At 43.1% G+C, this 61,533-nt stretch overlaps 3 protein-coding genes and 1 non-coding gene across 8 annotated transcripts; 1 reads left to right on the plus strand and 3 right to left on the minus strand.

The window, feature by feature from the left end:
• Window positions 1-3,213: 3,213 nt before the first annotated feature.
• LOC100913565 (tripartite motif-containing protein 54-like) lies at window positions 3,214-12,317 on the plus strand. Its single transcript, XM_012554087.2, is given in 10 exon segments — window positions 3,214-3,703; window positions 7,640-7,788; window positions 7,987-8,189; window positions 8,192-8,364; window positions 9,061-9,294; window positions 9,525-9,547; window positions 9,639-9,763; window positions 11,436-11,650; window positions 11,752-11,961; window positions 12,210-12,317. Coding segments are annotated over 10 exon segments (1,608 nt in total). The 5' UTR covers window positions 3,214-3,535.
• On the minus strand, window positions 12,225-13,698 carry LOC111718575 (corticoliberin-like). The gene is made up of 2 exons (XM_023494405.2): window positions 13,637-13,698; window positions 12,225-13,264 (listed from the first exon to the last, which is right to left on the minus strand). The coding sequence occupies exon 2, from the start codon at window positions 13,259-13,261 to the stop codon at window positions 12,926-12,928; it is 336 nt and encodes a 111-aa protein (XP_023350173.2). The 5' UTR covers window positions 13,262-13,264; window positions 13,637-13,698; the 3' UTR covers window positions 12,225-12,925.
• Window positions 13,699-14,873: 1,175 nt separating this feature from the next.
• MIR352 (microRNA mir-352) lies at window positions 14,874-15,023 on the minus strand. Its single transcript, NR_105679.1, has one exon. It is a non-coding gene; the product is annotated as a microRNA mir-352 (primary transcript).
• Window positions 15,024-25,537: 10,514 nt separating this feature from the next.
• UCKL1 (uridine-cytidine kinase 1 like 1) lies at window positions 25,538-59,507 on the minus strand. Of its 5 annotated transcripts, none has more exons than XM_031951826.1 (15): window positions 59,139-59,507; window positions 42,250-42,434; window positions 41,603-41,709; window positions 40,022-40,192; window positions 38,376-38,447; window positions 37,497-37,686; window positions 36,498-36,559; window positions 32,464-32,483; window positions 29,761-29,859; window positions 28,194-28,287; window positions 27,873-27,935; window positions 27,606-27,728; window positions 27,338-27,445; window positions 26,801-26,957; window positions 25,538-25,886 (listed from the first exon to the last, which is right to left on the minus strand). In XM_031951826.1, the coding sequence occupies exons 1-15, from the start codon at window positions 59,270-59,272 to the stop codon at window positions 25,810-25,812; spliced, it is 1,662 nt and encodes a 553-aa protein (XP_031807686.1). In that variant the 5' UTR covers window positions 59,273-59,507; the 3' UTR covers window positions 25,538-25,809. The 5 variants fall into 5 exon arrangements, with proteins under 5 accessions (XP_031807686.1, XP_031807684.1, XP_012395058.1 ...); XM_031951824.1 differs by having other exon boundaries at window positions 42,250-42,437; window positions 59,139-59,506; XM_012539604.3 differs by lacking the exon at window positions 32,464-32,483 and adding an exon at window positions 34,540-34,556 and having other exon boundaries at window positions 42,250-42,437; window positions 59,139-59,504.
• Window positions 59,508-61,533: the final 2,026 nt, after the last annotated feature.

Raw genomic sequence — 61,533 nt, forward strand, 5'->3', positions numbered from 1 at the left:
GAAGGGCATGATGCACTAGTTACATCAATAGGTCATTTCTCTTTTGAAAGAATCGAGTCATTAGGCACAGTATATATGGATTTCAGTGAAGGCTGTCATATCCTTATGGCAAGAAAGCTCTGTGGACTAGGTGATCATTAGGACCAGAGAATAATGATTAAAGGAAGCTCTAGTGCCCCAGCAATCTTTATTTACCCCCTGCTGATCATTTTTAGTGACAGGATAGCATGGTTATCATTCATAACACAATGTTGAGAGAGTTAACAATGTATAGCAAGATCAATGGACATAATAGATGAAATATAAGGATAAATGTAAAGGTTCATACATGGATTCAGAAGCAACTGTATAACACCAGAATGGGCCAGAAAATGGGGGGAAATTTTTTTTCTGATTATTTCAAATGCATGTTCAGTTTCTGATTGATCCCATTTGAGATTTTCATGGCAAAAATACTGGAATGGTCTGCCATTTCCTTCTCCAGTTCTTTACACATGAAAAACTGAGGGAAACAGGGTGAAGTGACTTGCCCAGTCACACCAGCTTTGAACTCACCAAAATGAATTCCTTTCTCCAGGCTGACACTCTATGCACTGGATTATTTAGCTGCCCCTAGATATTTTTGTGAACTAAATTTTCAGTATGAGTCAATAGTATAATATTACAATTTTTAGAGAAAGGGTAATTTGATGTTAGGTTGAATTAATAAGCCTAGTGTCTAAACCAAGAAAGGTTACAGTTTTCTGTACTCTGCACAGGGATGGGGGGAGGAGTAGGGTTCACATTTTAGGAAGACATTAATACAGGAAGAAAATACAGCCAAGGTGATATAATCAAACTTTAAAATGTTCTTTAAAGAAATAAAAGCTTGGGGCAGCTAGGTAGCGCAGTGAATATAGAGTACCAGCCTTGAAGTCAGGAGTACCTAAGTTCATATGTGATCTCAGACACTTAACACTTTCTAGTTGTGTGACAAAAAGAAAAAGAAAAAAAAAAAGCTTAATAGCTGGAGGAAAATTACATATATAATAAAAATGACAATACTATACTAAAATTTACCTTTGAATACCATCAAATTCCAGTGTAATACTTCATATAAGACTTGATAAAAGATCTAGATTATCAGGGAAAATGATGAAAAGAAACAAGCATTGGATAGAGCACTGGAGTCAGGAGATCCTTAGTTTAAATCCAGCCTGAGATATTCATCAGCCTGATCAACCTGAGCAAGTCATTTCATTCTGCCTCCAAGAAAAAGAAAGAAGAGACAAAGGAATAATAGCACTTCCAGACTTTAAACCATCTTGTAAAGCAGCTGTCATCAAAAACTATCTGATATTGATTTAAAAATAGATAAATAAATGGAACACAGTAGACAAGAGAATCAGAAACTAACTCAACAGCCCAGTGTTCGATAAAATGAAAAAAAAAATTACTCAGAAGAAAAAATTCCTTATTTGATATAAAATGGAGGAAAAGGAAAGGAATCTAGCAGAAATTAGACTTTGATCTCTACCTTATATCACATTCCACAATATGTTTTAAATGTATAATAAGTGGTTATGAACAATTCTCAAAAGAAGTGTTTTACAACTACATGAAACAATATTCCAAATAACTATTAAGAGAAAATGGATTCAAGGAGATTCTGAAGTCTCACCTCATACCCTGTGAATTGTGGGGGGACGGTATTGAAGGGATTATGGAAGAATGGGGGACATTAATTCTTTGTGGTGAAGCTGTGAAATGATCTCTTGAAAAACAATTTAGAATTATGCAACTAAAGAATGCTCATAATCCTTTGTACCAGAAATTGTATCACTGGGCATTTAGAATGGAAGCCATACCAAACATGTATAGCAACACTTTGGGTGATAATTTAAAATTGGAAACAGCTTGGGAATGATTCTGTTGCATTTTAAAGGTCTTAAAAGAATGGAAGGAGAGTAAGAGGAATACACTCAAATGGGGAAGGAAAAAGGTTAAGAGAAATCTCATAAGGTGTGTGAAGACATCTACAGAAACACTTGAACCTCATTCTCATCTACAGTGGTCAAAAGACTTAAGACTAACACGTGCAGGCACGTGTGGGCACACACACACACACACACACATATTTGGTATTAGAAATATATTTCACTTGACCAGGAAATGAAAGGCGTAAGAAAGAAGGAAATAGGGAAAATTAGAGGGGAGGTAAATTAAGGTAGAGATTAATCTCAATCAGAATAAACAAAACTAACTTTTGGAAGTGGAAAAGAATAGGAATCTGGAAAAGTACCACAAAACTGGAGGATAACTGAACAAATTATGCTATGTAAATATTGTGAAATTATTTTGTGCTATAAGAAATGATAAAAGGGATGGTTTGAGAAACCCAGAAAGACTTTTATGAATTGATGCAGAATGAAATTAACAGAATCAGGAGGATAATTTATACAATGACAACAAACAACTTTGAAACAATGAGAAATTCTGATCAGTGTAACACCAACCATGATTCCAGAGGACCAATAGTGAAGGATGATCTCGATAGAGATGAAAGATTGAAGAAAGACATTTTTAGACATAGCCAATGTAGATTTTTTTGGTTTGGCTATATGTGTAATGGAAATTTTGTTTTTCTTTTATTCTTAATTGTAGGGGTTTCAAGAAAAGGCAGATTTTTGCTGATTGAAAAAAATATAATTAAAAAAGTTGAATTGATTGTGCTGGTGTGAGCTAACTACTGGCAAAATCAAGTAAAAATTGTCTTTCCTCTTCTAGACATGAATCTAGTACCAGCCCTGCTGGTTCTCAAAGGTTGTATTACATGTAGAACAAAACCTCAATTTGAGATCTCTAAGCTCAGAGAGGAAAAGAAAAACAAAAGTAAAAAATAAAGTTTCTTTATTTTTATGAAAAATAAAAGGCAGGGAATGGGCATTAATTTGGTAGTACGGTTTTGAGGTCATAGAATTTAGATCTTTTTTAGACAATTTCAGGGAAAGAATTTTATACTCTGCTTCCTTCTCAAGAATCTCTGTATTTTGAACCTAGTGTTTCATTTTGGCTCCAGTAACAATGCATCCATCATCCAGCTGAGGAAGCCAAAGACCCAGAAGAGTAGAGGTCATGAGGAAATGGAAGTAAAAACTTCCTTGTGAGGCAGTTTTGCTTAAATGATTGAACAGCATAATGCAACAGTTGGCATGTGTAATATAAAAAGTATTCTTCCTGTAGGTTCGGCTTTAGAGTTAGTTGGGGCTGCCTACAGCCTGATCTCTATGGCTCAAAGGGCTTCTTGGTAACATGAGACTGTCTGGGAGAAACTAACCTATGCAGCACCTACCCTGGGGACAGACACTCAGGGTCTGCATTTAGCACAAGTGACAGACCAGCCCATCAGCCACCTGCCCCTCAGCCCCCATCCTGCCACTGTTCCCCTGTGCCACACAAATGGGATAAACAGGACAGGCCTCAGCTCTTCAGTGCTGCTGTTGGCCGTGAGAAAGGAGGTTTTTCTTGGTGGCTTTATTTTTTTCTTACCCTTGAGATGTCTCTGAAAATGGATTACAGCTCATTTCCCCGAGACTGCCACACCATGGACACACTGGAGAGGCAGCTCATCTGTCCCATCTGCTTGGAGATGTTCTCCAAGCCTGTTGTCATCCTCCCCTGCCAGCACAACCTGTGTCGGAAGTGCGCCAATGACATATTTCAGGTGAGTTGTGGCCCTGTAGCTACAGGAATCCCTTCTTAGTGACTGCTATAGATCCTATCTTCTTGCCCTTATCTATCCCCCTCCTCTCCCTCCCCTATCGTTCTCTGGGATCTCAAGCAGCATGACTTCCCTGGTCACCTTCCTCCAGGCAGCTGTGTTCTGAGAAGGGAGGGAACACTTCTGGGACAAACAGGGGAAAGGCTGATGGTACCTGCAAACACTGAGGCCCACTGAATCACAGCACTCAGAAGCCCTCTCCAAGTGAGATGACCAGCCCAGTGAAAGACTGCTAGGACTTCATGATCTGGGATTTGGGACTAAGGAAAACAGCTTTGCTGGGTGGACTTCCAAATAATCAAACCAGATAATATTTATGGACTTAGCACAGTGTTTGCACATAGTAGGTATTTAAATTCTTGTTCCTTCCCTCTTCCTATAGTCTTGTGTTTAAGATTTATGGGGGAGTTTGGGTGTGTGTTGAGAATTTGTGTCTTCCTGATATATACTTGTTCCCAGCTACCACTTAAAGTATAAAAAATGGGGAGAAGGGCTTTTTATCAGACTCTTTGAAGGAGTCTTGACTCTTAGTGATCATAACCCTAAAATCACTGGTGTGGAAGAGGCACTGGATTTGGAGTCCGAAGACCCAAGTTCTAATCCAGAGGCAAGGTAGCTATGTGACCTGAAGCATGTCATTTTTAAGTAATTTGAGCCTAAATTTCCTTAACAAAAAAAACGGGAAGGTTGAATTTGCTAATTTCTAAGAACTTTTCCAACTCTAAAGCCTATAATCCTAAGAAAGGTTTAGAAAGTTATTTAATTTCTAAGAGATCCTGCCAAAGAGAGCTCTGGCCATGAAGAAAAAAGGCTCCTTCTTGGCTGGCTGGCTGGTATCTGGGATATACTGCATAGCATTCTAACTGGGTGGGGCCATGGAACCAGAAAAGGGCAGGTGGTTAAAGGCATAGATGATGGCCTTGTGCTTTCCATCTCCTCCCTTAAGAAGCAATATCTGTCACTTGACCATCCAGATTAAATATCCTGTGACTACAATTGCGAATTTGTCCCATGAAATCTTCTGGTAAAAATACCCATGTCCCCAGTGTCTGCCTGTCTCCAGATTCTTCTCCAGGTCCATCAGCATTACCTTCTCAACTAGTATCCACACTTCACTTCTTGAGTTTCAGCCTTCTGTCACCATGCTGGCTCCTCTTGCTGCCTACCCCACCCCCTTCCAGGAGCAGAGAATCCTCCTCCAAACTTAAAGAAGAATGAGGACCTTTTTTTTTTTTTTTTTTTTAAATCTCTCAAAGGTCCCAGAAAACTATCAAGTAAAAAGCAACTTAGTACAAAGACTTTTAGGAAGAGCAAAATAAAAACATTCTCCTTGCCCATTTGGAAGTTAGAGTTGAGAAGAAACTCAGAGTCCATCTAGTATACTCCCTTCATTTTATAAAGAAACTGAGATCCCAAATAATATTTGATATTTAAATATCATTTTTAAGATTTACAACTCTATGAGAGTGACAGTACAAATATTGGTATCTCAATTTTACATATGAGGAAATAGAGGTACAGAAAATTTAAGTTATTTGCCGAGGATCACATGGATAATAAAGTAAAATCACCAGGACTGAAATTCAAATCTCCTGATGCCCAGGCCAGTGCAAGTCAACTGACATTTTCTTAATTTTCTTAAGTGCCTATATGACAGGAAATGTGACAAAGGATGAGAATACCTTAAAAAAAAAAAAGTTCCTGCCTTCAGGCTTATTGTTTAAATGGGGAAACAACATGCAAATAGCTATGTACAAATAAGTTATGTATATATACATTCATACAGAGGATAAATTGTTAATTTACAACAGAGGGAATTTACTAAGGTCAAGGAAGACTGGAAAAGACTTTTTCTAGAAGGCAGGACTTTAACTGAAATTAGAAGGAAGTCAAGGAATCTAGGAGGTGGAAATGTGAGGATTCCAAGCATTCCATGATTTCCTCCAAAAGCCAATAAAAATGCTAAGAGTAGAGATGGAGTGTCATGTTTGAAAAACAGCCAAGAGGCCAGTGTCACTGGATTGCAGAGTACATGAAGGGAATAAAGTATAAAAAGAATGATAAGGTAAGAAGGGACCATATTATAAAGGACTTTAAAAGTCAAGGGGGTATTATAGTTGATCCTAAAGGTAATAGGGAACCAGAAAAGTTGATTAAATAATAGGGTAACATGGTCAGATTTGAGCTTTAGAAAGATCACTTTGATAACTGAATGAAGGATCTGTTGACATACAGAGATATTTGAGGTAGGGAGACAAACCATCAGTCTATTGCATTTGTCCATAAGAGATGATGAAGACCTGTTTCAGAGTGGTTGTAATGACAGAGGAGAGAAGAGGAAGTATATGAGAGATGTTATTAAGGGAGAAAGGAAAAGACTTAAAAACACACAGGGGTTGAGAGAGAGTGGAGAATTAATGATGAGACCTAGATTGTGAGTCTGGGTGACTGGAAAGATTGGTGGTATCCTTAATACTTATTAGGAACTTAGAAAGAGGAAAGGATTTTGGAAGAAAGGATGGGTTCAGTTTTGGACATGTTGAATTTAAGATATGCGTGGGATATTCAATTCGAGATGTCTAGTAGGTAGTTGGAGATTGAGACTAAAGACTGGAAAGAGGTTAGAGTTAGAGAAATACATTTGATAGTTATCTATGTAGAGAAGATTGAAATCACAGAGCTGATAGATCTCTAAGTAAAATAATAAAGAGGAAGAAAAGGGGTTCCAGAACAGAGCCATGAAAAAGATTATTCAGTAAATAACTTGAAAACTTTATTCATTAAATTCAATTGTAAATGGGTTTAAAAAAACACCCCAAAATTTTCTTTGTTGTAATGGCTGGAAGTAAATGATGGGGTGGATGACGGGGGAAAACATCTAGGGAAAGACTGAACCACTACCCCATCTGGTGGTCATGTTCTGGTACTGCTATACAAAAGCAGCTGCCTTTCCCTGGCAATGGCATAAATGCTGGAACGTTAGGTGATCTGTGGCCTGAAGCTCCTCATCCCAGGTTTGGAAACAGTGTAAGGACCACAGAATTTCAGAGCTGAAAGAAACTTCAGAGGTGATCATGTCCAGCTATATCCAAACGAAATCCCACCTACGAATTTCCAACAAGTGGCATCTAGCCACCTAAGCAACCAGGTGAACACTCACTGGCTGTATGACTGCACAAATCACAAATCCCTTTGTGCCTCAGTTTCCCCATATATAAAATGGACATCATAACAAGATAATAAGATCACCTATTTCTCAGGCTTCTTGTGAGGTTAAAATGAGAATATTTATAAAGCATTTGGCAAACTATAATGGTCTCAATAAGTACTTTATGACTATTACGAGGTCATCCAATCGCTGCTTGAAGACCCTTCCCCTTCAGCAAAGGGTCAAGAATCTCCCACCTTCCCAGCAAGTACCTTGCATTAGTGGACAGCTCTAATTGTTAAGAAGCTTTTCCTTACTTACGTCAAACCTAAATCTAACTCGCTGAAATTTCAACCTATATATTGTTTTGCTCTTTGATGCCAAAGGAATCCCTCTTCCATAGCAGGATTCTTCAGATATTTGAAAATCAACTAAATTTGTCTATTACACACCCTCTTCTCTAGGAAAACAAGACAACTAACTGATTTAAGAAGAATATATTCTTCAGTTCTCTCATTGCCCTAATCACTTTTCTCTGGGCACTCCCCATCTGATCAAAGTCCTTCAAAAAGGCTGTACTAATGACCTTTGGGAGCAGAGACACCAACTTTTCCCTCCTTTTCCTTCTCCCCCACTCATAGAGGTTTCTCCCTGGATGGAGAGAAAAGTGACTGATGTGGGCTTTGGAGAAGCATCCCAAGCTTAGGTGCCCCTTATAATTTCCTTTTCAGTCCCGAGGAACCACGCTGGGTTCCAGCGGAAGATTCCGTTGTCCGTCCTGCCGCCACGAGGTGGTCCTCGATAGGCACGGGGTGTATGGGCTGCAGCGGAACCTGCTGGTGGAAAACATCATCGACATCTACAAACAGGAGTCTGCCAGGTGTAACCTTAGGGCCTAGATTCTCTCCTCTCCCCTTCCCCCCAATATGAGACGCTTCCCTCCCGCCCCCAACCAGAATTCCCTGCTATAAGACCTCATTCCCCTGAGCATACAGAGCTGAGCCCAGGAGGGCCACAGTCTCAGGGACCCCTGAGGCTAGGGCTCGGCCTGATTCCCCCGTCACTTCCCCACCAAAAGCCCTAAGCCGCTGCTGAAACCCGAGTGTCCCACCTGCGAGGAGCACGAGGATGAAAAGATCAACATCTACTGCGTCACGTGCCGCGTGCCCACTTGCTCCCTATGCAAGGTGTTTGGGGAGCACCAGGCCTGCCGAGTAGCCCCTCTCTCCGACGTGTACGAGCAGCACAAGGTGCTCAGGAGCTCGGGACTGGGGCGGAAGGGGAAGCTGGGGGACCGGGCCAGGAAAGGAAAGCGCAGGTCCTGAGCGTCCATGTACTGCCCTTCCTTTCCCCCTCCCAGTCCGAGCTGACTGACGGAATTCGAACCCTGGTGGCCTCCAACGAACGGATCCAAGCGCTGATAGCAGAGCTGCAGAACACTTGCCGGAATGTGGAGGTGCGTAGGAGGTCTAGCTAGGGACGTAGAACGCAACTAAGGGTTGTCGTTGTCCCCGAGAGAACGCCGTGACTTTCTTTATTAGAATGCCTGAAATCTCATGGGAGATCTAGTCCAACCTCCCCCCTCTCACTTAGTCCCCTCTATAACGTCTCTAAATGGTCTTCTAGCCTCCGTTTAAAGGGGAACTCACAGGAATCCCAGAGGAAAATCGTTCTGCTTTGGGATAGTTCTAATTGTTAGGATTTTTTTTTTTAATTTGGAGCTGAAATTTGTCTCTGGATATTTGTGAGAACTGTCCCAGGAGCAGGAAAAACTGCAGGGAGGGGATTGGAAGCTGAGTGATATTGAGAAGCCATCATAAAGTTAGCTATGAAAACCATCTTACTTATGAAGTAAGTAACCTAAGTTAGGTGCTCGGAAGAAGCTGCTTTTTATTTTTGTAGCGAACTGGAAACCCAAACCCCCAAAGAAATGGATATTGAGGGGGTGGGGATTTGATCTGTAAGGAGATCTCTAACTTTTTGTGATTCTCCTGGAACCTGCACCGGGATTAATCTCAGCCTGGGAACCCGGTAGTCCTGGAGGCGGTGGCGATCCCTGGAGAGGAGGTTCGAACCTTCTCCTAGAGCCAGGATAAATCCTTGTCCCCTCTCCGCCTCTGGCCAGCGTCCTCTCACCACTCCACCCCTCCAGGACAACTGCAAGGCTCGGAAACAGACGCTGTGCGAGAAGTTCGAGCGCATGGCGGGGATACTGGAGGAGCGTAAGGAGATCATGCTTCAGCGTGTGTCCTACGAGCAGGCGGAGAAGACCCGCCAGCTTCGAGCCCTGAGTGAGGCCTACGAGGCTCGTGTGGAGGCTACCTCCAAACTGGTGAACACAGCTTTGCAGGCTTCCGAGGAACCTCAGGTCCCGCTCTTCCTACAGGTAGGTAGGTAAAGGAGGGGAAGAATTAGGCAAGCAGGTAGGTGGATGGACCAGCGGGCAAAATATAAAGGTCAAGTGGGCGGCTCCTGCTCCTGGGACCCGCCTTAGCTTCTTTTAGCCAAACAACGGGGCTGCTCTGGGCTCAGTGCACTTGAATTTTCGTTTCCTCCCTTGTCGGTTGGGAATGGACCCGACCCGATTCCTCAATTTCCTCCTGCCGTCTTCTCCAGAATGCCAAGGTTCTTATCCAGAAGTGAGTAGCACATCTTCTCCCACATCTGCTTTCTTTTCTCCATTAGAGTTTGGGACCCGTGGCTAATGTGTCCTATTCCTTCTCTTTCCAGGATTGCTGAGGCTGTAGGTAGCCCAGAACTGGAAACCCTGGAACCCGGATTTGACAACATGGAACATTATGCAGTGGACTTCAACGAAGAGGAACGGGCACTTTACCAGCTGGACTTCATCAAGAGTGGGCCCCATCTTGTCGTGTTCCCCTTAAAAAAATCCTGTGTCTCTCTCGCATATGCTGTTCCCAAGGCTCTTCTACTCCTTCCCCCAGTCACTTCCGTCCATTTTCTGCGTCTCCACTCCTGTCCCTATGTACTCTCTGTCTCCTTCTGTATGCTCCAGCCTCTACCTTTTTAAATTCTGTTCCCTAATTGTTGTTCCCTCATGTCCACCGCCCTTATTTCCTGCATTGCTCCTTAGTCTCCTCTTCTTTTTGCCTCTTATGTACCCTTTGTTTCCTTTTTGTCATTTTCCCCTGTCCTTTAGTCCCTTCTTTTCCTTTCCTTTGTCACTGTCTCCATGTCTCACACTACTGTCCCCTCTCTCTCCTCCCTTTCTCACCCTCTTAGAGAAAAAAAGTCCTGACCCCTCCCCCTCTCTGGCGTTCAAATTTCCTTAGGATAGGAAAGGAAATTACTCTAGATTCTGAGTCTGATTGAGAACTCAAGATGAAAGAGTTCAGTTTGTATCTGTACAAGGACACTTAGCAAGGCTTCGGGAATCAGTGTGATTCAAGATGTTAGCTTCTTTAGAAAAGGAAAGTTGGAAGGGCTGCAAGATGGTAAATAAAGAACTAGTCTTTAATCCGTAGCTGTGTGATCCTGGGTAAGTCATTTACCCCCATTTTCTCCAATTAAAAAAAAAAAGAAAAAGAAAGAAAGAAAGAAAGAAACAAAAAACATATGATCTGTGGTAATAGAACTGAAAAGGGTCTGAAGGAGTGAGATTGAGCTGAACCCTGACATCTGGGAAGGAGACTGACTTAATCTCTTGAATTAAAAAGGGAAATACTGAAGAAACCCTAGGAAACATGTAGAAGCCAGTTCAGAGACATTGTTTTGGGATTAGAATATCTGTTAAACAGTCCTGACCATATCCTGATCATTTGGTATAGAGTAAGAAATTCGCACTATTTTTTTTTTTTTTTTTTTTTTTTTTTTTTTGCTGAGGCAATTGGGGTTAAATGACTTGCCCAGGGTCACACGGCTAGGAAGTGTTAAGTGTCTGAGATAAGATTTGAACTCCGGTCCTCCTGACTTCAGGACTGGTGCTCTACCCAGAGTTTGCAATACTTTTATGCAAGCTTTAGTTTAACAACAACTTTTTTTTTTTTTTTTTTTTTTTTTTTTTTACTTTAAAAGAAAAAGAACTCTGGGAGAGTTGCAATCCTAGATAGGAGAGGGGTAGTTGATTGTTTGGGAGCCCCAACAGGGAGAAACTCAATCCTGATAGGGCAAGGTTTTTGTTGTTGTTGTTGTTGTTGTTGTTGTTTTAAGCTGAGGCAATTGGGGTTAAGTGACTTGCCCAGGGTCACACAGCTAGGAAGTGTTAAGTGTCTAAGGTCAGATTTGAACTCCTTTTAACCCTAGTTGGGAGATAAGGAAAACCGCTCTCAGAACTGAGAGGAGGAAGTCGAGGGATCAACTATAGGGGAAGGTTAGGGGAACCTCAATCTTGGGGGAGTGGTTGGAGAGCCTTGGTCCTAGGGGAAAGAGTTGAAGGAAATCCAGATCCTGCTGTGGGGAAGAGACTGGGACATCTCCAGCACTAGCAGGGCCGTTGGAGGACTCAAGGACTTCAAGACTGAAGTCTGAATTGATTGTTTCTTCCTCCTTTCCTAACAAATCATCTAGTGGAGGAACCGCTGGAGGCAGCGGTGGTAACTTCTTCGGAAGAAGTGGACTACACTACCCCGACAGAGGAATCTGGTGTAAGCGAAGACCAGGAAGAGGAGGTAGCAGCGACGTCTGCTTCGGGAGCGGAGGCCCCTGAAGAAGCTGGAGCCGGGACAGTGCAGCTCCGTGGAACAGCCCCGGAGGACGAGTTGGAACCGAGAACCCAGCGGCAGGTGGGGTGTTAGGGAGCGTGGCATCCCTCTGGATTCTGGACAGAATCCCTGGGACTTTTGATATGTGGGTCTAGTAAAAGTCCCTGAAATCTACTTCCCAGGATGCAGAGGAGGCAGGTGGGGAGCCCGAGGCTGGCGGAACGATGAGTGGGAAGCTTCAGGACAGCGGGTGCTCCGCAACTCCAGGCCGTATCCCGGTGCCACCTCCCCGGGCTCTCCGGGCGGAATCCCCCAACCCGGGATTGTGTGGGACTGAGATCTCGGGAAGTGAAGGCACCGGCAGTACTGTCAGCGGCCAGAACGAGGATGGGGCAGGAACCCCGGGATGCAGCCAGCCAGTGAGATTGGGAACAGAATTTTCCCTTATAGATCCCCACTTCCCATCCCTCTGAGTATTTTAGTGAAGAATGCACTTAGAAAGCTGTTCCCCCTCCCCTCCCATCTTGGGACAGAGAAGATGGGGCGGGAACCACGGAGAGCGATAGAAAAGGGCAAGGGGAAAGGTGAGAAAGACGTATAAGTGTCTTTTTCCTCTGACTCTTCCTTTCTTCCCTTGCAGAGTTCAGACGTGGCGGCCTCGGAGGGGTCAGAGCTGGAGGCGGGGGAGCCCCAGAGCTTTGCCTCGGGTCCCTTCTTAGTCTCCAGCCCATAGTTACTGCGGTGCTGACGGAAGGGCAGGACTTCCCTAGGGTACTACCGTCTCTAATCCAGTCTTGGGGTGGCCTCGATCCTGGAGGGGCTTGAGTTCTCTGCACATTTCTTTCAGGCCCTGTGCTTTACACTACAAAAGTTTCTTCCCGCCCTCTCTCTGGATACCTGGAGCCCAAAACTTTCTGTGATCATTTGGAAGTTGGGTTTGAGAGGAGAGCTGTCCTTTCTCAGGTCAGGGAGTAGGAGGTTGAACTAAATGCCCTTTGCGCTCTCTTACTAGACAATACCCTCTTCCCGAAATACTGAGCCAATCCCACAAGAGTTGGGAGATCCCAGGGTTAGAGTCGCCATTTCCCAGAGGAGGTGGGCTGTGGGGGAAATGGAAGGATTCGCCGCTGAAGCAGACTCGGTTTGAGAGACCTTGTCTGCGTAGGGGGGGAAAGGGCGCCGGCACAGACACAGAGGGGGTAGTTTCCCTCAATAAATCAGAGGCTTCCATTTTGCTTTAAACTTCACTGTTTTACAAGATCGTCGAACCCTCAGCACCCCCGCGGCCACGCTTTCCCGACCTCTGTCCTTTGACTTCCCTACTTCCAACTCCCCATCTCCCACCCCGCAGCCTCCCTAGCCCACTCTCCCTAGCAAGCGCTCGTTGCTCCGCGCACGGCTGCGCATCCTCTCTTCTCTGGCGCGGTCCAGCAACCCGCGCAGCAGGTGGAAGGGCAGATCCAGGGCATTGGGGGTCCTCTCCATCTGCTTCCACCCCGAGGGCGCGCGAATTGACCGCCACTGCTCGCCGCTGGAGTCCGCGAGATGCCTCCAAGTAGTCCCCAGATGGTCCGGGCTCAGCGCGGGGACTTCCCAAGCACGGGGCAATGGGAAGCAGGTGTCCGGGGGCAGGAACAGCAGCGCGGCCACGGCCAGAGTCACTGTCACGACCCGGAGCCTCCGCAGGGCCATGGCCTGCAATACACGTGTTCTCAGTCCGCTACACTTGAAGCCCGACTCACCTCTAACTCTGCTAGGAAACCCGCCCTCGCCCAACTCAGAACCTCAGAGCTCACCCCAGCATTAGATCTGTCCCGGCCCAGGCTGGATTTCCCTTTCTCCCTCCCCTTCCTTAACCTCCCACTCTACAACAGTTCTTTGGACCCTAAATCTGACCGGTTTTGATTGTATTGAAGCGGGGGAAGGGGTTCACGTCGAGTCTTGGATTGCTGGGCAGGGTTGGAATGGATTTAAAGAAAGGTAGTTCAGGGCCAGCAGTGGGTCAGGGTCCCGGCATTCCCCCCCCCCCCCCTTCCCAAACCCTCCCTCTTGTCCAGAGACACTCACAGCAGCCGTGCAGCGCAAGGCAGGATCAGTCGGAGCTGGGATAGGGACTAAGCTTAGCTGCTCGAGTATTGAGGGTCCAGGAACATTTATTTATATTCCTCACGTATGACTATACCACATGACAGAGAAGTAGAGGCGGGGCTGGGAGGAGCCAGAAAAGTGGCAGGAGCTGTCCCTGGTGCTGACGAAGAAGGAGGACTGGGGGAGGGGGGGGGGGGATTTGCGGTAGCCTGGAACTCAGACAGGAAATTTGTATTCACATTTAGTGTCTGTCAGGGGGCTTAATCTGGGCGCAGGCTATCTCTGCGCTTTATCTCTGGGTTTCTGCTTCTAAGTATGTCCATGTCTGTATTGCTTCTTTCTGTATCAATGTCCCATGCACTTCCTTGTGTCTGAATGTTAAACGTATCCATTTGCACTTTATCACGCATAATGCTTCTGCGCAACTTCATTCGGTTACATGGATTGTAAATGTGTGTGTGTGTGTGTGTGTGTGTGTGATATCCTTTATCAGAAAGGCATTCTGATAGCTAGTCTCACCAGCCTAAGGTTCAGTGACTGACACCATAGTTGAGGAGCTCCTAGGAAGACCAATTATTTTCTTCTAACACTATCACCTCGGTCAATAGAAGTTCCTCACTTTGCTTTTATATGGCAACACATACATCAGCCAAGACATGAATTGGATGAATTTGTTTCCTTGCCTCTTCTTCAATCTTGCTCATCAGATGCTCGCAAGGAAGTCTAAAATGCATACACTGCTCTCCTTGACCAAAGGGGCCCCCTATTGGTGGCTGATCAATTCTATCTCAGAAGGGACTAAAGGCTCTGGAAATGAAGATGAATTGCAACAATCAGAAAAAAAGACCCTTGGTAGAGGCTAGAAATGCAACTCAGAAATTCCAGGCCTGAGTCCAAACACCATTCTACCCCCTTTCCCATCAGGACTGGTAAAGGATGCTGTGGGGAGATGGACCCAAAGCATATTCCTGGGATGGGATAGGGTTCAAGTTCTTCAGTGTAGGAAAAGTAATGTGAATATCAGCCACTGGGGAGTGTAGTAGAGGTTTTCAGGAACTCATGTTTTACTCAAAATTACAGTAGCCAATGAACCATCAGTTTCTCCAGAAGATCAGGTCATCGCACCAATTCTCCCTGCCACAAACACCCCCCGCCCCCAGTCCTTCCTCCCACCCTATTTGCCATCCAGGTTAACAGTAGCTTCAAGTGTAGATTCCGGGATTCGAGGTCTAGAGAAGGCACCTCATGGGCTGACAAACCTGAGATTGACCCTGAGATTCACCATTCTCAGGTTAGACAGTCCTAGATGCACCTTCCATTGCTTCCAAACTGCTCTCTGGTAAGAGAGACGGACCACTGAATAGACTTTACATGCAAATTTCATCCACTGTATATCTGGGGATACACATCCACTGGGAAGTACACTTTATGTGAGGATCCCAGAATTGGCCCTGAGGATGTGAATCCAACGAAGTGCAGCATCTGAAGCATGAGCCTTTTCAGTTTCAGAAAAGAATGGTGAAATATTTAACCTAATAAGGAATTATTTCAATAATACATAAAATCTTTGAGGGAAGGGACTATATGATTAAAAAAAAAGTCTTTTCAGAATCTTGTAGAAGACATATTTGCTTAGTTGAATTGAAATGAATTCCAGGTTCATTGGGAACTGGAGAATCATCTGTAATTGAATAATCCCCATCATCAAATTGATGTGATCTAGAGAGAGAGAGACAGAGAGAAGGAGAAAAGAGTCATAGAACTGAAGGAGAAAACGTTCTAGAACATGAATTCCTGGGACTTTGCTATCCTTTGCAGTCCTTTTCACCTTTCCAATTCCTGTCTCTGTTACTATCATTCCCTCATTTTACTGCTTTAGAGATAGCTACTAGTGCAGTAGACAGAGCATTGGGTCTGGAGTCAGGAAGACCGTTCAAATGGAGCCTCAAACACTTAGTGGCTGCGTGACTTTGGATAAATCACTAAATCTCTGCCTCAGTTTCCTTACGTGTAAAGTGGAGCAAATGATAACACTTGCTTTCCAGGATTGTTATGAGGATCAAATGAAATACTATTAACACCAATGCCTGGAACATTGTAGGTGCTATATACTATACTTATTCCCCTCCCTTCTTCCTCTTGCTTCACTCTTGACCTACTCAGTCACTTTTCAATCACCTCCCCAACCTGGGTAATCAAATGCCAGGGCTCAGTTTGAAGGAAGGGATTTGGGGGAAAGTATATTTAAGGTATCAAACATGAGGCCTAAGGGCTGGCTGTGGTCTACAATACTCCCAAGTGTAACTGAGTCAGATTAAAATGTAATTTGGAAATATTTAACAAAATAAGTGAGAGTACAATAAAACATTTATAATTATTACATTTTAAAACTAAGTCAATATGCACCCTACAGGGAATCCTTATGTTAGATTAGTGCCCCATTGTTTCCTGAGTTTGCTCCTACTGCTTTGAGAGTTGCATTTACTTCTTCCCCGGAGAAAACTGCCCAAAATCGGGGTGCCCAGGATCTTATTTCCAGAGTATTTTTACATAAGGGCAACTACTCCCTAATCTAAATCTCTAATCTTTTAAAAAAAAATTTTAATAGCTTTTTATTTACAAATTATATGCATGGGTAATTTTACAGCATTGACAATTGCCAACCTTTTGTTCCAATTTTTCCCCTCCTTCCCTCCATCCCCTCCCCTAGATGGCAGGATGACCAATACATGTTAAATATGTTAAAGTACAAATTAAATACAAAATAAGTATACATGTCCAAGCCGTTATTTTGCTGTACAAAAAGAATCAGACTCTGAAATATTGTACAATTAGCCTGTGAAGGAAATCAATGCAGGCAGGCAAAAATATAGGGATTGGGAATTCAATGTAATGGTTCTTAGTCATCTCCCAGAGTTCTTTCTCTGGGCGTAGCTGGTTCAGTTCATTACTGCTCCATTGGAAATGATTTGGTCCATCTCATTGCTGAAGATGGCCAGATCCATCAGAATTGATCATCATATAGTATTGTTGTTGAAGTATATAATGATCTCCTGGTTCTGCTCATTTCACTCAGCATCAGTTTGTGTAAGTCTCTCCAGGCCTTTCTGAAATCATCCTGTTGGTCATTTCTTACCGAACAATAATATTCTATAATATTCATATATCACAATTTATTCAGCCATTCTCCAATTGATGGGCATCCACTCAGTTTCCAGTTTCTGGCCACTACAAAGAGGGCTGCCACTAACTAAATCTCTAATCTTGATCTCTCTATCCTTCCCACTCTCTCTCAAGCTCATTTCCCCTTTCCCCTGCCTATACATAAGATATATCTATCTAAATGTATTTCCACATCTCTGACTCAACATGTCCCAAAGAGAACTCAATAACTTTTCGCTCCACCTACCTCAAATCTGAATGCATTGTGTCCTGTTGGCAATCTTTTCCTTCCTGGAGTGCAGACACTTCTCTTCCTGACATCACTGATTAGATGTGAGGAGACAGAAGCATATGGATACCCTGTAGAACTAATGGGACTTAATCACAGATTATATTTCTGACCCTAGTGGAGGGCCCAAAGTCCATTCCCCCTTTATCAAGCTGGCCCAGGAAAAAGGCAGGGCTGTGTTGTAGTGTGTCTCTGTCAGATTACTAACAGAGACATTAATTCTTGGGGAAAAGATCGAAAGTATGCAATCAGAAGCCATGGAAGGAAATTAGGGTAGGATGAAGGAAGAAGTGCCTCTGAGACAGGAGTTAGGGCACATGGGTCCTAGTAGAGACTTGGAAGAAATTAATACTCCTGAATTTCTTGAGAAGGTAAATAAATGGGCATCTTATAGCTTAGATGTGCAGGATACTTTTGGATTTACTAAGCATAATAAATACATCTCATTAGAGTCATTATAATCCTGCTTGAATATTAGTAGTACAAATATTACTCTTACTTTACGGAAGAGGAAATGGATGCTTATAGCCACATGGCGAGCATGAGGTGAGGCTAAGATTTGAATTCTTCTATTTTACTTTAAAACTCAGTATTTTACCTGCTACTTTATTATTTTTCATTTTTAATTAGTGAAATGAAAGCATTTCTATAACATAGTACAATAAAAAATATCACGGCACATGAAATTGCAAATCTAATATGTACAACTTGCCATTCTTTTCAAATACGCAATAAAATGTAAATTTCTTTTTTTCTCCCCTCCCCCCAGAGATGGTTATCATTGATCCAAACAGAGATATGTAAAATTATTCTATACGTTTTTCTATTTGTCAATTCTTTCTCTGGATGGAGATAAAGTCTTTCTTAATATGTCCTTTACAGTTAATTTGGCTGTTTATAATATTGAAAATAACGTATTCACTCTAAATTGTTCTTAAAACAATAATGCTACCCCTGTATATAATTTTCTCTTGGTTACTTTCTCATTAAGTGAGATAACAAATGTAAAGCGCTTTGAAAATCTTAAAGTACTATCCAAATATCTATTACTGTTATTATCATTATTGTTATCTCATTGTCATCTTTTTCTATGGATTTCAAATAGAAATAGCTTTAGGACAACTTCATATCCTGCTATCATTTCTTTAAATTCAATGATTTAAGAATAATTTCATAGATTTTTGTGTTGTTTTATTTTTGTTTTTTTCTTTTGGTGAGGTAATTGGGGTTAAATGATTTGTTCAGGCTCACCCAGTTAGTAAGTGTTAAGTGTCTAAGGCCGGATTTGAACTCAGGTTCTTTATACTTCATGATCAGTGCTCTATCGTCTGCACCATCTAACTGCCCCCATTTCATAGATTTTGTAAAACGGCTTTTGCTGTTGTTATTACTATCATTATTATGCCGCTAAGTATCTTGGTAGAGTGTTGGGAATTTAGTGGAGAAGATCTGAGTTCAAATCTTTCCTCTAACAATAGTTGTATGACCCTGGGCAAATCAATGAATATTCTATAGATGCTTTGAGCAGTTCCCCAGAATCCAAATATGAAGTCACAGGTCTGCCTTAGTTGGAGAGAGTTCTCAGTATAAGAGAATCACAGGTCTTTTCTGTTTTTTTCATGTCACTGGACTACTAGTCTTCCTCTCTTACGCCTCTTTGAATTAGAAAAGATATTTTTGAGATCCCTTCAGATAACAGGAAAATAGGGGATTGTCTACTGAGGAAGGCTTCTGTCAATAAATGCTGTTGGAACATGGCTAGAATGTTTAGATATCAGTGCAGCTTAGGCCTGGGCACCTCAGCACTGCCTGCGTCGCTTAAAACAATACCACTGCCACTGTATATTATGTTATCTCAGTTACTTCATTATTAAGTGAGTTAATAAATATCAAGTGTTTTGAAAATCTTAAAATACTATCTAAATATCTATTACTGTTATTATCATTATTGTTATCTCATTGTCATCTTTTTCTATGGATTTCAAGAAGAAATGGCCCCAGGACAACTTCATATTTTGCCATTATTTTTTAAAATTAAATGATTTAAGTATTATTTCAAATTACAGGACATCACTTGACCTTAACATCATGGAATGGAGAGTGTTGGTTTTTTTTCTTTCCCTCAAATTTTCCAGCACTAGGGCTTTTCCAATCTTTTTCTTTAGGAGGAATAAAAAGTAAACGGCCCCGCTGTAGGCCAGGTCCTGTTAAACTCCAGTAAAACCAGTAAAATACCTCATTCTTCCAGGTTTAGTGTCTGGAGATCACCACTTGGTTCATCTATATCAAAAACAATTAAGTCTCTGGGTTGAAAATGTAATGAAAGATAGATATTTAGAGCAGGTCTGTCAGGCCAGGAAGGCTTCTTCTATGGTACCCGGAGATGATGGGGGTGGGAAGAATGGAGGAAGGGAAATGGCGGGAAAGGTAGATTCCCAATCAGAACCTGGTCCCAATTCTCACAGCAAAATGGGGGCCTTCATTTTGGTGATGATATAGGCTGACCTAGAAAGAGTCTCAAATAATGAGGTCAAAAGCCTACAGAATTCATTTTCATAGTGTTCCACCCCTTACTTTCTCCACGGGAAACCCAGAGACCTAGAAATACAGGGCATGGTTGGAAATGGGCCTATCTGGCCTGTGCTCTTCAGAACCAGCCCCCTCACTACCCCCCGAGGTGGGTTTCTTGACATTAATGGGATGGGATGGAGGGAAATCAGGGTAGACGGATTGGGTGGAGTCCCGGCTTACCTCTCGCAGTACTCTGAGCTGGATACCAGAGCCTCATCTTCCTGCCCGAGACCCCTCTCTCGTGTGGGGGTAAGATTTGGCTCCCAGAATTCCCCACTTTTCTACCACTAATCTGAAAAGAGCCTGCACCCACCTGGCAGAGGGAAGGGGCAGGAGGAGGGGAATCGCGGGGCTCCTGCCTCGGGCTCAGCTGCTTCCTCTGCCGGGCTCGTCTCCCTGGGCCTGGCCGGCTCGCTGGGGCTCACGACCTGCCTTCTTCTGCCTCTCCCACTCTTTTATGGCCCCCACTACTGCTCTGGTAGCAAGATGCCGCCCAACGGCAGGCTTCCTGTCCCCGCCCCGCCCCCCACCCCTCCCTGGGCAGTTTCCATGACACGGCCCAGGGCCTGAGGCAGCAGAGGCCTCTGCTGAAGGCAGAAGAGAGCTACTGCAAAGAGACCTGACCCTTCTGAGAACCGAGCTCCAGGAGCAGGAGGAGCAGCTCTCCGGAGCCTGTGGTTTGGGGAGGAAAAGCTCTCATTTCTGAGACTTTCTCTTCATCCCTCCCGATTCCCCTACTTATGTCAGAGAGACCGGAGTCCGTGTTATCTGTTGTACCCTTGGCCAAAGAGGAAGGCCCTAGCAGGCCCCTCTGTCCCTGCAAGGTTTGGAGGCCTTTATGAGAACACTGAGGCACAGGAAAATAAAGCAGACTTCCAAATGCGGCCATTACAATATGTAAACATGCAGGTCTAAGACTAAGGGACTCATGACTGAAAAAACCCTTCGGGCAGAGGCTGGGTGCTCTCTTGTCTGGAAGAGGGTGAAAGGGTTTCTGTTTGGATATGACTGGGACAGAGTCTTCTGTACCTGATAATTCCTTCTTTCACCCTTTTGCACAAGGAGCCTCTTGAAGTGCTTCTTAAAGCTTAGCTTATATGGGATCTCCTATGCAAGGCTTTTCTGACTCCCCTGCAGTTTGCCCTCCTGTTCGCTGATTACTTTGTATTGCTTCAGTAATGCAGAGGCTAAAGGGTTGGCCACGGACCTACAAAGTCTTGAGTTCAAGTTTTAGATCTGACAGCTATTCTGACACATAATGGGAAAGCGCTTTAATGTCTCCGTTTTCTGGTGCTTTTTAAAGGCTAGAAATTGCTTAAAAGATGTTGATCTGCATTGGTAGAGAAAGTTCCTCAGACAGAACTTATACTAGTGGAATAACAGGTCCAGTTCCCATCCTTTGTCTGGAGGGAGGGACTTGGTTTATATTGGTTTTCCTATTTCCAGCACCTGGTACAATGCAAGCCCTTAAATGCTTGTTGGATTGAATCAAATGCCCTTTTTGAACCCCCTCATTACTTCTATGATAAATCTAGCTTTCCTGCAATGTCAAAGATGGTATAAATACTATTCAAATGCTTAGTACATAATCAAAAGGTTTTTTACTTGCTAAATTCAAGATTTCTTTTGAGCCATTGATTGATTGTGGGACTCAGCCCAGAGAGGGTGAATCCCTTAACTAGGGACACACAGCAATTTGCAAAATTGTTCCTCCACCTCTTTCATCTCTAGTCCTGGGGTGGAGGGAAATGGAGGGTTAAAGAAAGGTTCAGGAGAGACCTGAATACACTGCTTATGGACTCAGGAAAGGAGAAACCTGGAGCACTAGGGTAGAGAGGGAAGGAAAACAGCAGAGGCTTATCCAGAGTGTATTAAAAGTATGTCTTGTTCTGGTCCCCCTGACCATCTTTTTTTTTCTAGTTATTATAGTGAATTTTAGCAGGAAATAAGATTGCAAAAGGGAACCTGGAAGTCATGTGTAAACTGCTCCAAAGATCAAGGGAACAGTATTAAAAATCATATTATATATTAAATAAAATGTCCACCCTAGTAATAGATGCCAAATCCAGAGAAACCATCTAGGCAACGCTTGTCAAGGTTTCTGGTATTATCGATATGTAAATTCTAAACAAAATCCAGACCTCCATAGTTCCGGACCAGCAGAACACCCCAAAGGTGATGATGATTTTGGAGTTTTACTGATAACTTTGAGAAGATCTGGATGTTACTGAACTCATCCCAAGGTGGTAGATTTGGTCTGTTCCCCCCCCAAACCCTATAAAAATGAGACTCCTGCCTCCCAAGCATTCTTCCCCCACCAGGTCCATGCTTCCTAGGGCTCCCAACTCCAATCCCCGGTGTTGGGAGCGACGCTCTTGCCCTGCCACCTTCCTGTCCCGTTCTCTGCCCTTACCAGTCTCTGTACCCTTTCCCAACGCTTGTCAGTGTGTCTTATTAAAATCAGCCGCCTCATTTCCTGCCGCCAATTGTGGCCTTTCCTGGTGAGTATCCAGAGAGCTGGGACCTTGTCTGCTAGAACCAGAACCATGTGCCTCTCTCTATTCCATAATTTCCTTAATTATTGTCAGAGGACTCCATGGCCTTTAACTAGCCTTGCCTTTGGAGAAATGAAATAGACATGGAAGGGAAAAATATGCATTATTTTTGCAAATTTGCATGATTCACCTCAAGGCTCAAGGCACAATCAGATCTATAGGCCCTGCCTGGGTCTCATCATATCCTTCCTGAGACGGTGGAGGGGGCAGGGGAGGAGATGCACTCTTCATGTTATAGATGGAAAAATAGACCCGAGTGGCCCAAGTGACTCATTCTGGTGTGAAGCTCCCTTGTGGTGGAGCGGGCTGGGGGAGGAAGCTGGCCATGTGGCCACAGAGTGAGAAGAGGGCTGCTGGTCCAGGCCGGGGGGTCAAGGCTGCAGCCTGTCACCCGTTGGGCTGCTGGGGCCGGACTGTGCCCCACTCACACCAGCAGATCTCAATCTCCTTTCCCCTGGAACTCTGGTCATTGCTGCCAGAGAGGGGGTGGTCAGGAGGGAGGGTGCAGGCCTCAATCCCCCAGACACCCACACCGTTTTCCGCTGTGGTTGCCTAAAATTGCTGTAAACAAATGAGAGCCCTGAGGGCTGAGGGGAAAAGTCAGCTTTGAGTTCTTACAAGCTGGAGCTGGGCTTGTTAGTAGTCCATTCTCTCTGCTCCTTCGGGAGGAACGAGGAGCAATGCGAGTCCTCTGAATGATCACCTCGTTTGTCCCATTCAATGACATCCAACAGATATTAAACATTTACTGTGTATTATACAGTACTGTGTATTATACATACTGCAGTACCATGCAGTACATGCAAGGGACCGGGGATGCAGACAAAAACCACCATTTTGGTCTTCAAGGAGCTCTCTTGGTGTTTTTGTGTCTAATGAAACCTACCTGAACTCAGTAGCTTTTAAGATCTCTTCCCCCCGTAAATCTCTTATCCTTTGTGTATACAAGTACAACCTAAGATAGGGTCTGGTAGGGCAAGGGACATTTTCCAGTTTGATGAAAGATAACTAGGCTGGAAGATGAAGGCTTCCTAGAGCCACGGGCATCTGAGCTAGGTCTTGGAAGGAATGGGAGTGCAAGCTTCTGAGAAAAGAAGTAAATGCTTGCTAGCTTGGTACCCGTTTACGTGGACAAGGAGGCGAGACACGGCAGGATGAAACGAGATAATGGCCAGTAGTGCATTTCAAATCAAAGGTACCAGAGAGGACTAGCATCAATCAAGGTTGTCAAGTTAGGTTGGAATTAAGTTGTGAGGGACAAGAAGTACCTGACATTTAATGCAACAATTATTAAGTACTCCCAAGGTACTGGCCGAGTAGACCAAGAGGATACTAAAGACAGCCTCAAAGAAACTGAGTTTGTATTTGTTTTCCCTAAAGGAAATAGATGATGGAGGATCCTCAGCTTTCCTTGGCCTTCCTACAGGTTCTTGTACACATGGCATCCCGCCTTTTTTGTCCGTCTTTGCACCTGTCATGCTTTCCCTTCCTCACTTCTGCTTCATAAAGCTTCTAGTCTCCTACAAAATGCAGCTCAAAGGCCTTTCTTTGATGCTCTTTGTTGCTAGCCCCCCTTCCAAATTACTTCAAACCATTGATTTACATTTTATTTGTATAAACAAATTACATTTGCAGGATATAATGTGTACATATAATATATAAAGTATGTGTACTGTAAGACTTGTATACCTGTATCTGTTATAGACAAATTCACAGAGAAAAATGTGTACTGTATGTAATGTGTAATTTGTATAATACAAAATCATCATGGAGGCTGCTTTTCTCACAGAATGTAAGCTTACAGGCAGAGACCATTTCATTTTTTGCCAGCAAAGCCCCAGCAACTAAGAGCCCTTAACAAAATGCTTTTATTGAGTGACAGAATTAATGCTTTCAAGCAGGAGAGAGACATGTCAAGACTTGGGCGTTCAAACTACTTTGGCAGCTGTGTGGAAAATGAATTGGAAAGGCCGGACTGAAGGAATGGAGACTGGTGGGAAGACTTAACAGTCTAAGCAAGAAGCGTTCGGTGGTGACCGCAAGAGAAAGGCTTTGATGGGAAGGCTGCTGTTCACAAGAGGAGCCTTCTTCCTAATTGCACCGGGACAAACACAGCAGGCTTCTCCCTCCCCAGTTTCTCTTGGGTTTCTACCAGGACCGCTCCACAGGAAAGGGATAAGGCAACAAGTGTGGAGAGAGCGTGACTCCTCAGGCAAACTCAGAGGCACAGGCCCGGCTGCTTAGGAAGCCAGGCTGCAGCCCCGAGCTGTGACACCCTCTTACTGGAGGGCGGACTGAGGCCCAGGGAAAGGCAAGGACTTAACCCAGAGAGAGAAGCTTGGTTGTAGTTCCTGGCCTCTTTAACCCAGGCTGGTGTGTAGGTGGCTTTACTATGACCCTGGGGACTCATGCTACTCCTCTCATAGGGACAAGACAGATCCTGACTCAATGGAGAGGAGTGAATGGGTCCCTATGGAAAAGCCTCCATGGAGGTTGGGGCTCCATGCTGCTGCTCAGCTCAGGGCCCGGGGGCTGCCCTGCTCTCCTTCTTCCTCCTACTTTCTATTTTCTCTGTTTCCCAGTTTCATTCCCCCCTCCACACTCACACCTCTACACCCCCCACACACACCCCTGCACCCCCCCTCACACACCCCTATACCCCCCTCACACATCCCTACATCTCCCCCACACACATACCCCTGCACCCCCCTCACACACACCCCTACATCTCCCCCACACACACCTCTACACACACCCCTGCACCCCCCTCACACACACCCCTACATCTCCCCCCCTACACCTCTACACACACCCCTGCACCCCCCTCACACACCCCTATATCTCCCCACACACACACACACACCTACGCACAAACCCCTGTGCTGTTGGCAGGAAAGACAATCACAACCACATCACGGTGAGCTTTCAGGGGAGGAGGAAGGCTGAGGCTTTTGGTGTACCAGGCCTTAGGGGGGTGTTGAGGCTTGAACTCTACACAGGATGGGCGGCGGATGCCCTAGCAGGACAGGCAATAGTGTTGTGCTGGCTAGTGTCGCCTGTGAAGAAGCTTCAGCGTTTTAAAGCAGCAGAGCTGAGCCCGGACCCGTGTCACTGAGGCACTGGTAGCCCCTTATGTTCTCTCACAGGTTCTACTCCTGGGCTCACGAGATGAGCCGTGGCTAAGCCAGGGGAGAACTAGTTGGGAGAACATTTGGTCCCCTCCATGTCCCGGCTCCTTCCTTTGTTTCAAGGACCAAAATTCAGGTTAGAGTGTCAGAAGAGAGGATGTTCATGGGAAAAGCCTTAATCCACCATTCTAATCCTACTGGTAACTTTAATATGGTTAACATTTTTAATTCATTTTTTAAAATAAAACTTTTGGAATAAATTATATTGTCAACACTAAATCAAAATAAATTAATCTCTCTTCTCTCTCCCTGATGCCCTAGGACTCTGTGAGTCCAGTCCTTCCCCAGCCCTTCCTGACGAGCCCTGTTTCGGAGGTCCGAGGCTTGTCAAGGAAGACGAGAGGAAGGAGGGGAGAGGGCAAGGATTTCCTTGGCAGGTTGGGTGGGCTAAGTCACAGCTAGTTCTTCCTCATCACTCCAGTCAGGCGGGGCATCTGTCCCAAAGTAGCGGTCACCAAAGTTTCCTGAAGAGGGAAAGGAAAGAATGTTGAGAGGGGGATATTCCTCAGGCACATCCTCAGGTGCAATGAGAAGGGGACAGAAGGACTCTGCTTAACTAGGATCAGAACACTGAGCTTCTTGCCCAAATGGACCCACTCTCTAGGACTTCTGGGCCCCAGGACTCCTCCTAAGACCACCCCCTGTCAGGAGAATGGGAAGTGTCACTGTTCTCTGAGCTTTTTACGGGCTTTTAAAATGTCACATGAGGATCTTTCCTTTATCCACAGATATGGAAGTAAATTCTAAGAGCCAGAGGAGAAAACTTACCTAAAGTTAGAGGTACAACTGGAATTAAGCCCCACTGCCACCCCCCGCCACCCCTAGCATCTGCTGTTGATGTTTGTGACGACCAAAAGCCCCCCGACTCACCAGCATGCTCTTGTCCTCTTCCTCCCACCACTAAATCAAGGTGGGCATGAAACTCTAGCTACTCCTCCACAACATGAACAACGTTTCAAGGGGCTGCTATGTGGTACAGTGGAGAGAGTGCAGTGGATGGAGCACGGGGCTCGGAGTCAAGACCTGAGTTCAAATGGGATCTTAGAATCTTAGCTGTGTGACCCTGGGCAAGTCACTTCACCCTGTTTGCCTCAGTTTCTTTATCTATAAAGTGAGCTGCAGAAGAGAGTGACAAATCCCTCCAGGATCTTTGCCAAGAAAACTCCAGATGGGGTCATGGAGAGTTAGAGAGGACAACAATAGGCCCGCCTCGCCCTCAAGGAGCGATCTGTGGATGACCGGCCCCTTGGCCTTCCTTCACTGGAAGCACAATTGGGAGTCAGTTGTATTTCCCAGTCCAAGCTGTTTGACCGAAGTGAACTCCTGCGGGGGCCAGCACTCGCTCAGGGTTTGGGGCTACGGAGGAAAGGACACTCACCAATGCCGGGGATGATGCGGAAAAGGTCGTTCACCTTCTTGTCCACAGCTGTGGTGATGATCTTCACCCGCGGGAAGGCATAGGCCACGGAGTGGACCCCCATCTCGGCCATCAGCAGTGAGAGCAGGAAGATTTTGTCTTCCGGAACATCGTGATCCTGAGGGCAGAACAGAGAGGACCCGGACTGGGAGTCAGGAAACCTGGGCCCACCCTCTGACCCTACCTCTCAGGGTCTGCACAGCCTCCAGCACGGGACACAAATGTTTCTGCACCTCGGTTTCCTTCTCTGTAAGATCTGAAGGGTCGGTGAGAGGATTTCTAAGGTCAGTTCTAACTTTAGAGCCCATGATCCTAACTGCCTCATCCCATTTGGTTGTAGAAAAACAGCACGAGATACTTCTGCAAACTGGGGAGAGTTCAGTGTCCCCCTGTTAGCTCCAAGTGACAAGCCCATGGTCCAGGTCACCAGAATTGTGGCGGCCGTGAGGCAGAGATGCTTCCTCCTCCTGCATCCCTTCCATTTTCCTTCTCACTCACCAATAACACTCTCACCGCCATCATAGCTGCCGCACCAGTGGACACCGTGCAATCCATCAGGATCACATGGTCCTGGCTGATGTCCTTGGGGAGCCGAAGGTAGTGTAGCTGGGGAGCAGGGAGAGAAGCAGGGTCAGAGTGGAGGGCAGAAGGGAGTGCTGGCATGGGGAAGGTCCCAGCCTCCCTCCCTCTGCTCCCCGGAGCCCGTGCATGGCTAGGACCTCGTGGGCGCCCATTGCCGCCCCAGAAGAACTGCCCTGTCCCTCACCTCTGGCTCGCCAGTGAGCTGGTTGGTCTGGATGAGGATGGTGCCAATCCGGACGTCTTTGCACACCGCCCTCAGAGCCGGTTCCATGGTCTCCCCAGCCCTTAAGATGGACACCCCCGTGATCTGTCCTCACACAGAAGAAAGCAGGAAGTCTAGAGGGGCCATTCTACCCAAAGGCGCTGCTCCCGCCCAGAGAACCTCTTGAGGTCCCATCATACTTTCCACTGCGACAACAGTCAATATGGTCAGTCCTCCCTTGTCACTCACCTGTTTCCCAGCGTAAGTTTTGCCCTCATAGTCCTGTCCCTGAGGTGTCTGGACTGTGCAACCCTGAACAAAGGAGAACAAGAGGGAGGCCTCAGGAGATCTAGCTGCTCCACAAGGGCCTGAACTTGCCCGCCTGGCCCGAGGCCTCCTCACAGAGGAGGGATGGAGGGTGATGGAGCCATGGCAGCTGGCAGCTGGGGAAACCTAGCTTTCTTCCGTGGGAAATTAGGGCACCTTAGCAGGGCCTCTGTTATTTGCCCAGTTAGAGCCTCCTGGATGTCTCTCTATCAAACCCAAAGCCTGCAGCCAAGGGATTCTCACCTGGAAGGGCAGGAAGGAGAGAGCATGCTCAATGAGAAGTCTCATTAATCTCTTTGAATAGAAGATAAATTCATCTCGACTGGTCTCCTTATCCCTGGAGAAGAAGACGCAGGCAAAGTTTAGGAAGGAGTAGGGGAAGAAAGAAAGGGCAGATGCCATCACCTCACATTCAAGATCAGAAGAGATCCTGCTCTTCTAACTAAGATAAGCACAAAATAAGGAACTTAATAAATTCTGAATTTAATCAAACATTGAAAGTAGTCATTGAATGAAATGTTGAATAACCCAGACCAGCTCAGGAATTACATCCACCTTATAGCCTTCTCTCTGGGAACATGTCCTGGTGGTAAGCCTTTATGCATGTCAGAGTAATGTCCAGTTAACCAGGCTGGAAAGTTAAGAGAGCAAAATTCTTCTGTACACAGGAAAGAAGCCATCTTTCCCAGCTTTGACATAAATAAATCTGGACTGGCTTCTAGAGCATCTGTTTAGTGGGTGGTCCCAGTCTAACCAGCATCAGATAATTTCAGGGCTGGAAGGGCCTCAGAGACCATCCAGTCCTATCCATATCCTCTAAAGAAACAATTTCCAGTTTTCTTTCACATTACCCCCATGATCCTGCACTCTCTACTGCAAACTGACTTTCTCTCTCCTCCATGCATTTGTGGGACCTGTTTTCCAAGTTTAAAATGCCTTCTCTCCACCCCATCCCCTTCATTTTGTAGAAACCATGTTTTCCTTCAAAGTATATTTGAAATGCCCAATCTTACATACTCCAGTCAGTAGCACTCTTCCCCCTTTGAAATGACCTTGTATAAGTTTGACATGCATCCTGCATCTTCCCTCTCTCCAAAGGAGTGTAACTTCTTTGTGGGCAGGGAATGTTTCCCTTATTAACTTTGTAGCTTCAGCACTTAAAAGCAGTGCTTGGTACATAGTAAGTAATTAATAGATGTTTGTTGAATTGAAGCAAGTCTTTGACAGATGGTCACTGTCTGAAGATCTTAACAGTGGAATCCATTTCAAGACAGATCTAATTATTCAGAAGTCTTTCCCATCGCATCAAACTGAAATCTGTTTCTGAATATCTAAGAAGAAATACTCTGGAGATAGGGGATGGAGGTGGGAGCCAAAACAACTGAAAAGCTCTGTAGCTCTAGTAAAAGAACTAGATACAACTTCATTCAAGCCAGGAGATTATACTGGTTGAAAGTAAAAAAAAGCAACCCCATATGGGGGTCTCATAACTGAGTATGGAGATTGTGACATTATTATTTGTCATTAGCAAATATTTGACTTGTATACCTATTTTATCTACCCATATACCCAGGATCAAAAACTTCTCAGGCAAAAAAGGGTCAAGAGTGGGAAAAATTTAAGAAGCCCTGCTTTAGAATAATGGCTGTGGCTTAGTTAGAAAGTCACCTAATTCTTATAGTTTCATAGACTAGTGCTGACATTGTTTGAATAGCATCCCACAGATGAAGACCCCAAGTTGATCAAAGAAAACTGGCCTCTTCCTCATGCTACCGGAACAGCCCTATCCCAGGGCTCACACCAGCTATACCTGATGATGGTGTGCATCCCCCTCACTTGGGGGGTGCTCTTCAGCACACTAAGGGTCCTTGGGAGAGGATGACACTGGTGGGCTGAGGCCAAGGCTGCCCTGGAAAGCAAGAGAAAAACTGTTCATGGAGGTCCATCAGAGGAGAGGCAGAGCCACATCACCGCCCCAGCCAGGATTGGTGCTTCTGGGTCACAGAGCAGAGGTGTTGTGTCTCAAGTCATAATACACAAGAAGGCCGCCTCTTCCAGGCCAAGCTCCCCCTTCACCCGCATTATTCTAGTACAACTATTGAAGACCTCTGGCCCCTCCAAGTTTAAAAGCCAGTTATCTGGAGGACTGACTCTGAGCCTGCTCCTTTGGAGGCGGAGGGGGGGAGGGAGGTAAGGATAGAGGGATGTGTCTCAGCTGGAAATCGAGGCACCTCAGGACCATGGCCTGCAGAGCAGGGTGGAGCAGCTCCATTCTGACACGTGGCCCAAACACAACTGAGACTGTGCAACACTCCACAAGCCACTATCCAGAGGACAAAAAATCCACTCAGAGAGAGAAATTTAGCCGAGAATGTCCATTAAAGGCCAAATCCAAGGAAATGGCATCCTAAACCCCTCCACCATAGGGCTTTTTTCAGATGGGACTGAGATGGATGCTGTCTCCTTCCTCTGGAGCCCAGTAAGGAAGGAAGACCAAGTACTTACCAGGTACAATAAGTGGGATCCCCCATCTGCTATACATGGGGAGCAACACTGGGGCCAGGGGTTAATGAACACACAAGCCAATCATTAAGCAGCAGATTATTGGGCAAGAAGCAAGGAGGGGAGATGATGGGAACATCCAATTTGGACATACCAACCTCTCCCTTTTTGGCCAAGCAGATGCAAATCACAATAGCATTTAGTACTTATAATAAAGCCCATCTGGCAGGCAGCACCTTTAAAATGTTCTGGCAATCTCACCGTGTTATGGGACATCTATCTTTTATGTGACTAATCCATGGGACTTCAAGTTATCTTATCCTTGAGCCTTGCCTAAACATAGGTATGTCTAACTGCTTTCTGGTGAGGAAACATTGAGGACAGGGCGAAAGTGACAGTGAATTAGCTCCTATATCTGGAAATAATCCTATGTAATCCAAAGGCAGGATTTAGGGGAGTTGCTCCAGGAACAGGCAGGAAAAATGGTCAGATGGTAAATAGTGGTAACGTATGGTAGGGTAGGACTGAGGGAATAGAAGAAGAATAGGAAATAAATATGTATTACAAAGACCAGGAAATAGCCTGTTCTTAATGGCACATTGCCAGCTGAGCTGGTTCAAATGACAAAGCTGGTCAACTCTGATGGTGTCTTTAGTCCCTGGAATTTTTATTATGAAACAGAACACCTCATTGGGCCAGGAAGTTAAGCCGGATCTGGTTTGTGAGGGAGAATTATAGCAGCTTTTGCTGCCCTTTCTTAATCATTCCCCTCTCCACCTAAAAAGCAGATTTCTTCAACACTCTCCTGGCTTCAGGCTCACACAGAAATGATTAATTATAGACTCAAAGTCTTAGCTTCTTGAAAAAAAAAAATTTATTTGGCCCAGAAATTTCCTACAACCAAATGGACTCAAGTATCAAGGTCAAGGCTGGAAAGGGTGAGATAAATTGGGTTCCTGGACACTAATCAAGAAGATAGGCAACTAAATTTTATATCCTCACTAAAAAGCAAACAAGCAAATAATTAACAAATGACAAAAAAATAAAAAATCCAAACCCTAAAAAACCTGAATTGCAGAGGTTGGTTGATAATCTGCCTAGACTGTTAAAGGCATAAATCATCACCACAACTTGGGACCAAACAAGCATGGGTTGGAAAGACTTAAATAGAATCAGTTTTGTGCTTGTGATTCTGAACATCTGAGGGATGATTTTGTTGTTGTTATTCAATTTTTTTTATCTAATTGTTTTTTTGGGATCAAATCTATGGTGTCTAGATACATTTCTCTTGGGAATGAGTCACAATTCACACCCGCCCATTCCCGGAAAAGAAATGAAAGAGAGGACATAGCCAAATAAGGGAGAGTCCTGCTTCAACAGGCACTGGGGAGGTGGTGGTGGTGGTAGATCTGTCAGAGCTTTCTAACTTCATCTAATCAGACAGAGAAACCTTTTCCCTGATCTTTCCATACAGGGAGAAGAATTCCTCCCTCTCCCAATAACTACACATCAACCTGCCTTCCTGTTCTCCAAAATGAACTATAAGCACTCACAGACCATCCAGAGGCGCTGACAGTTTAAGACTGTGTGCTACTTGATAGACTAGTGTGGGTAACTGCATCCAGGCTCTCCTACTGCCCCATGCTTGGATGGAACAGTTAGACTGCCCGGCTGGGCACAGCTGGCAAATCCATCACGTGTGCTGTCTGCGGAGGTATGGGAGCAGACAGCCAAGTGTCCTCTCTAGCTTCTGGCCCAGGTCCTAGGTTGTTGGCCTGCACAGCATCCTAAAAAAAAGATCCTGAAGAGGGTGCTGCAGCCTGTGCCTGGAGGGAAGGGGGGCAGGGAGCATGCCCTCAGTGTCCTACCTGTGGGTCCTGTGCCCATGCATAAGAACACACCAAACTCCACATGCAAATGAGCCCCGTCAAAGAGAGGAGGGGGCGGTGGCCCCAACTACCAAGCTAACACAATTAGTATCAGAATCAAAACAGTGCAACTTTTTCCTCACATATCCCAGCGTAGCTTCCTCTGCTCACCAGATTGAAGATTACGTTCAGGGAAGACACAAGGCAGGAAACACAGAGGGTTTGTTAAAAAACAACAACAATGACAAGAAAACAAAGAGAAGAAAGCTATTTAGTTAATGCCTTGCCAGTCACTCCCAGAAGGGCTCACACCACTGGTCACATGTCCCAGTCTCATCACAGAGGCTCCTGGACATAAGGATAAGAGAATTTTACCCCATCAGCCTTTGTTTGCTTCATGGATGCTTCATGTACTTTAGGCTGAGCTGCAGCAGAGTCCCAAGAAGCCACCGAATCCGGGGACCTTCAAATATCACACCTGCCCAGTCAGGTGCTCCAAGCCTAAGTGTCTAAAACCAGACAAAGGGAGGTCCCAGAGGTATTCAGGAACCTACTTGTAGCTGGTTTCCATGTGGTATCAAGAGATTGATAATGGAAGCCAGGGAAGAATAAGGAGAACCTTCAGGGTCACCAGGTATGGGTCCACCCAAGCTAAGTCAGCTCCTAGAGATCTTCCCACCCATTGAGACCTCCCCTATGGATGGATTATGCTCTGACATATGACAAAGAACCCCAGATTTGTCAATATATTGAATTCTTTTGTTACTTTTGGCCATATTTTAACAAGAAAGATGGAGGAATCACAATAGAGAGGATAGTTGGATGAGATTAGAGAGAGATGGTTCCACAGATGACAAGATTGGAGTTGTAGTGTATTAATAAACAAGATGGCTACACAAAGTAGAGGAAAGAATGGAGCACCTCTCTAATTCACGCAGTAAAACTGAGGGTAGGAAATTCTATAGACCAGACCACTAATTCTATGTCCCTGCAGACTGTCCATTGATGCCTCAGCCTGGTAATGTATCTTCAAGGGGCCCTGGAAGGAACCTCTCCCAAGCATAGTAATCGTATTTCCTGTGTCTGAAGAAGGTACTTGGGGGCCTCCTGCCACCACTTCCTGGTGGCTGACCAATGAATGGAAAATTCAGCAGGCTGCTCTCAGGCACTCTGTAAAGGTTGAAATTTTGGAAACTATTTTCTTTTTCTTTTTTTCTTTTGCAGAACAAAAACTTCAAAAGAAAACAAAGAACAAATAAAATAAAATCTGAGGTGACCAATTCTCAGAAAGTGCCTCATAAAGACAACATGCAGGTTTACAGGAAGCAGACCAGAGGCAAATAGCTAAGCAGATGAAACAAGGACTGAACATGTGAGAGGCATTTCAAATACCAAACGGCTCTTATGGTTGACATATCCATTATTAAATCACACCAAAAAAAATGGCCCCTCTCTAAAGAAGATTTTGGACTACAAACCTGAGGACCATGTGTTCTAATACTACTATTAACATTAACTCCTGACTCCTATATCAATGCATTTTCTGGATTAAAATAATGCAGCTATTTTGGAACATACCTTTTGTAGTAATAGGCTTGCTGTTTTAAAATGTGGGGCTGGAGGACTAAGTTAATTCCAAGCTTTAAATTCTGAATGGATCCCAAAGTCTCAAAGCTTTTTTTCAGTTGTTCAGAGAAAGCAGAACTACCTAAGACAAACACTTATGAATATTTCCCAAATGAACATCCCCAAAGATTCTGAAATGGGAACTATTTCCCCACTTAATAACTGTGTTTTTCAGAAAAACAAGTGACCCTGGGGACCGGCGGTGCTTTGTTTGTTTCAACAATAACAGATCCAAGCCTCTTCTCTTATTTGTTGTTTAAATCAGGAGCTTAAGTTTAAATTCACTAATAAGATTTTCTCCGGGAGGCCTTTGAGAAAGATTCCACACACAACTAAGGAACCAGCTTCAAATGGATAGGCTGTACTGGGTAAGTTGTTTCGTTTTCTCTGAGGCCCTCAGGGACTCTATTGCTCAGTGAAAATCCCTTTCACTCTGGAGATTCTTATTCTGATCACTTGATGATTCAATGATTCTATCAAAGAATAATTTATTTAGAGATACATCTTTATTATGTGGGTCTTCCCTAACAGTTGAAGCCAAGGTACTGGAAATGCCTAATTTATTGCAGACAGGACGACATGAAAATTCTTACCTGACGCTGAGTTCACGCTGTGGCAGCAACACAGAAAGACAAAATGCAATTGGGGTTACACATCATTAATAGCAACATAGGCATTATTTTGCTTTTCAAAGGCAGAGAAAAACACAAATGAATCACACTACATTTCATGATATCACTCATGTATGACTTTTTCCAATTATGAAGGCTTGGGATTTCTTGGTCCATACAGCAAGCATGGGGCTAAATTCAGCCAAATTCTAGATTGGGGGATCCTTAGTCTAGCATGAGTGGAAGGGAAAAAATTGGCCACTAGCTTGGTCAAGACCCTTTTTGCTTTTGTCACCAGGTGAATTGTCTGGGCGATCCAGATCTCCCAAAATCCAGCTTGTTCTGCCCTATTACAAGTCTTCTGATGGGATAGACAGCAGGACTCAGAATTCTGATTTCTCCAAAAAGAGAAAAATATCTAACACAATATCCTACAATCCTCAGCTGAGATGTCAAGGAACCTTTCTCAAAACCCAGTCAACCTTGAACACAGGGAGGGGGCTATTCTATGAGGCAAAGCACAGCTCATGGTTTAGCACAGAATACAAAGGGACACTCATCTTTCACTGCAAAGGGTAGGAACCACTGTGGCTAGGACAACACGTATCCACAACACCACTCTGCACAAGAGGGCTGCTCTCAGTAAGTCTTTGTGGACAGAATAAGTAATAGCTCAAGGTAGAAAGAAATGCATCAAAAGGCATGAAGAAATCTAGTAAAATGACCCTCCTGTGGTCACTCCTGGATGGCCTGTTCTCAGTATGCTTGAAAGACTTTTTGGAATTCCCTAAATTTAATGTTAAATCTTATTAATTTGACACTAAAGATCTAAGATTATTCAGACAGGTGAAGAAAAAGTTGGGATGGGAGAAGTAGAGAGGCCCATCAAAGCAGGTACCTCAAAGATATCACTAACCCTTTCCACAGATTTTAGAAGAAGGGACATATACCATAAATACAATTTAAGTAAAGCCTGCTCATAAACAAAGGGATGGAGTGGATGAACATGGAAGACCTTGGAGGCAATGTTGGACAATGGAAAGAGTAGCCTCTACTCAATCATCGAGATCTTCATTTAGGTCCTACCTCTAACATTTACTAGCTACAAGGCCATGAACAAATCATTTTCTCTCTCTGGGCTTTCATCTCCATTTAAAAAGTGAAGATAATAAATAACTATAGTACTTACCTCATAGGGGTTTTGGGAAGATCAAAGAAAAAAATTTATGTAAAAGGGTTTTGCCAACCTTAAAATGTTGTATGTCTATTTTGTGATTATGATAATGTCTCAAAATGACACACTTATCACATTATTAAAGGTCCAGATAGCTTTGAGGCTCTGATAGAAATACCCCTTTACCCACTTTTCTCTGAGCAACCAAAATTGCTACTCATGGGGATAAGGCAATTGTGTGCTAGTACACAGGTATAATCCAGAAAACTATATTACCATATTATTAGTCATAATATAGTTTCAAAAGCTATCAGTACAACAAAGAAGCTGTCATTCTCTGCTGTCTCTGAGAGGTACAAATCCCCATGACCAGAGCATGCCCATGAGCACCTAACAGGCAGCAGTGGGTATGGGGAAAGCAATGAGCTCAAGTTTTCCAGAATGTTCATCTATTCTTTTAGGAGGTGGACAGTAAAAATTAACAAAGAGCAAATGCATCAGAACTAAAATCTTCTTAGTGTACCTTGGTTGCATGAATGATGGTGATGGCTCTTATGTTAAAGGAGGGTGGAAAAGACTTGGCTCAGACCTTATTTATTATGTGGAATAGAAAAGCAAAAATACCCTCCGGAGGTCAACAGGGGAAAAGAATGGGCCCCACACAGGTATGAATCAAAGAATGAGGCAGCTCACCATGCCCAAGGTTCAAGCCTCAGTTTTTAATTGAGGGCCTTCTGTTGGCCCTTTTGGCTTATTCAAAGCTCACCTCTTCCAGCTGGCTGTGGACATGCTGAACAATCAGATCAATGGCCACGGTATTTCCACTCCCTTAGGGGACAAGAGGAAGAAAAAGGTGTGTCTGGTTACAAAGTAAGTACAAGGACCAGAAATCAGATCTTTTCAGAGGAAAACTTTCATTACCTGCCTACCCACCCTTCACCACTCATTTCCTATCAGCTGCTAAAATGTCTACAAAAAAAAGTTTCTTTTGGGGTGGAGGAAAGTATCAGGCAAAAATTATTCTTGGTCAAGGATTATGCAAATTCAAAAAGTTTCACTGGCTATTACCTGGGAGGGTTCTATGGGGTGAAAGGCACTGCTTGGATTAAAATGACTGAAATAATTTCCACTTTAAAAAAAAGAGCAAGAGCACCATGCTCTCTCATCCACTCTCCTCTTCCTTATCTAAAATACTTGAAAATAATATAAGTAACTTCTGTCCTTGTGACTTCCAGAAGGAGCCAGAAAAGAGATAGGCAACTGAACAGTTCCACTGAGAAGGTGCACAAACCTTGGTTTCTAGTTTAAGAAAGCAAGAGTGACTCTCCATCTGTTTCACTTTAAGGGCAAACAATGGGGTAACTGATATTCTCTATAGGGAATTAATGGAAACACCCTTTAGAAAGGCATTGGGATCTTTTCATACACAGAGGCTATTATAATATCTTATACAGGAGGACTAGGGGAAAAGCAGGAGAAAGGCAGGGAAGCTTGGAATAGACAGACTCAATTGTTTATAACTAAATGGCAAGTGGTAGAGAGTAGTAGCATGATCACTGGTTAGGAAGAAATGAAGAAGACAGTGAAGAAGCAGCCAAGTTTTGTGAAGAGCTGAGATTATAGTAAGTAGCCCAATGACTGAATACCAGAATAGGTCATTATAATAGCCCTAGTCCCTCTTCAATCCTTGGGAATGCTATGTATACCCTAACTTCTTGCAATACTGTTCCAACCAACACCCCACCTGACAAGTGAGTTGGCTCACCTCGGGGAACTACAATGTCTGCAAGCCGCATAGTAGGTTGAATATACTGGTCAAAGGCTGGTTTGACAAATTTGTTGTACTGCTTGATGACCCCCTCGATGTCCCGGCCTCTTTCACTGATATCTCTTCGAAGCCGTCGTACCAGGCGGATATCGGAGTCTGTGTCCACAAAAATCTTCATATCTAAGAGCTAAAGCAGGAGACTGGCTAAAGTGACATTTTTTTCCTGAGGGACAGCTCAGTAGGATAGTCCACTCAGAGCAGAGGGCAGAGTAGTCAGATGAAGACAGCAATGTGTGAACAATAATAACTCAGAAGGCATTCTTTTTGGTCCAACAAGGTTAATCACTAATAGAAACCCATGATATTCAGACCAGAAGGCCCCAGGCATCCCTGAGGAGAATCCTTGCAAAGTTCATCTTGGGTAGCAGAATTTAGTCTGAAAGGTGTTGATTTTAGCAAGACTAGAAGAAGTCACAAAGAAAAGGACAGGGGTACTTAAAGCTTCATTTCCCTCATCTCTCCATCCATGAGTCACACTTTTTTACTGTAGTGGAATTTCTGGTTTACTTTCCTACACCACATTGATGTCTGAAAGCAAGTCCCTAGAAAAGCTCCTTTATAAGCTATCCCATCAAAATCCTTCTGGTTTTCCTCTAACCATCAGAGTAGTCACATAGTCAGATGCTGGACACTTTCCATGATGCCTGCTGTCTTGTATGGGCTTTCCATTGAGGATTCTCAGTGAACTCTCCTCACTCTTCACAGTTACCAAAGCCTGGCAACTGGCAGTAAATTTCCGAAGGCCTTGGTTACTTGACACCAAAGGTAGATGTGCCCTTCATCTGTTTTCTAGCTTCATGCCCACTGCACACTTACCTCCAAGAGCTGCTTGTCTGCAAATGCCATGATTCCTTCAAAGATGATCACATTGGCCCCATACAGGGTTTTCTGCAAGATAATAATAAACTTGTCAGAGAGCTCCATTAGCTACAGAAAGGGACCTGAAATGAAAAGAAAAAGAGAAAGAGCACTACTGCTAGCACTCTAACTTAAGGCTCTCAATCACCAAATATAATGAAAAAGCAGCCAGTTAAGTCCATGAAACTATTATCTAATCCATTTCCTTCTGGGGCCCTGAAACAACTAAGAGTCAAAACTACTGACAGGTTTGGAGAATTCAGCTATGGCTGATGTTCTATCCTCCTTTACCCTCCCCTCCAAAAAATTCACAAATTACCAAGGTTCATTTGGCTGTAGTAAAGCAGTTTTCAAAAAGAAGGGCATTAGGGAATATATTGCTTTCTGCCTAAAATGAGAAAAAAATGCCAAATGTGACCTAGAGCCAGTGGGTGGAAGCTAGATGGAAACACCAAGAATCAGAAAGTGCATTCCTTGCTTCCCAGGCACTCGATAGCATAAACCTTCCTGCCAGTGGAAAAAATTGGTCTGACCTAGCCATGTTCTTCAGCAACAGATTCGGTTCTCCCTTCAGGATTTCCAAAGTATGACTGGCTATTTCATTCTAGCTCTTAGACAAGGTGACCTGTTAATCCTTGGCAACTCTATCTATTTTTAGGAAGGATCCTATCCTGAGCTCTAGGTCCAGGCTCCAACACAGTTCTACCATATAGGCCCCCATCCCCCTAATTCCTGATCATAACACATATAGAATCTCAAGTCAATCCTTAATGTGCTTGGCACAAACACTATTCCAGGAATTAGTCTGACCCTCAATCTTGCCCTCAGTTCTACCTCTTGTCTTCCAAAGTTTTTAACAATGTCTGAGTTAGAAGGGATTACAGGCCACCCTGTTCAATTTGTCATTAACAAGAATCCCCTAAAATTCCCCCAGAAGGAATCAACTAGTCTCCACTTGAAAACTTTCAGTGAAGAGGAATTAGCCATCTCTAAGGAGATCCATTCCAACCCCACCCTAGACAACTACATCTGACAGGAAGTTCATCCCTAAATCAAGATTAAATCTGCCTTTAAACCTTTGCCTGAGCAAGAGTCTCCCCTACAGCATCTTTGCCTTTTGGAGATTATGATGGTGAGACCTGAGGGTCATGGGGGATATATCTTCCTCTTCCACAAAGTCAAATGTTTCTCTCAGGAAAATGAGACTAACTGGTTCACAAACAAACAAGAATCCACTTCCTTAATCCAAAGTCTTGCTAAAGTCTCAGGCAGACCCTGAAATAGATCTTATAGCTCAAGATGCTCAAGTGAAATCTAATGATGGGTTGGGGTTTTTAAATGGTTTCATTGCATAAGATACAGAGAGGTGCTCAGGGGTTAATGAGTAACAAAAAGGAGTGCTGGAGGGAGAAAAAGCAGGGCCTGAGGGAGATTCAACGACTTCCCATAACAAATTTTCTTTTTTTCCCCTTTACTTCCTGCAGAGCGTGGGCTCTCAGACAAGCCAGGAAAGGCTGCACTAAGTTTAAGAGTATAAATGTATTTGGGAAACTCTGGCACCCTCTTCAGCAGCTTCTGACATTGGCTCCCAATATCAACCATACCCAGTCCTTTTTCCGGCTGTGTGTGGTAAAATCATAGATGGGGATCTTCACACTTTTTCCCTGTTTCAGTTTCTTGAGGGTACAAACGATGAGATCAAAATCGAAGGCGTCAGGATGGTCAAAATTGAAGTCATTGTTGGCTGCCTGTTCCTGTTGTTGCTTGGTAAGTACCTGTCGCAGAGAAAACCTGGGGTAAAGAACTGAGGAGAGAGCGTGCCTTCAGCACACTAGGATGATTTCTCTCAGAAGAAAGACTTTGGAAGGAAACCTTTACTTGAGGTTTCTGCTGAGGAAGAGAAAAAAGGCATCTTTTCATAGGATATTATCACCCACAACACCTACTATGGGCCAGAGATCATGGTAAATGTTATCTCACTTGATCCTCACAACAATCCTGAGAGACAGTTTTAGTATCCTCATTTTACACACGAGGAAACTGACGTTCCCACATGAGTCACACTGATAATAGCTAAGGCAGGATTCAAACTCAGATCTTCCAGACATCAAAGTCTAACAACCTATCTGATACATCAGCTAGATGCCCTTCTTTCTGATGAAAAACTTAAGCAATGAGCCCAGGTACTCCAAGAAAGACACCACTGTCTTTTAGTTGTTTACTTGGTTAGTGCAAGGCAGGGGAGAGCCAGGCATTATCCGCTCTTGGGCAAAGAATGCTGCCAGAAAGCAAACGAGAAGACTGGGCCAGAACCCATCATTCCTGAGAGGACAGGCAGAGGAAGGCTGGTATCTGAAGCCTGCTGTTTGTATTCTCCAGGACTGAGAGACTCCCGTGCCCTCCTAGGCAGGGACAGCTGTCTCTCAACACAGCAGGCTAAGGGCACGGACCTGTCTGGCACATTGGCTAACATGGCCACCTCACTCCCCACAGCAACCAGCTTTGTATAGGGTTATAGGAAGATACCTGCATGCGCGTACTACAAAGCACATGACAAAGTGACACTCTGAAACTGGTTTTCTAGAATGGAGCAGAGTAAAGTCATATAAAGAAGGACTGAGTCTCCAAGAAATCAAAAGGATTAGTGGAGAAAACTACAAAGCTGGCCATTTATAAAACTGTAAATGACTTGGAATAGCGAGAATTCAAGTAGAAATGAAAATTTTATTATTATTATTTTTTTCCCTTGAGGCAACTGGGGTTAAGTGACTTGCCCAGGGTCACACAGCCAGGACATGTTAAATGTCTGAGACCAGATTTGAACAGGTTCTCCTGATTTCAGGGCTGGTGCCTGTGAGCCATCTAGCTGCCCCAAATACAAATTAAATAATATAAATGGAAGTGCTCAGAAAAAAACCCAACAAATCAAAACAAAAATGTAGAACACAATTTAATGGGTTTTCTTTTTCCTTTTATCCACTGCCTCCACATGTTTTTCATGTGATATTACTTTATTTCCCCAGTTCCTAAATATATAGCAACAGCCATTTTTCTCTTTCTAGTTATCCAGGGCCCTAGACTTTTTTCTCAACATCATGTTAAGTAGGAGTAAATCACAAATTCCCTATGTCTCTGATTCTTTACCAAGGAAGTAGACCTATTTGAAAGGGCTAAACATGACTTACTTTGTAGAAGGAATCCATGGACAGCAGGACTACCCAGGGGACATCCAGAGCTTCAATAATCATTCTGGCCACAGTGGTTTTCCCAGAGGCACTACCTCCACCCAGGCCTGTCATGGAGAAGAGTAGGTTATATAGGAGGAATGAACTTTATTTCTTTAATTGAATCCTCACCTCTGTTCTAATGTCCAAAAAATGGCACAGCTCTTGGAAGACCTGACATAATTCCATTTTAGACCCTTAAAAAAAAGGCCTCTGAACATGAATCAGTATCTAAGACGACAGTTCTTACTCTTGGGGTACCTTAAGCAGGAATGAAACAAGGTTCCTATATCAGACAGACTCTAAAATCAGAGAATAAAATGTCAAATATTGTCTGGATGAGTAGATAAACAGAAATCAGAAATGGATATGACTTTCAACAAGCATAGTGTCTCAATTCTTTCCTGGAGTCTACCAAAGGGTTTCCCTATTACCAATATGGCTATAGAACAGAACACTGATGCTCTAGGCATTTGGTGGTCTTCCTGAAAGAATAGAACTCCCAAAGACATAAGAACCCAGGACTAACAAACATTTAAATTCCAATCTGTGACAATCTGGCCACAGCAATGTCCATTGTAAATTTGCCATAAGTATTTGAGACTTACCAATGACAAAAGCTTCCTTTGACTGTGTCCCATGTTCATTGTACCAGGGGGGCCGCCCAGCTGTGTAGATTGTCCTTTTGCTGGTCCGCAACAGGGGTGGCTCAGATTTACACTGGCTAGTGGTCCGTTTCCGTGGTGATCGGCCTGTGCCCACAGGAGGAAGAAGTCTATCTAGAGACTCAGCACTGCTGTTGTCAAGAAAAAAAAGCAGGAAAATTCAGATGAAGAATCACTGCAAAGGAGAAGGAGGAAGTCTCCTTTCAACAGTCTGATACTTTATGAAAGTTTCTAAGAAACAAACATAGGTTAGCTGCCTACTTTTATTCAATCTAATTTCATTGGGGCATTTCTCTTAACTCAAAGATACTTAATGGCCTTAATTAATCATTTCTTTTGTCTACAACTTCATTTAAAAATCTAGTTTTGGCAAATTCATTTTAAAGTTAAGAATCTGAGTCATAGGTTATTAGAGATATGCCCATAAAATCATATGGAATAAGAAATTAAGGTCCTATTTAGAGACATGAAAATAGCTATCACTATATTTGGAAACTAAAAAGATTAAGTTATATGTTAGAATCACAGATTTAAAGAAAAGAGGCACCATTTTTAGTCACTTGAAAAAAATGCTCTAAATCATTACTGATTAGAAATATACAAATTAAGAGGTATCACTTCACGCCTCTCAGATTGGCTAATGTGAAAGGAAAAGATAATGATAAATATTGGAGAGGTTGTGGGAAAACTGAAACACTAATACAGTATTGGTGAAATTATGAACTGATCCAACCATTCTGGAGAACAATTTGGAATTATGCCCAAAGGGCTATCAAATTGTGCATACCCTTTGATCCATCTACTGGATTTACATCCCAAAGAGATCATAAAAAAGGAAAAGAACCTCCATGTGTGCAAAAATGTTTGTAGCAACCCTTTTTGTAGTGACAAGGAATTGGAAACTGAGTGGATGCCAATCAGTTAGGGAATGGCTGAATTAGTATGTGAATATAATGGAATATTATTGTTCTATAAGGAATGATAAGCAGGCTGATTTCAGAAAACCTGGAAACACTAACATGAACTGATGCTAAGTGAGATTAGTAGAACCAAGAGAACATTGTACACAGCAACAACAAGATTATGTAAGGTTCACCTATGATGTACATGGTTCTTTTCAACAATTCAGGTGATTCAAGGCAATACCAATAGGTTTGTGATGGAAGGAGCAATCCATATCCAGAGAGAACTACAGAAACTGAATGTGGAACAAAGCATAGTACTTTTACCTATTATTTTTTGTTGTTGTTTGTTTGTTTGCTTGTTCTCTCTCTTTTATTTTTTTTCCCCCCTTTTGATCTGATCTTTCTTGTACAGCATGATGAATTTGGAAATATGTAAAGAAGTGTACATGTTCAAACTACACTGGAAGGGAGGAGAAAAGTTGGGAGAAAAGTTTGAAACACAAAGTTTTGCAAAGGTGAATATTGAAAACTATCTTTACATGTATTTGGAAGAATAAAAAGTTATTATAAAAAATAAAATAAAGAGATATCTTAGGATAATTCAATCTAATGCTCTCATTTTACAGATAAGGAAACTGAAGCCTGGAGCGATTTTTCCAGGTCCACTCTAAGTCTAATATTCTTTCCATTATAAAATCCTGATTCCTAGAAAGATATATAATGACTAGTGGTAGAGATGGCTCATGGATAGGAAAGAGAATCATACTGCATAAGACCTTTGAAATTTTTCAAAAGGGCTTTCACACATTTGTTTCCTCTGGCACAGTAGAACAGGACATTAAGACACAGGAGCACAGAGTTCTAGTCCTTCCTTTCGCTTCCTGATTAGCATGGTGACCTTGGGCTGGACCTCAGTTTCCTCATCTACAAAGCGAAGTAAAGAGTTAGCCAGCTAAAGACGTCCCTTGCAGCTACTTGAAAACAGTCACCTCGCACGGACTTCCTCAGATTTGATCTTAGCCTTCTGTTCATCACTGGACAACAGGCAATATGATGACCACAAAAAAATACAAGTAAGAACATTATGGTAACAGTCACAGAATAAAAATCTTGGTCACAGCTAAATTACCACCACTATTTTCATAATCCAGTGATATTTCTTTCTTGGGTTGTGTTAGGTTCTGTTTGGAACAGACTACAATGGCACTGCTTATGATCAAAGCAGCCTGTGTACTGAGCCACCACAAGAAAGGAAGTAGCAGAAGTCCCTCAGCTGCCTGCGTATGGACAAGTTAGTCTACTTCTAACCTTCTGAACTTGTCAGAGAAGCACAGCTGCAAGCCAAAGGATTAAAAAGATCAGCAATTCATCCTGGATTTGAATAACACCAGCTCTGCAGTTCCCTCTCTCCTTCCCTCCCTTTGTAGCACAGGCCTGGACAGAATGGAGCATTTGCACTGGGCCTACCACTCTAGATCAAGGAACTTCCTATCTTCCTCCATTCTATTAGCATCCTTTCCCCTCAGGGCCTCACCCCTTCAGCACTACCCATCCACAAAGGACTCTTATTAAGAGGGTTAAACTGGCTCTACTCTTCAGTTTTCTTCAGAAGTTTGAAGGTCTCTCTTTCCCCCTTTCTCTGCATCATCTCCCCTGCCTGTAGCTGGAAGTAGGACTTTGCTTTTTAGGCCTTTACCCTCACTGGGAAGTTGTCGATTCGACATTTTCTCCTATACTTCGTTCAGTGACAGACACAAAATAGTTTTATATTTAATTGCTAGAGACTTATGTTTGTGTAGTAAATGACACGTAACTTAGGAAAGCAATTCCTCTTCGGGCTGAGCAGACAAGGCTCTGACCTCAGAGCCAGAAGACGATGGACTCATGCTGTGAGTTTTAAGGATTACTGTTCCATAAGTCTCTGGGGACAGCCCAAGATGTTTTTGTTTTGAAATGCCAATGTTCCCAGAGGCTCCCATTGGGAACTGAGGAAGAGAGACAGTGAGCTAGGTGGGGGTCTGGGCTCCTCAGAAACTGGTGAGTAAAACAGAGGTGCCATCACATTTTATTATACATCTTCCATATATTTGGGGGTTTAAGAGCTAAGAGACAAGACAGATAATTTAGATCAAAGTTTAGGCAGCAGAAAAAAATATCCATCAATAATATCTGATGAGAAAAGCCCTCTGCCCCCATCTCCTTAAGAGAAAAAAACAAAAATATAACTACCAATCCTATCACGGAGAAAATGGATGAGCAAAATCAGAGCAATTAGTCAATATATTTTGCTCTGTTGAACCTCTGGTGCCTGTGAGGCAGCAATTAACTAGCAGGCACCATTCCCAAAGGAGGGCTGACATCAGTGGTGAGGCTGGGACATAAACAAAGATGTTCTGAGGCAAAGATGATTGAAGAGTAGATGTTTTGTAATCAATATGAGGAGAAAAGAAAATAAAATTTATTCCCCTGAATGGGATAAGGGGAAGGAAAGGACAGACGCAGGACAAAGGTAAGCTAAGTAATTTGCAATACTGATCAATGACTTAGTTGCTGTGGGCAAGCAGGCTGGCTCTACCAATTTATAGTAAATACTCCCCAATCAAAACTTTACTGCACTTATGTAGACAGTTCAGGCGCTGATTGGTTTGGTACATTTGCTTTTCTCTGTTACAAAGGATGGTTGATTAAGGGAAGGTGAATGGGGTAATAGAAATGATGGGGGTAAAAAGCATTCATATCTTGGTGGCTATCATATTTATTTTCATGGAATGGGGCTACATGAAGCACCAACATCCAAAGATACTTCACTAAATCAAGGGGAACCCTCTATTTTGTTAATAACAGATCTTCTTTCACAAAATCACAGAACAAGAGTTGGAAGGAAGCACAAAGATCTCAAGCTGTGTCTAAATAGGAATCCCCAATGACCAATGGTTATCCAAGTTGTCTGAAGATCTCCAGAGATGGAGAATTTGCTACCTGTTAGAGCAGTCCTTATTAGAAGGAAGCTTTAAAACATAAATAAAAATCTATCCTTTTGAAACTTCCATTAATGACTCCAAGTTTGTCCTTTGGGCAGGAGCAACTAGATGATACAACAGATAAAGTGCCCATCTGGGTCCAGAATTGGGAGGATCAGAGTTCAAATCTAATCTCAGACACCTTCTACTTATGTGATTCTAAGTAAATCACTTAACCTTGTTTGCCTTGATTTCTCAATTGTTTAAACAAACAAACCAAAAAAACCCAAACTAGAGAAGAAATGGCAAACCACTCCAACATCTCTGCCAAGAATACCTTAACAGGGATAAGGAAGAATCGGACATGACTGAAAACGAATCAATAACAACAACTTAAGTTCCCCTTCAATTTTTTTTTTTTTTCTGTAAGTAAAATATCTTTGATTCCTTTAAGCAATTCTGCCATAGTGTTCTCCAGGTCCTAGTTCAGCCCCTGCCAGCCAGGCCTCTTGTATGCCAATGTTTATCAACAAAGTGAGGAATCCACTCTGAAATCTCTAAATCAGGAAACAGAATCATTTAAGTTTAGAGTCTGGGAGGGCCTCATAAATAAATAAGCTCAATGTCTTCATTTAATAAATGAGGATCCAGGGAGGTCAAAGTATCACCCCAGTTACTGCCTTACAATATGAGAAAAAAGTCTCTGACTTCAGAAACACTATTTAGCATCAAACCAAGATCTTCTTTTCAGCCTCTTCTTCACTAATCCATTTACTATTATTATTACCACCGAAATAAATGCAAAGAAATGACTACATCCCTTTGTGAATGGCATCTGCTTGAATTTCACTGGTTAATGTGGTCAGTTTAAAGACTTAATTTATAGTTAACTGAGGACTAAGAATCCAGTAGAAAAAAAAAATCATCTCTCATCTGATAACCAATCATTCTTTAAAGTCAACCACCAAATCTAAGTGTTTCTGTTTGTTGAGGGTTTTTTTTTCTCCACACAAGTTTTGTGATGGTCTCCCTCTTATTTCCTTGTCTTCATGAGCTTATCTTCATTATCATCCTGTATTTCCTTTCAAAGACTACCCCAACAGCAGTTCATCTTGATATCTTGTAAAGATGAACGATGGTGGTCTTACTTGAAATCTGGTCAGGCTTCCACAATTTATTTAATAGAAAAATGAGGCTGAAGAAAATACGAGAAAGCATTCCTATCCAGAGACTTATAAACCTTCAAAATCTTACTATTTATTCTGGCTACTAAATTTTTCCTGGGCTTCTGTCTTCTCTCCTCCCCACATCAGTTACAAAGTTTTCTTGTGCCCTCAGATAACAAAACTCGGCCTTATCAACTCATTGGGGGAAAATTTCCCTTTCTGTGGAAAAAATGACATGAGGATCTTTTCTTACCCCCATTTACAGTTCTGCAAAGATGTTTCTGCCCCTGAAAAAGAAACTATATACAAAAACAAAACAAGCAGTAACAGCTACAAGAATAATTTACAATTAACAAAGATTAGCACTGAAAACAAAGCTACCCCTGACCTGGAGAGTCAGGGATCTTTACCTGGCTGCTGCCTGTTTGTTTATGGATTTCCATAGATACATTCATACCAGCAGATCCTAGTGGCCAGCACTCCAATTGGTTTGCTTTGAAGTCAACAGCAATAAAAACAATAAAACGACTCTGAAACTCACCTGCCTTCAGCTCCAAGGGCCCAGCACCCTGATATCCTGATCCCGGGGTAACCAGGAGGGCTGCTCATTCCCCAACTTGTAGCAATCCCAAGACAATGACGTGGATCAATGAGGATGCTGTGAATATCACTGTATCTATCTGATGTCTGACTCCTAAGTCAGATGCGAGAGAATCTACTTCTAAATTTCCCAGTTCTTTCACCAAGATCTATAGTTCTCTGAGTTTGGAATGAGTTTGCCAGAAGAAATCTGGAGAAGTTCTTAGCTGATTGGGCTGTACCTCCATGACTAGCTATTCTAAAGGTGAGACTTGAGGGAATGATTCAGGAACCTGAATTTTGAGGAAGGTAGAAATTTGAATTTTCTTTAAAGTGCAATTCAATGTTTCTGATGTGCCGGATGTAAGGGCAACAGGACCCACGTTAGGAAAAAGCCAGTACGTGCTGCTCTGACTTCAATGCCCTGCACAGGCCAACAGGATAAGAGGATAACTTAGCTAAGAGATTATGTTCATTACTTGATATTAATAGCACTGACTTTGGTTTAAAAAAAAAAAAAAAAAAAAAAAAAACACAACCAGCCCAACAACAAACCAGCAGCACCTCACAGAGCTGCCCCTCTGGCTGTGACCTGGCTACAATATACTTTGCTCTGGGTCCCCCCCACCCTCCAAAGACTCTGCTCTGAAACGTTCTGGTGTCTGCCTTTAAGCAGTCCCAGCAGACACGCTCATTTTCTAGGAAAGGGCAAAGACTGAGGGGCCTGATTTAGTGGCCAGCCCTGGCGTTCCCAGGAAGAATGGAGGGGCCTAAATCCCACCTGGTGAGGCTGCCCATTTCCTGAAGCTCTGCTCCACCCTTCAGAAGCAGGAGCAGGCAGAGCTGCATTAGCACCAGGCAAGCAAAATGGATCAACATCAGCCCCCAGGGCTCTCTCCCCTCCCTCCCTCCCTCCCTCCCTCTCTCCCTCCCTTCCGCTGACTCCAGCCTTAGCAGGAAGCTTTCCACTTCCCTAAAACAAATAACAACAACAACAAAAAAAAAAAAAACCTGTGAGAGCCAAAGTCCGGCCAGCAGTGCCCCATCAAGGGGCACTCTGTCAGCTCCTCCCTCTCTCCAAGGTGCTTCTAACCAGGCATAAACAAACACGAAACTCTATACTCGAGGCTTGGGCAATGTGGCAACTAATAATAACTGCTGCCCTCTCTCTCCTTCTTTTCTCCTTCCCTGGTTTTGCTCTCCTCAGCCATCCTGGTGCCAAGGGAACTGAGTCTGCAGGGCTAAATTAGAGGCAGCAGCTAAGCTCTCCTGGAGTCTAGCGCACTTGGCCCAGAGGGCTGCACCCCTGAGCTGGCAAGTCTTCGGCACTCCAGAATAGGTTCTGGCTAGAGTGGGCTCTAGCAAGTGTCAGGAGGAACATGAGCATTCTCTGCACCCCTTTCAACGAGTCGTTTTTATTGGAGCTTTAATAATTTCTGGATCCCCCTATGCAATCAGCCTTATCACTACCAAAATGAACTTCCCCCAGTCCCCTCCCCACTATAGCAAAACAACAGAGTGGATTATCAAGCCTGTAAACACTATTCCACCCTGGTTGGTCCCCTGCCTCTCTGCCCAGAGAAGAAAATAGGTTTCACTGTCTACTGGCCAGGACCATTAGTGATTTTTCAATGACTCTAGCCAGATTTCCTTATAGTGATTTTTTCATTTACATCCATGAAGTCATTTTGGATACTTAATCTGCTTATTTTACTCTGCATCAATTTATACAGTCTTTATTATGTTTTTGATGAATTTATAATGAATATAATTCCTCATAATCACTTCGAACTACACAGTAATATTTAATTAAATTCGCTGTTCAGTCACTCCCTAATCAATGGGTATCTACTTTACTTGTTCTGTTTCCAGAAAAGTGCTTCCATTAATATTTTAGTGCATATTAGAACTTTGTTTCTGTTTTTGAATTTACTATGTTCTATATGTTTGTTGTATCATCTAGATCTAGATCTGAAACTCCATAAGTAGTAAAGAATTTCTATTAGCTAAATTTTCTCTAACTCACTTAACCCCAACCACAAGGTATTTTGTTCCTATCGACTAGAGAACAAATGAATGAAACTAGGATACTGGGGTTTTTATTATTCCTGTCTTCTGTTGTCCTATCATGAGGAGGCAGTGATATGCCAAGATGAGATGAAGCTTGGAGTTTGACTTAAGTGTCGCAACAGGATTAATTTACTAGACTCAATGAATAGCTACTGAAGGGCTATAAAACTGTGCATATCCTTTGACCCAGCAGTACCACTACTGGGTCTGAATCCCAAGGAAATCATAAAGGGGGGACGGAGGGGGGGAGGGAGGAAGAACCCACATGGGTGAAAATGTTTGTAGCAACTCTTTTTGTGGTAGCAAAGAATTGGAAAATGAGTAGATGCCAAACAACGGGGAAGGGCTGAACAAGTTCTGGTATATGAAGGTAATGAAATATTATTGTTGTATAAAAAATGATGAACAAGCTGATTTTAGAAAGGCCTGGAAAGGTTTACATGCTGTTGCTGAGTAAAACAAGTAGAACCAGGAATACGTTATACACAATAAGATCAAGAATGCAATAATCAATTATGAAAGACTTGGTTCTTCTCAGTGATTCAGGGACCAAAGCAATCCCAATAGACGTTGGCCAGAAAATGCCATCTGCTAAGGAGACTAAATGTAAATCCACAAATGCTTTGTTCACTACATTTTTTTTCTCTCTCTCCCATGGTTTTTCCTTTTTGCTATGATTTTTCTCTAAACTTACTACCAAAAAAAAAAAAAAAAAAAAACAAAAAACACAACAACTTTATAATCTAAACATTTAGTCATTTACTTAACACATATTTATTTGTAGTTCATATTTATGTGTAAGACATTATTAGCTGATAAGAATAAAAAGAGAAAAGCTGAATCCTGTCTTTAGGAAGGTTCATTTCTACCAGAGGAAACAACTTATGTAGAAACAATCTATATAGAAATTAAAAAAAAAATACCTACAAAGTAAACGATAGGTGGCAAGAAGAAACTCGTCAAACAAAGGCTCTTTGAGGTGAGCCCTGAAAGAAGGCAGTCTGTAAATAAACACTTTTTAAGTGTTAGGTACAAAGTTAAGTGCTAGGGATACAAACAAAAGCCAAAATCTTATTTGCCCTCAAAGAGCTCCCATTTTAATGGGAAAGACAAATATGGAAATAGTTTGGCACACATAAGGTACAAAGTACCCATAAAGAGAAGACGGAACATCATTTCAGAGAAGACACTAGCAGAGACTAGGGATTCTAAGCCAAAGAGGTGAGCAGGTGCACTCTGGGTACCATGGCCAGCCCACACTACTGAGGCTCAAGGGAAGGATAGACGGTTGTGGGTGGGGAACAGCAAGCATGAAAGCTTGGCAGGCTTTGTATATGTATGTTACAAAAATCATGTGAACTCATCTGGAAAAACAGGTGGGAATCTGACTATGAAGGGCTTTAAATGCCAAAGGCAAGAGTCTGTATCTTATCCTTACCATCAGAATTTCTTGAGTCGAGGAATGACTTATCAGGCCTGTGCTTTAGGAATATTAATTTAGCAGTTGTGAAAAAGGAACTGGAGAGGGAAGACCAATTAGGAGGCTAGTGTATTCAAAAGTCCAGACAAGAGATGACGACTAACGGGAGGAACTACATGAATGGTGAGAATAGGATGGCTGCAAAGAATGCCCAACAGTCAGGGGAATTGACTGAAAATAAGGTATGAGTGAGAATAAAGAGTCAAGGATAATTCAAGGATAACCTGCCTGACTGAAGGGTCCCTCAACAGAAATAGAGAATTTCGGAAGGGGAGTCGGTTTGGAAGGAAATGAGTTCCATTTTGAGAAGATAAATTTGAAATGCCTATAGGACATCTAGTTGGAGTTGTTCAATAAGTATCTGGTGATGTGGGATTGAAGCTCAGGAAAAATTAAAATTGTAAGGCTGGAGATACATAGAGATAGATATATAGAGTTATACTTAGGTATACTGACACATAAAAATATAGATGCATCACACATGGATCTACGTGTGTGTGTGTGTGTGTGTGTGTGTGTTTTCAATTCCCTGAATAGAAATGATAGTTGAATTCATGAGAGCTGATAAAATCATGAAGAGAATGTGGAGAGAGAAAAGGAAACAGCCTAGGATGCAATCTTGGGGGACGTTCAGTGTACGGGACAGGGCATGATCCAACAAGAAAGACTAGAGAATGGCTAGATAGGGAGGACAATCAAGATCAAAATGTCACAAAAACCCAGAAAGGACTTCGAATACAGGAGTCGAAGTTGGACAACAGTGTCAAGAGCTGCAAAGAGGTCAAAAGATGACTTGAGAAAATCCAATGAAGGGTAGGTATGTGATGCAGTGGATAGAGCACTAGCCCTGAAACCAGGACGACTTGAGTTCAAATCTGGCCTTAGACACTTAACACTTCCTAGCTACGTGATCCTAGGCAAGTCACTTAACCCCAATTGCCTCAGCAAAAAAAAAAAAAAAAAAAAAGAGGAAGAAGAAGAAACCCATTGGATTTAACAACTGAGATCATTGGTAGCCATAGAGAAAGCATTTCCCTTGAGTAATGAGATCCAGAGACAGACTGGAATAAGTTGAAAAGTCAGTAAGAGAGGAAATAAAGACAAATAATATCGATGGCTTCTAGGAATGTGATTATGAAAGGAAAACAGCAATCAAATGACAGGTGACAGCCTTCAAAATTTTTTAAGGTTGAGGACATGTTTTTGTTTTAGCAGCAGGTACCAATAAATAGCAGAGCCAATAAATAGTAAGAGATTGAAGAGTAAAGAGGAGGGGATAGTTGAAAAGGTAAACTGTAGCAATAGACGGAATAAAGAGCATAAGTGGATATCCTGGTCTTACAATAAAGACCATCTTTTTGAAAGAGAGTAGACCAAAGAAAAACAGAACTGGGATTCTCTAGGGAGTGTATTTCATAAAACAGGGAAGAGAAAGCTCAAGAAGAAATGTCTATTTATTCAGTAAAAGCATGAAGTAAAATCCTTTGCTAAGTGGAAGGGGTGATATGGGAGGCTTTAAGCAAAGAGATTTGAATATACTATCAGGGCTATGGAGAGTGAAAAACAATTAGTGGAGTATAAAAGTATAATAGAGATCAAAATAAAAGACTGCCCTACAGTAGTGAGGACCTAGTTGAAATTAATTAACCTAAATTTATGGTGGATCTAGTTAGCATAGTTGCTATCTCCTCTAATGCTGGTTAGTAGCACAATAGGAATGAAGAAATCAGGGTTAAGGCTTGGCAAGGACAAAGGAATGAGAAATTCTAGAATTGAAGACCACAATAAAATTGGAAAGGAAAGCTCTTGTAGGAGTGATAGCCTGGAAGAGCTCAGAGGAACGGAAGGACAGAAAGTCACAGGGGAGATGAAGAGTTCTGAGAGAAATGGGGAGGGATAGGTGGAAAGAAAATAACCAATTTTAAAAGAATTCTCTCCATTTCTCTTGAACCCGATTTTTGTTTTAGTGACCCATTCACAAACACTGAACTAAGGTAACTGCAGCATCAGGGGTCACGGCATCCCTAACTCCCAGCCTAATTCCTTAGATATCCATTTCACTGTCCTTTTGAATCCCCAACCCTTGGGAATGCATATTTCCCCTGAACTGATGAAGGATAGATATACTTCACTCATAAAATTTCTGCAAAGAGACTTTTTCAAGGTAGAAAATGGTTGGGATGGATGGGTATAGGGAAAAGACAGAATAGAAAGGTGACAGAGTGTATGCTTTTTTTCTCATTGTTTGGGGCTTTGTTACTATATTTTAAAATATTTCCCCATACTATGTTTACATGTACAATACTATGTTTATATATACAATATGTATAATATAATAATATACAATTATGGTATATTTTATATTTTATTTTTAAAATAAATTTTCTTTTTTATCACTTGTAATCCCCTAGTAGGTTCTATGAGGAATCCCAGGGAATGCTTTTCTCAGAAAAGTCTCCCAAAAAAGTGAAACAGAATGGTTTGTAAAACTTAAAGTGGTACATACATTTATTGTTCTCATTATTATTAGCAACAATAATAATAGACATTTAATGGACCAGATCTTGAACTTATTTAATTTTTTTTAAAAACCCTACTATAACTTTTCTCTCTCTCTCCCTCTCTCCTCTCTTCCTTCCTTCCTTCCCTTTTCTTTTCTTTTGAATTGACTTGAGTTTTCATGGCAGTAAAGAAATCCCAATGAGGAAACTCCCTTTATTCTTGGAGTTTAGGCTTAGTCACCTGGAGACACTAAGAGGTTAAGGGATTTTTTCAGGGTCACACAGTCCTAAGTATTAGAAGCAGGACTTAAACATATATCTTTTTGACTCAATAGTGAGTTCTCTAAGTCACCCTTCTCTACCACCACTTTGCTTTCTTTTGAGGTAATTGGGATGAAGGGATATGTACCCGAGGTCACATTTGAACTCAGGTCCTCCTGATTTCAGAACTGGTGCTCTATACACTTCACCACCTAGTTGCCCCATTCAGCAGCCCCTACCATCTCTTTTTGAATCGAAATCCACATATAAAGAAAGCCATTAACTTACTCATTCATCAAATACACAGTTTTTTCTTTTAAATACTGACTAATATACTTCTGTTCAGTTATATAAAATAACAAGCAATGTAGCTGCCAGGAAGACTTGGATTCAGGTCCTGCCCCTGACACATACAGAATATAATCTGAGGCAAATCATTTAAGCTTTCAATGCTCCAAGCAACTCTCTAAGACCTGAAACAACAAAAAAGGGGCCTCCTTCCCAAATAGATAGGAGGTTTTTTTTCTCTAAAGTTCCCTTTATCAATGAAATCACAGGACCAGTCCCTATTTTTATTTCAGCAATATAGTTAGTATTCAGCACCATAAAGGAATAGCTAAATATCTCAATGTACGCAACAAATGCTCCATGTTTCCCATCTCTATACTCAATAAAGCTATGGCATTATGAAGAAATTAAAAGTGAAATAAATGCATAAGCAGTATTGAAAGAACTGGTTGTCTTTGTTGTCCCTGTTCCCTCCTCCCCCCGCCCCCAGCTTTCCATTTCCCTTCTCTTTTTCCAACCTGCCAATTAAGAAGATCCACAAACTGAGTCTAGACTCAGGACCCCAAGGGAGAGACAAATCACACTCAGTCTCTGGAAGACTTAACAGAACAAGCACTGGGTTTCTTTTCCTTGAAATGACAAGCAAGAGAAGGGGCAATGACCTAGGTTTTTCTTTTTCTCTTGTCTCTTTTTTCAAATTTCTTTTATTGATTTGGCCAATAAAAGTATTAAGTACTTTACGGTGTTTTGGCAGATGATGTTTTCTGAATACCTCAAGGTATAATGAAGTATTTTCGGTATTAGTAAGTCTCTTTTATGGATCATGGAATTAAACATACTTTTCTTCTCCAAACCAAAATTTTCTGCTTTGAAATTTAGCAAGTCTTGAATAAGCAATTCTCATACTTTTAAGGGATCTGCAAAGGGATAGCAAATTGCTCCCTCTGGTGGCAGAAATCTATGAAGTTAAATTAAAAACTGCCAAGTGGCACCCAAACTTCCATAGACTGTAGTGAATGTTTTCTCAGAAAGCCCTACCCTAGATGACTAACTAGCTGGGGCCCTAAGAGGATACATACACAGACACAACAGACTCATCTCTCATTGCACAATAGAACAACTGACTTTAACCCTCAAGCTCCAAAGCCAGTGCCCCAGGCTCTAAGCATCAGCATGCTTACATGTCATCTCTGAAAGAAAGGACCAAAATTTAAGTAGAAAGAAAATGCTTTCTTCCAGTTTCCTGTCACATCTCCATTCAACCTCAGCCTCTGCATCCCCCTAATACTGGGACCTACAGAGACCTTGCCCTTGAAGAGCTAAACCATTTCCTGCCTGGGGTTACATACTTTCTTGATCGATGAAGGCTCGCTCACATTGCCCCAAATGTTTTTCCCAGTCATCTTCCGCCTATGCCAATGGTACCCTTTCCCCTTTTCTAGTTCTTATTCTGAAAACAACAAATCAATACTATCACTGCTTCTAGAAAAGAGGTGTCAATCAACTGCCCTCTGGCTTTAATCACCATCCCAGTCATTTCCCAAAACAAAAAACCTCTATTTAGTGTTCTTATCCCCATTAGAAGGTATGGTTTTGGAGGATGAGGCAGCTAGGCAGCCAAGTAGATAAAGTTCAGCTTTGAAGTCAAGAAGATGAGTCTTTCTGAATTCAAATCTGGCTTCAAAAAGCTAGGAGATATGTGACCATGGGCAAGTCACTTAATCCTGTTTGCTTCAGTTTCCTTATCTATACAATGATCTAGAGAAGGAAATGCCACTCCAGTATCTTCTCCACGAAAACCCAAATGGAGTCATAAAGAGTTGGATAGGGCTGAAAATTACATAAAAGTTTTTTGAGGATGGGATGGGTCTCTTTTCTATACCTGTATAAGCAGTGCTTCACACAGTGCCTGGCATATAATATGACTTTAGTAAATGTCATTTCATTCATTCATTCATTTCTAAGTATACGTTAAAACACTAAGAGTATTATAACTCTTTCCTGATTCTGGATTTTCACTACTCAATGAAAATGAAGTACATTTTTTCATCTTTAAATAGGACATTATGAATGTTCACAAAACAGCCAACCAACCAAAGATGGCCTTAGAATTCACACACTCAATCTAGTTTAAATAGTGGGTTTTGTGGCATTCTATTGTTCCGCTCTCTGAAAATAAACTGCTTAAATTACAATTTCTACTACCTCTCTCAGAGAAAATGACATTCTTAAGTAGTTGTGAAATTATTCCTCAGAAATGTGAACTGAAGAGGCACAAGAAAAGGAAGATGTCTCCATTGGGTGTGTTATTTAAAATCCCTAACATGGACAGTACGATTGTCATCCAGTGATTGGTCTTCAGTCTCTACTAAGCAGGATTCAATAAACACACAAAAACCACCACAACCAGGAACATATGGTCTGATTTCTTATAGAAACACAGAAAAAAAAAGAGGACTTTTCATTCTGTATTCTAATTCAAAGAATCCCAGAGGAGATCATCTAGTCTAATCCAAAACTGAACAGAATTTCCCTCCCAAGACTGCCCTATAACATTCCTCCCAATAGTCAGTTTTTTAAAAATTAAAAAGCTTTACTTAAACATATGCTTCTGATGAGGTCTAGATATGGGTACCTAAATGAAATTAGGGTTTAATTGAGGTCTAGTGGCAAATTCGGGGTAAAGGAAGTCAAATAGAGCTCCCCTGCAACTTCTTTGGACTCGGCCCAAGGATACGGAGTTAAATGAGGTCTAGAAGCAGCAAAGAGTCCCCTGTAAGGAATTACAGACCTGAAAAGCTAGACTGACAAAAGAGGTTTATTATGGGGTTTGGAAGTAAGGTTAAAGTCTAGTTAAGGAAATAGGTGAAGGTAGAAATAAGAGGACACTGGAAACAGGATTCCAGCTAGCAGAGGGTCTTTGGGGTGCAGCATGTTTCCACCTTCTGCAAAGAGAGGGTTCCAGCTTGATTCTTTTATAATGAGAGATTCAGCTAAAGGGGTGGAGTCCCAAGTTGGCTCCTTTTGGCTTTCAGTGGGGGTTTGGAAACCTGAGTTTATCATTAGAATGGGGGCTCAGACAGCCCAAATTGACTCAGTTCCGGGTGGGGGCTGGGACAGGCCCGGATCTTCTATTGGAATTCAAAGGGACAAGGATTTGTGAATCAAAGATCCTAGCTTCCTGGATTCATAATCCATCAGCTAGGAGGGGTTGGGAATCAGAAAGAAAGAAATCAATCTAGTTTCTTAAAGGGACCACAGCCCGCATCACTTCCACATTTGTTCAACTTTGTAAATCTGACTCTGTAAAATCTATCTTTTTTTCCTCCTTTTTTGCTTCTGGACAGTAATTTTTCCCATATGACAGCACTTCGGATAGCTGAAGATGGGCATCGTGATCCCTTACCTGTTCTTGAAGTGCTGCCTATGGGTTAAGTTAGTCTGTTCTGTATTTCAAATGAATATTTTTGAATTCTCACATTGAAACGATCAGTTGTTAAAAAAAAAAAAAGCTATAGGTCAATAATCCTGGCATCTATGATACTCATCCAAATGGAACTTTCTCGGAATTTAGAAACCCAAATAATTGCAAGCAAAGAAACACCCTGATGTTTAGAAAGGTTGGCATAGGAACCGGGCAGCTGTTATGGAAATCATGAACCGAGAACCGCAGACCACACACTCGGCAAAAACGTTTGCTCGGTCCATGAAGAGATGCAGCTGGTGAGCGAGCACACACAATTCTTTAGAATGCATGAAGTTTAAAGGGAGCTGGCTCAGAGAGAATCCGGGTACAGATGATAGGTAACAGCTGCACGGTGGGAGAAACCTCCGGTGGGGTATGCACAAGGGGAGACTTCTGGCAGGTCCAGCCCCTAAAAGATCTGCTCTAGCCAGACCCCGTGAGTAAGCCCGGAAGTGGAGGGAAACCAGAAGACGGGTGCAACAGTTGGGGGGAAACAATGTTTTTTGTGTGTGATTGTCCCCCTTTGGAAATGTGATGACGTCTATAGACCCCTTCTAAGAATTCCTACGTTATGTGTGTCTACGTTAATAACTGAAAGAAATGAGATTTCAGTGGCAGGTTGGTGAACACTAAGATGTGATCCTCGCTCCCCGTTTCTAAGTTGAAGGATGCTCAGAAAGCCGTCCATGGGCTCCTGTAAGGGAGCGCGGGTTCAGGACCCCCAGAACGCGAGGGCGGGGCAGTGCCCAGGTGTGGAGGGACTTCAGGAGCTACGGGGGAGGGAAGCGGGGGGAGTGAGGAAAGGTGAGGAAGACGTGTCTCTGGGGCGGGAAGCAGAAAAAAGAGAAGGGTACGAGAGAAAAAGGGGGCCAAGGGGGGAGCATGCTCAAGGGCCGGGGTGTGGGAGGGGGGCATGGAGGAGCGCGCTGCAGCTGCACTCTCCCCTCCCGGAACACCGTGGCGCTCACGGAAAGGAAGGGCCACGAAGCGCACGTGCGGCAAGAGGCTGAGGGGGGACTCCTCCGCAGCTCTGACCGAGGTAGGGCGCCCCCTCCCGGGCGCCAGGCTCTGGGTATGCCGGCCCAGCAGGCTCGCGCTCCTGCGCTCGAGGGCCTCAGCTCCGCGCGCTCCGTGCCTCTGCCCCCGCCCTCGTTACCTGGCTTCGCACGGCGCCTCGCTCTCCGCCCCGTCTTCCTGCTCCTCTAGTCCCGGGGGGGCTGCTCCCTCCTTGGTCGGTGACGGAGAGGCGGCGGCGGCGGCCGAGAGGGCCAGCGTCAGCGCCGTCGCCATTGCACCTCCAGCTTCGTAAGGGGCCGGAGCCCCGGGTCGGAACTGGGAGGAGGTGGACACAGACTAGGAGGAGGTGGCGGCAACAGTGCGGGGAGAAGCGCTCCCACGAGGACTTCTGGGAGTTGTGGTTCTGGGGAGTCTCGCCTAGATTTTAGCGAGCGGGTACGGTGAGAACTACAAGCTCTCTGGGGCTGTGCGGCGGGGCCTCCGGTGCATCCTGGGAGCGGTAGTCTTTGCTGGAGGCGACTAGCTCCTTGATTGGGGATTTCTCTAGACGCCAACCTTACGGACACGTGCGATAGGCGGGGAACTTATTCTGCGTAATTCCCCATGCATTTGGTTACTACGCCCTCGTTGGGCTGCCGTTCCGGGAAGTTTTGCCGATCCAGCCCGCTTTTATTCTCCTTCCTCAGACTGTCGCTGATTATTTCTGGATCTCTTTTAACCTCATTCCACCTTGTCTTGTATTATAATTTATCCCTACGTCATTTCATTCAAGCACTTACTTACCGCCTCAACCCCTGCTGCTACCAGAAAGTAGGTACCTCAAAGTCCACCTTGAGCACAGAAACTGATTTTTTTTCATTTTTAAAACCCCGCCTCCCTCACCAGTACCTAGTACAAATGTGCACATGGTTAAAAAAAAAAAAAAAAAAAAAAAAAAAAAAGCTTTAATCGAAGTTGTTCAATGAGAGATTTTCGGCGGAAGTTTAAGTACTTTACCCCGAGCTCATCTCGGGTGGCATGACCGACTGCTCAGCCTCTTCTTCCTCCCATTTCTCCCATTCCCCCTGTCGGACTTCTGCACGCAGAGCACTAGGCTGAGTAGCTGAGTGGAACGTGGGAAGTTTTCCAGTGGTGACCAAGGAATGCCACATCCGGTAAGCAGCAGATGCCCGGATTGCCCCATGAAGCTCCAGAATGAGTTTCAATACCTCGCTTCTCCAGACTTGTCTTGTGCCCACTACCCCCTTCCTGAAAGGGAAGTTAGTACAGACTAAATTCTGGAACTTTGCACACTACTTCCACTAATCTTTCACTATGATTAAACGAACTTTCAAGCAAGCCCAGTGGTTGAAGTTGGGACTTAGGAATTTCGACTTGAGTGTGACCGGGGCAGAAAGGGGAACTGAGGCTGATGTGGTCCGAGGCGAATTTGGGGTGATTGAGGAATACTCGCTGAGGTCCAGGTTCTGGTCAGTTTCAAGAAATTTTGCTCGAAAGCATACAGTAGGCAGGAACCGGTTTCTGTACATCATAGTCCTCCTAAACCTGTCTGGTCTCAGAGTTCGAAGTAACGAAGGATTGAACCTGATGCAAAGGAACCCTCAGAAATGAAAAGTTCTTGTGACAGCTGGTTCAAAACCTGTGGTTCTTCATTGACACGGGATAAAATTATTCTGGCATTGAAAGCCTTGTATAACTCTGCAACATCTTATTTTTGCAACTTGCTCTCCCTTACATATTTTATACAGTATTCTAGCCAAACTGATATTGAGATCATTCCCTCTTGCATTTTCAATTTTCCTTTTCCTGGGCTCCCTTCTCAGACAGCAAAACTTACTTAGGTCTCTGCTCCCTCCCCAAAGTCATCCTTTCAACTTCTATGCTCGCTCTTTCCTTCACACAATTTTAGTCTATATCCTTATTTCAGCTCCTTGTAAATTAGTTTCTATCCCCACCATTCTACCGAAATGATTCTAGGGGATCACTGTCATTTTGCTTTGGTTTGGGTGATATTACACTCTTATGTTACTGCTACTTCTCTGACTACTTGTCTCTTTTACAGATTCCTCATCCTCCCATTCCTTAAACATCAATATCGTCTATTCTCTGCTCTCTTTAGACTCTACCTAGTTTATTTCATTACTAGACAGAACTTTCCAATATCTCTTTTATGCAGATGATTTCTAAATGGTCTTCCATGTTTCCAAGTTCCTGCAATATATGGCCACCAAAAATACCATTCTCTTAACACAAAAGATCTTAAACTTAACTGAAAGGTAGTGTGATGTAATAGGAAGCCTTGGACTTAAGAGTAAGAAGACACTTGTATTTAAATCCCATCTCTGATAATATCCATGGAAAAAATTAATCTTTGTGGCTTTTTACCTGTAAAGTGGCTATAATAGTACCTGTAGTACCTACTTCATAGTTATTGTGAAGACCAAATATAAGGTGCTTTATAAATTGCAAATGTTATTTCTTATTACTAGAATGTAAACTTTTTGAGAGCTGGGTGGGTATTCAGTGTGTATTTT

This window comes from Sarcophilus harrisii, chromosome 2, assembly GCF_902635505.1.
Source record: "Sarcophilus harrisii chromosome 2, mSarHar1.11, whole genome shotgun sequence".
Classification (NCBI taxonomy): domain Eukaryota; kingdom Metazoa; phylum Chordata; class Mammalia; order Dasyuromorphia; family Dasyuridae; genus Sarcophilus; species Sarcophilus harrisii.

Coding starts and splice junctions, on each gene's coding strand:
- LOC111718575 (XM_023494405.2), bottom strand. CDS start 13,261: ATGGCCCTGCGGAGGCTCCGGGTCGTGACAGTGACTCTGGCCGTGGCC.
- UCKL1 (XM_031951824.1), bottom strand. CDS start 59,272: ATGGCGACGGCGCTGACGCTGGCCCTCTCGGCCGCCGCCGCCGCCTCT. Junction 37,687..38,375: donor CAGACAAGCAGCTCTTGGAG/GTAAGTGTGCAG, acceptor CTCCTGCTTTAG/CTCTTAGATATGAAGATTTT. Junction 27,936..28,193: donor TCTCCTTCCTGCCCTTCCAG/GTGAGAATCCCT, acceptor TCCTTTGTTCAG/GGTTGCACAGTCCAGACACC.